General features: G+C 40.5%; 1 protein-coding gene across 3 annotated transcripts; it reads right to left on the reverse strand.

Moving 5' to 3' along the window:
* Positions 1-41,856: 41,856 nt before the first annotated feature.
* Positions 41,857-58,703, reverse strand: nmd3 (NMD3 ribosome export adaptor). Of its 3 annotated transcripts, none has more exons than XM_077197322.1 (16): positions 58,568-58,703; positions 58,308-58,353; positions 57,986-58,120; positions 56,975-57,071; positions 56,815-56,895; positions 56,609-56,737; positions 52,771-52,861; positions 52,620-52,698; positions 50,124-50,220; positions 48,256-48,373; positions 47,709-47,854; positions 47,414-47,526; positions 47,255-47,327; positions 43,694-43,800; positions 42,185-42,255; positions 41,857-42,105 (listed from the first exon to the last, which is right to left on the reverse strand). In XM_077197322.1, the coding sequence occupies exons 2-16, from the start codon at positions 58,349-58,351 to the stop codon at positions 41,969-41,971; spliced, it is 1,518 nt and encodes a 505-aa protein (XP_077053437.1). In that variant the 5' UTR covers positions 58,352-58,353; positions 58,568-58,703; the 3' UTR covers positions 41,857-41,968. The 3 variants fall into 3 exon arrangements, with proteins under 3 accessions (XP_077053437.1, XP_077053438.1, XP_077053440.1); XM_077197323.1 differs by having other exon boundaries at positions 58,308-58,419; positions 58,568-58,669; XM_077197325.1 differs by lacking the exon at positions 58,568-58,703 and having other exon boundaries at positions 58,308-58,440.
* Between the last annotated feature and the right edge of the window lie 13,386 nt (positions 58,704-72,089).

Below are 72,089 nucleotides of genomic sequence, written 5' to 3' on the forward strand. Positions count from 1 at the left end.
AAAAGAAAAATCGGGTCTGTTGGGGACGCCTAACAGATCAGGAAAACGCGAAGAGAAAGAAATCCACAGAGAACAGAGAAGCAGCCAATATGGGGAAGTCTCAAGGTAAGCATGCAAAATTTGATACACCGGTTTTTCTATCAAATGAGAAAATTATGGGGGAAAATTTATGTTTTAGATATTGAAAAAACTGAGAAAATACCATGATTTCCCCAGGGAGGGAACACTGAGCACAACTAGACTGAAAGTAGTGCGAGAATCAGTTGAACAGGGCAGTGAGAAACAAAAAAGGTTGTTATGGCTGTGTTCAACATGTGTAAGCAATGTGGACAAACAATGGATTGTTGTCTTAAAGGGGCAGCTAAAAAGAACTGTCGACAGAAATAGGGTTTACTTCTTCATCCAGTAAATGGATGCATGACATTAGATGTCTAGAGAACTTAAATTTATATCATACGGATTGAAGTTGCAAGCAGCAATAAGGCTGTCTGTGTGAAATAGGGGATTGTGCAAACAATCATGTACTGGTTAGATAATGAAGGAACTGGCATGTAGGGAAGAAAAAAAGGAGAGGATACAGAAGGAACTGGACATGTAGGGAAAGATTGAGAATGAATATAGTAGAAAACTATATGTGATGAAAATAAAATGTCTGACAGAATTTATGGAAGTCAAATTAACTGTTTAAATGGTATGAAAAATTAGTTTCAGAAGAAAAATAAGGCATTGAGTATGATTAACGGGGATTAATGTGATATAAAGATAAGGAATGTTTCATTAAGCAAAATGGGGAAAAATTCTATATTTTAATGGTAAAATAATGATTGAAATTAGGTTTAGTTTTAGTTTGACAACCATTGTGTTTTGAACCTAGGGTCCAGCTATGCTGGAGGTACAGCAACAGGGTTTGCTTATTCAGCCCAGTTTCCGGATGTTAGATAAAAGTACTTGTTCTGTAATTAGGGTTGTTGATGATAATACCAAATTAGTAAAATGTAAAGACAACTTTGACCAAAGATAATAATAATCAATAATGTATAATGTTGGATATTTTGTTGATATTAAGTCATTGAAGCAAAAGATATTGTCTGTTTTATAAATGAAATTTTGGGTCAGGATAATTTCCCTGGACAAGTATGACTAAAGTTAAACGTTCACTCCAGTAGGGGTGCATCGTGATCTAAGGGGCAAATCTGGTAATGATCAGAAAATGGTTGGAGAGTGGGACACCTGGGTCGAAGCCTCTCACCTTAGACTACACCGAATGGCCTCAACAATCAAATAGGAGGACAACGTGAGGGGTCAAAGGCGCGTGCTAGTAACAGCCTCCCTCACCAGCGATGGAAGACCATGGCTACGGCACGCAAAGTGTCACCCTGGTGAAGACGGAATGTCCATGGGGCAAACGAGATGACCAACACACCTGGAGGAAGATGCACCAACTAATGGTTTGAGTTTAGCAAAAGAATCTGTTTTTGTGATGATTTTGATGATTTTATTTGATTGAATCAAAATAGGGCTTAGATCAAATGATTTGATTGGTTAAGGATTCATTAGAAAATATTTCAGGTAAATTATAGGGATTATTATTGAAGAAACTTGATGATTAGGCTTTCCATTAAGGGTAAGAAAGGCCGATCATGGGAGAATATGTATGGTAATAAGCTAAAAGATGGTCCGTAATGGAAATATTTGAGTTAATTTTGAACAACTACATTGGTTAAAAGAATGGATAAAAAATATAAAACCTTTTCTGTATAGATTTTATTAAATATGGTGTTAAATAGAGCTTACTAAGTAAAACCATTGGCTTAATCGAGTTAAAAGTTAAGAAAACATGGTTAGGAAAATGGAGGTGATGTATGGAAATGGGCGTGGATTGATGGTAAATAGATAAGATTGGTTAATCTTTGGGGGGTTGGGGGTACTGTACTACCAATTTCAGCGATAGGATTATCAATATTGTTATGTTTACCATGAATTATAATGTGTGTCTCCAGCTCAGTACAGAGACTGGTTAAAGCTGGGAGTCTGTTCAATTGGATGAACGAAATATGATGATACAAGTAGTGGGAGCTACTGTGACATGTGTTAAATTGTATGGTTTCCTTTTCTTTTTCTTTCTTTCTGTGAATGTTTTTGATATGAACAGAAGGTTAAAAGCTGTGGTTATCCGCTATGTGATGACGTACAAGGAGAGGGGTCGAAATTAGGGATTTTATTCTACTTTTATTTCTTTGTATTTCTTAGCCTGTTGAAATGCCATGTGGGTTTCAAGATTTGTAATGGTAACCAGAGATGAAGAGTATAAGTGTGATGATATGACTTAAAATTTGTTCTATTATTTTTATTATTATGATTGGGTAATCTGAATGATAAAAAGGGGGGAATTGTTGTGGAAATTTTAATATTCATTGATCCCAAACAGGTATCATAAGAGAAAGAACCTATTCAATGTATAAAAGTATATGTGTGTACGTGCTTCTGCGTGACTTTTCAGGAACATATGGGACAGGACCTGTGACCTTAGGGACGGTCAGTTTTGGCCAGTTTATTTCAGTACCAGTTTGTGTCTTTAAGAAGAAACTGAACAGCAGTAAGGACCTTATCTGAGTGGGTGAAAGGTACAGCGGGTGAGGAGGAACCTTGAAAACAGTATAAAGGCTGTCTCATATGTTCCTGTCACAGTAGCTCCCACTACTTGTATCATCATATTTCGTTCATCCAATTGAACAGACTCCCAGCTTTAACCAGTCTCTGTACTGAGCTGGAGACACACATTATAATTCATGGTAAACATAACAATATTGATAATCCTATCGCTGAAATTGGTAGTACAGTACCCCCAACCCCCCAAAGATTAACCAATCTTATCTATTTACCATCAATCCACGCCCATTTCCATACATCACCTCCATTTTCCTAACCATGTTTTCTTAACTTTTAACTCGATTCAGCCAATGGTTTTACTTAGTAAGCTCTATTTAACACCATATTTAATAAAATATATACAGAAAAGGTTTTATATTTTTTATCCATTCTTTTAACCAATGTAGTTGTTCAAAATTAACTCAAATATTTCCATTACGGACCATCTTTTAGCTTATTACCATACATATTCTCCCATGATCGGCCTTTCTTACCCTTAATGGAAAGCCTAATCATCAAGTTTCTTCAATAATAATCCCTATAATTTACCTGAAATATTTTCTAATGAATCCTTAACCAATCAAATCATTTGATCTAAGCCCTATTTTGATTCAATCAAATAAAATCATCAAAATCATCAAAAAAAACAGATTCTTTTGCTAAACTCAAACCATTAGTTGGTGCATCTTCCTCCAGGTGTGTTGGTCATCTCGTTTGCCCCATGGACATTCCGTCTTCACCAGGGTGACACTTTGCGTGCCGTAGCCATGGTTGTCACGGTATACGTATTCTCTGGTCTCTTCTTGTCTCGTGTTTATGTTGTTGTATGAGTGCACGTGCGTGTGGGCGTGAATGATTGGCACTCCGGATCCGCTCCAGCTGATCATCATTATCTCACCAGCTGCACGTTATCTCTCAACCATATATATTCTTACCTCTGTTTCTGCATCCTCGTCAGTACGATGTCTCTGGTCCTCGGTGTTGGTGTTCCTGTGTTCCTGTTCAGCCTGGTGTTCCTGTTCGTCTTCGTGTTCAAGTGGATTGGGGTTTTCGTTGTCGTCACGTCTTCACTGCACGTCTTCACGAGTCCTGGCCACCGAAGCCCCTGCGTCACTTCACCATCGGCTGTACTGTGTGTCATATTCTACTGAACTTCATTAAAAGAGTAACTTGCATCTGCTTCCTGTCGTTCATCCCGCGATCATGACAATGGTCTTCCATCCCTGGTGAGGGAGGCTGTTACTAGCACGAGCCTTTGACCCCTCACGTTGTCCTCCTATTTGATTGTTGAGGCCTGTCGGTGTAGTCTAAGGTGAGAGGCTTCGACCCAGGTGTCCCACTCTCCAACCATTTTCTGATCATTACCAGATTTGCCCCTTCGATCACGATGCACCCCTACTGGAGTGAACGTTTAACTTTAGTCATACTTGTCCAGGGAAATTATCCTGACCCATAATTTCATTTATAAAACAGACAATATCTTTTGCTTCAATGACTTAATATCAACAAAATATCCAACATTATACATTATTGATTTCCAGAATCTTTGGTCAAAGTTGTCTTTACATTTTACTAATTTGGTATTATCATCAACAACCCTAATTACAGAACAAGTACTTTTATCTAACATCCGGAAACTGGGCTGAATAAGCAAACCCTGTTGCTGTACCTCCAGCATAGCTGGACCCTAGGTTCAAAACACAATGGTTGTCAAACTAAAACTAAACCTAATTTCAATCATTATTTTACCATTAAAATATAGAATTTTTCCCCATTTTGCTTAATGAAACATTCCTTATCTTTATATCACATTAATCCCCGTTAATCATACTCAATGCCTTATTTTTCTTCTGAAACTAATTTTTCATACCATTTAAACAGTTAATTTGACTTCCATAAATTCTGTCAGACATTTTATTTTCATCACATATAGTTTTCTACTATATTCATTCTCAATCTTTCCCTACATGTCCAGTTCCTTCTGTATCCTCTCCTTTTTTTCTTCCCTACATGCCAGTTCCTTCATTATCTAACCAGTACATGATTGTTTGCACAATCCCCTATTTCACACAGACAGCCTTATTGCTGCTTGCAACTTCAATCCGTATGATATAAATTTTAGTTCTCTAGACATCTAATGTCATGCATCCATTTACTGGATGAAGAAGTAAACCCTATTTCTGTCGACAGTTCTTTTTAGCTGCCCCTTTAAGACAACAATCCATTGTTTGTCCACATTGCTTACACATGTTGAACACAGCCATAACAACCTTTTTTGTTTCTCACTGCCCTGTTCAACTGATTCTCGCACTACTTTCAGTCTAGTTGTGCTCAGTGTTCCCTCCCTGGGGAAATCATGATATTTTCTCAGTTTTTTCAATATCTAAAACATAAATTTTCCCCCATAATTTTCTCATTTGATAGAAAAACCGGTGTATCAAATTTTGCATGCTTACCTTGAGACTTCCCCATATTGGCTGCTTCTCTGTTCTCTGTGGATTTCTTTCTCTTCGCGTTTTCCTGATCTGTTAGGCGTCCCCAACAGACCCGATTTTTCTTTTAACCCAAATCGGTCGGGTTGCACTATTAGTGCCCTCCTAATTAAGGTTTACCAAAAACTGTTCTGGTTCCCCCTAATTAGCCTCAGTACCTAAAAACAATTTGCTCCGTCGTGGAACAACTAATTTTCAGGTTACCTATCTGTTTGAAATCTCTTGATCTGTTACAGACCTCAATTAATCTCAGATCATTTTCTCTCGTATCTGTTTGAAACCTCTTGATCTATATATAGATCTCAATTAATCTCAGATTACGTACCACAGAAACAGCCCTCAGCCAATATGGTTCACTCACATTTCATACCCGAAACAAAATACTTTTCCCCAAAAGAAAATATTTTAGACGTCTCTTACCAGAGATATGTTGGTTGCCACAGGTTCGCTTTCTTTTGATTCCAGTGGAGCCCCTCCCGGACCCGATAGCGGTCGGCCCCTCTCTCTCAAGCTTACGAGGTAGAGCTGGAACTGCTCAGTCCAGGTGGCCAAACACCGTCCGCTCTCAGGTCCAGAAGGCACTTCCAAGGAATCCCACTTCTGACACCAAATTGTTGTGGCAAAAATTCTGTTAAACATCATCACTGCGTAAGAGACACTCAGAGTCAAATTAATAAAAAGAAAAGTATTTATTCTTGCAAGAATAGGTTCAGTCTAGTACACAGAAGTTACGCTGTGCAAGAGAGTGACACACAACAGGAAGATATGAGACAGCCTTTATACTGTTTTCAAGGTTCCTCCTCACCCGCTGTACCTTTCACCCACTCAGATAAGGTCCTTACTGCTGTTCAGTTTCTACTTAAAGACACAAACTGGTACTGAAATAAACTGGCCAAAACTGACCGTCCCTAAGGTCACAGGTCCTGTCCCATATGTTCCTGAAAAGTCACGCAGAAGCACGTACACACATATACTTTTATACATTGAATAGGTTCTTTCTCTTATGATACCTGTTTGGGATCAATGAATATTAAAATTTCCACAACACTTACATTGATAGACATCTTTAAAAAGAGCAGCTAAACCTCCACCTCTTCTGACAGCTCTGCAGACACTCAAAAAATTAAAGTTAGGAGGGGCTGTTTAAGCCGCACTGGGTTCCCGCTTGTTCTGTAAACATTTGAGAAAGTTACTGTTATCATAGTGGAGACCCGACACATATCACTGAGAGCTGGTATCAGTTGTTTTTGGTTCACCTCGAGCCGCTGGAGGAGGGTGTGGGCCCTGGCGCTGTGGCAGAGGCCGAAGAGCTCTCACGGGAGGAGGGGGAGGGCGAGCTGGGCCCCCAGGATTTGGTGGTTGCGGGGCCTTCCATTTTTTGGTTGGTATCTGGGGGCTTGCAGCAAAAGAGTGGGATAGTCTGGTTCCAGCATACACCAGTTGTTCCATTTTCTCTGAGAAGCACAGAAGTGGCGAACCTGGAGAGAGGGGCTGTTGCTCTGATGTTATTGGAGGCTGTAATATGCTGTCCTGATTTCCCTGGCTGTTTTCCAGAAAGTCGTCCTTGGGTGCTGAATCTTGGAGCAGTGCTAGTATGTCACAGTCTGTCTGTGGTGAGCTCTGTGGGCAGGGCTCAGCTGAGATTGTGTCCATGAGCAGAGGTTGTTGTGGCTGAGTGGTGTTATCATTGTCCTTGTGTGATGTGTCAACCGTATGTCCATTCAGGTGCTGAAGTGAAGTCCTGTGGACATTCCTACTGTATTTAGGTGTGTGTGTGCCATTCAGGTTGAGTGGATTGGCACACACTGCAGAAGGATGATGGAGGGAGAAGCAGATATTGTCCTTTAGCACTCTTGAACCAAGTTTGTTTGGGTGGTGGCCATTATGTTGAAACAGTTGCCTCTGACTCCAGGAAAGATTGAAGTTGTCAATGAAGTTCACTCCTTTTATATTGCAGTTTTTTTGAAGCCATGTATTAAGCCCAAGCAACCGTGAAAACCTGTTTGTTCCTCATGCTGGGAGTGGTCCACTGATGAATGTTTGAACTTTCATTCTTTTAAGTGTTTCAAAAAGTTCATTGAAATCCTTCTTAAGGAGTTCCAACTGCTCTTTATGAATATCATTCTTCCCCACATGAATGATGAGTCGATTTGCAGTCTTATGTTTCATAAGAATGTTCTGAAGTTCCCTGTTTACATCAGAAGTTGTTGCTTGTGGAAGGCAGCACGTAGTTGTATCCCTGCTACTAATGTTTCTGATTATGGAGTCGCCCACTATCAGAGTCCTGGGCCCGGCTGCGCTCTGAGCTGAGTGCTGCTGTCTGCTCGACCTTGAGCCCCAGTTAGCATCAGTGTCAGCTACAGGCTAATTCAGTCTGTGTTCGATCACATTCATCAAATTTGGGGATTCCTCATTCATTAATACTTCAAATCTGTTCTCGAGATGTATAGGCGGTGGTAGGAGACCAGTGTTTGCAATCCTTGTCAGAGCCGTAACTGGGGTAGAGGATGCTACTGCGGCAATATGTGATGCTCGTGACAATCTGACGTCTCGAGTGCCTTTGGGTCTCGCTCCCTGTTTGTGCCATCGATTAGTAAGTCGATCGGCTTGTTTCTCTGCATAATATATATATATATATATATTATTTATATATTTTTGCACAATTGAAGTGGACCTGCCTGGATGAAGTCCACCTGTATTCTATTAATGGTCCGGAAGTCTGAAATTAGCATTAATATGTGAAACGTTTTGGACAGTAAAAATAATATGTTTTATCCAGGTTGCTTTGTATAATATGATATTTGATATTTTCATGTGTTATACTTCAGAATTTTGCCTTCTTTTTTTGCAGGGTTTGTAAGCGTCACAAAAGTGCCCCACTTTCTGTGTGCAAAGGCTCAATATTCACCAATTCTCACACCCCTTTGGTGAAATGGCTTGAGTTTATGTACAGGTACAGCAGGGGCGTTGCTAGACCCCTTTTACTGGGGCATGTGCCCTAGTATAAATCTGCTGTGCCCCAGTAAATCTGAAGTTTGAGTTTAACAATTTGTTTTATTTGTCAGTGTATTTAATAGAAATTATATTATAGGGTAATAGAAATTATGTACAACCCCAAATCAGAAAAAGTTGGGACATTTTGTAAAATGCATTAAAATCAAGAATCTGTGTTTGTTAATTCTATTAAAACTTTTTTTAACTGTTAACTTTTTTTTAAAAGTACAAAGAAAAGTTTTCCAATATTTTCACTGACCAACATAATTGTATTTTGTAAATATCAACAAACTTTGATTTTGATGGCTGCAACACACCCCAAAAAAGTTGGGACAGAGACATGTTTACCACTGTGTCACTTCACCTTTCCTTTTAATTACACTTTTTAACTCACTTTCATTTGGGAGTTGAGGATACTAATTGTTGGAGTTTTGCTAGTGAAATATTTGCCCAATCTTGTCTGATACAAGACCGCTGCTCAACAGTCTGTGGTCATCGTTGCCTGATTCTCCTTTTCATGATGGGTGTAACGAAGGTTCTTTATGAAGGATGAAAGAAGACAAGGGTTGGCGTAAACGGGGACTCGTACAATTTATTAATAATAAAAAAAAAAATAAAAAAAGGTGCGCCACATGCGCGTTCACCGTAGTAAAACTACAGCACAATATAAAGACACTCTTTCCCGCTGGACTCAGCTCTCAGTACACTTTTATCAAACTCTTCCCGATGTGTAAACTCAGTCCATTCATAAAACTCTTTCCGATGTGCAAACTCAGTCCTTTTGTCAGCCAGCAGGTCGTGAGTGTTCGTACGAGTCCCCCAGTCCTTCTCTCTCTCGCTCTCTTGCACCAGCCAGCTTATATGCGGTCTCCCCACGCCAATTACTGCGCTCGGCTCCTCCCTCACTCTATCGCTGCAGACTCCGCAAAACCACGCCCCCCTCATCACATACCCCCACCGCCCGTCTCAGGCCGGGGAGCCATCCGGCCTGCAGGCTTCCCCCCCACCCCACCCCCTCCTTCTCCTGGAGAGGAAGTCAGCCATAGCCATCTGCGCCCCCGGCCTGTGGATCACCTGAAACTTAAAAGATTGTAACGCCAGATACCAACGGGTGATCCGCGCGTTGGTATCTTTCATGCGGTGGAGCCATTGGAGGGGAGCATGGTCCGAACAGAGGGTGAATTCCCGTCTCAAGAGATAATAGCGAAGGTTGAGAATGGCCCATCTGATGGCAAGACATTCTTTCTCAATGGTGCTGTACTTAGTCTCTCTCTTAGAGAGCTTACGACTGATGTAGGGCACCGGCCGCTCCTCCCTCTATCTCCTGGGACAGGACTGCACCCATCCCCCTGTCCGACACGTCCGTCTGCAGAATAAAAGGGAGAGAAAAGTTAGGAGCCTGTAAGAGCGGTCCGCCACACAGAGCAGCCTTCATCTGGGTAAAGGCCAGCTTACACCGCTCCGTCCACTGGTGCATCCTTTTTAGTTAGATCAGTCAGCGGGCTAGCGAGGTCCGAATAATTAGGCACAAACCTTCTGTAGTACCCCGCTAGTCCCAGGAACTGTCTAACCTCCTTTTTGGTCTTAGGTCTCGGACAGGTCGCAACTGCTGCAATCTTATCAATTTGGGGACGCACCTGTCCATGACCCAAGTGGAAGCCCAGATACCTAACCTCCACACGCCCAATAGCACACTTCTTTGGGTTGGCCGTGAGCCCAGCTCCTTGCAGCGCCCCGAGGACAGTCCGCAAATTCTGCATATGACGCTGCCAATCATTACTATAGATGATAATATCATCCAAGTACGCAGCGGCATATGCAGCATGCGGCCGGAAAATTCTGTCCATCAGGTGCTGAAAGGTTGCTGGAGCCCCGAACAAGCCGAAAGGAATAGTGACAAATTGGTGTAATCCAAACGGCGTTGTGAAGGCAGTTTTTTCTTTAGACATTGGAGTTAAGGGGATCTGCCAATATCCCTTCGTTAAATCCAGTGTCGAATAAAATCGAGCGGTGCCGAGCCGATCAAGCAACTTGTCAACCCGAGGCATTGGATATGTGTCGAATTTCGACAGCATTCACCTTGCGATAATCCACACAGAAGCGGACCGAGCCGTCAGGTTTTGGTACCAAAACTATCAGGCTTGCCCAGTCACTGTTGGATTCTTCTATTACCCACATGTCCAGCATAGCCTTCAATTCTTCCTGAACTACTTTCTTTTTATGTTCAGGTAAGCGATATGGCCTGCTGCGCACTACTACACCCGGCTCTGTCTCAACCTGGTGCTGAATGAGATCGGTTCGACCGGGCAGGGGCTAGAACACATCAGGAAACTCCGTTTGTAAATTACGTATATCAGTGATTTGGAACGGCGAGAGGTGGTCTCCACCAGTGGCCAGAGCGTGATTGAGACTTTGAATTCGCCTCTGGACCAAGATCCTCCTCCCCACTCACTACCGTTGCCAACATCACTGACTCTGCCTCGCCTGGAGATTGAGGTGGTAAACCTGATGTGTCCCTCCCCTATCTGTACGAACGACCTCATAGTTGAGATCCCCAACTCGCCGTGTGACCTCAAAGGGTCCTTGCCACTCCGCGAGTAATTTCGAACTGGACGTGGGGAGTAATACAAGTACTTTATCTCCCGGTGCAAATTCGCGTAGTCTAGCCCCCCTGTTGTACAGCCGACTTTGTTTGTCCCGGGCCTGTAACAAATTCTCCATAGAAAGCCGCCCCAAAGTGTGGAGTTTTGCTCTCAGGTCCATGACATATTGAATTTCATTTTTGCTATTCGAAGGTCCGTCCTCCCAAGTTTCTCTAAGCACGTCCAGCACCCCGCGGGGCTGACGCCCATAAAGAAGCTCGAAGGGGGAAAACCCCGTGGAGGCTTGGGGGACCTCGCGTACAGCGAACAAGAGGGGTTCTAGCCACTTATCCCAATTTTTGGCGTCTTCCTGTAGGAACTTCCGAATCATTGACTTCAACGTGCGATTAAAACGTTCATCCAGTCCGTCTGTTTGTGGGTGATAGACGCTGGTGCGAAGCGATTTAATGCCCAATAATTCGTAAAGTTTGTGAAAAGTACGTGACATAAACGCCGTGCCTTGGTCGGTGAGAATCTCCTTTAGGATTCCCACCCGGGAGATTAATTGAAACAGTGCGCTCGCTACGCTCTTGGCGGAAATATTGCGAAGCAGCACTGCTTGTTATTACGTTGCATAATCCACTAGAACTAATGCAAAGCGATGCCCTCGTGCGGATCGTTCTAATGGCCCGATGAGGTCCATGCCAATTCTCTCGAAGGGGACCTCCACTAAGGGAAGGGGGCACAATGGTGCTTTTGGGTTGGCCGGTGGGTTTACCAACTGACATTCGCGACAAGACGCGCACCACTTGCGCACGTTCTCGTGAATGCCCGGCCCAAAAAAACTGGTCATTAGACGATTTAGTGTTGCTGTCTGCCCTAAATGCCCAGCCATCGGATTACAATGAGCCACCTGGAAAAGCATTTCCCGACGGCTCTTCGGAACTAATAACTGCGTTGTATCTTGTTTTGTCTGGGCGTCCTGGGTCACCCGATACAACTTATCTTTTATAATTGCGAAATAAGGATATGAAAGAGGCCGGTCGGGGCGGAGAGGCTGCCCGTCGATCGTGCAGACCTTAAGGCCTTTTTAAGCGTTTCATCTCGGGACTGCTCCAGAGGAATATCATCACGCTCAGAAAGATCTTGTCTTTCAATAGCGTTCCGATCCTCTGGTGCAGGTTCCGATGGTCCCGGTACAGCCTCTCCCACCTGAGCGACCGCTCTCCTCCCCCGCTTCCTTTTAAGCCCAGAAACACCCGCATATAAATTTCCCAATAAAACTTTAAACCCCGGCCAATCGGTCCCCAAAATTAGCGGTTGTCGGAGGTGCTGACTTACGGCTGCCTACACCCTATGCTTTTGGCCCCTGAATTGGATCGTGACGGGCATTAAGGGATAATCCACCACTTCCCCGTGCACACACCTCACCTTAACCAGGCGTCTATTATCCAATGCCCCAGGTTGAAACAGATTTTGATGGATGGAGGTTTGGTTACAGCCTGAATCCACCAAAGCCTGAGCTTTCAAATTCTTTGCAATCTTGCATTGAGAAATGTGATTTTTTTAATTGTTTGACAATTCTCTCGTGATATTTGGCACAAAGTGATGAGCCATGACCCATATTTGCTTAAAAAGACTGAGAACGCCGGTTACTGGTGTAACCTTGGTTCTATGAATAGAACTAGGGCCAGCTAGCCTCGGCCATCGCAGCTTTGTCGGCCTACCTGGACCTTCTGTTGTCGGCGTGGAGCCCCGCTGGGCTACTGTGTCTGATTTGCCGGTGTGGTCATTGATGCTTCATCTGTTGCCCTCGGCTCACTAGCCGCGGCCAACGCAGCTTTACCTTGCAGGCCTGCCTGGACCTTTTGTTGCTGAGCTACTGCGACGATCTATCAGTGTGGTTGTTAAAGCTTCGTCCGTTATCCTCGGCCTGCTAGCCTTGGCTATTGCAGGCTTTTCCTTGCAGGCCTGCCTGGACCTTCTGTTGCTGAGCTACTGCGATGATCTATCGGTGTGGTTGTTAAAGCTTCATCCGTTATCCTCGGCCTGCTAGCCTTGGCTATTGCAGGCTTTTCCTTGCAGGCCTGCTTGGATCTTTTGTTGCTGAGCTACTGCGATGATCTATCAGTGTGGTTGTTAAAGCTTCGTCCGTTATCCTCGGCCTGCTAGCCTTGGCAATTTCAGGCTTTGCCTTGCAGGCCTGCCTGGACCTTCTGTTGCTGAGCTACTGCGATGATCTATCAGTGTGGTTGTTAAAGCTTCGTCCGTTATCCTCGGCCTGCTAGCCTTGGCTATTGCAGGCTTTTCCTTGTCAGCCTGCCTGGACCTTCTGTTATCGGCACGGAGTTCCGTTGGGCCGCTGCGGCTGATCTGCCGGTGTGTGTGATCGTCAAAGTTTAGTCCGTTGGCCTTGGCCTGCTAGCCCAGGACTACTGGCGCTCTGGGTGTCGTGCCTTGTGATTTTCTAGTGCAGTGACCATAGTACTGTTGCCTCGTTGCTGCTATTCGGATGCTGATTACTCGGCTTCACTATTGATGCTTGCAGGTCTGTTTGAGTTAATATGGTATTATTTGGTATTTTATTTGGTGTTTTATTTTTATTCTGTTTATCTGTTTTGCCTCTTTTCTTATTTAAATATGCTCTGTATGTTGTTGTTTAGGTTAGCTAGTATTGTTTTACTTTATTGTAGAGCCTCTAGTCCCTCTAAACAAGTCTCTGATAGCTCCTTTGTTTAACCCCCCACATATGCAGAGACTTTGCCTGGTTTAACTGGTGTTTTTAGAGATGCAATTTCCCTTTTTTATTATTCAACGCCTGATTCTTCCTCCATGGAACTCAAATTTTAATAAACCCTTGACGATAAATTTTGCCTTCAATTTACCCTACCACGTTCGGAAATCTGTTCCTATTATTCACCCAATGTATTAGAAGACCAGTTCTGAAAGCGCTTAGTCGGACACTTATTTTACTTCTTCTTTGTTCCTCTGGTGATGTAGAGTTAAATCCAGGTCCTATAGTCCCCAGAATTTCACCCATTTCCCAGGTGCTCTCATTTGTTGACTTTTGTAACCGGAAAAACCTTGGTTTCTTGCATGTCGACATCAGAGGCCTCCTTCCTAAGTTTGATTTATTCACTGGTTTAGTACATTCAACTAACCCTGATGTCCTAACCGTGTCTGAATCGTGGCTCAGGAAAGCCATTAAAAACTCTGAAATTTCTATTTCTAACTACAACATTTTTCGCCAAGATAGAACTACCAAGGGAGGCGGAGTTGTAATCTATTGCAGAGATAACTTACAGAGTTCTGTCATACTGTCCAGGTCTGTGCCCAAACAGTTTGAGCTTCTACTCTTACAAATCCATCTCTCAAGAAATAAGTCGCTCACTGTTGCTGCCTGTTATAGACCTCCCTCAGCTCCCAGCCATGCTCTGGATGCTATATGTGAATTGATTGCCCCTCATCTTTCTTAAGAGTTTGTGTTGTTGTCCTGGCTGCTCCTCAGTCCAGGATAGATGCTCTCAATCTTACACAAATCATTAATGAACCTACCAGGTACAACCCTAAATCCGTACTATCATTGATAAAATTTTGACTAACATGCCCCACAATTATACCTCCTCTGTTTTTGACCAGGATCTGAGCGATCATTGCTTAATTGCCTTTGTTCTAAATGGGTTTACGGTCAAACGATCACCCCTTTTCATTGTCAGACGTTCTTTAAAATATTTCTGTGAACAGGCTTTTTTATTCGAGTTGTCTCGGGTGTCCTGGAAGGATATTGATCTTATCCCGTCAGTAGATGATGCCTGGTTTTTCTTTAAAAGTACTTTTCTCACCATATTAAATAAGCATGCTCCTTTTAAAAAACTGAGAATTAAGAATAGATTTAGCCCTTGGTTCACCCCAGATTTAACTGCTCTTAATCAACATAAAAATATCTTGTGGCACACTGCACTAGCATCAACACGTCCCCGCGATATGCAACTTTTTAGGGAAACAAGGAACAAATATACACAATCAGTTAGAAAAGCAAAGGTTAGTTTTTTTAAACAGAAACTTTCATCCTGTGGTACAAATTCCAAAAAGTTTTGGGACACTATAAAGGTTATGGAGAATAAGAGTATCTCCTCCCAGTTGCCCACTGCATTAAAGCTTGGAAATACTGTTACCACAGATACATTAATGATAATCCAAAATTTTAATAAGCATTTTGCTGTGGCTGGTCATGCTTTTCATTTGGCTACTCCTATCTCGGCCAAGAGCTTTGTACCTCCCACAGCAACTTGTTCAAGCCTTCCTAATTTTTCCTTTACACAAATCTGGACAGCTGATGTTTTGAAAGAGCTGTTAAATCTGGATCCTTACAAATCTGCTGGTCTTGACAATCTGGAACCTTCCTTTTTAAAACTATCAGCTAAAATGATTGCAACTCCGATTACCAGCCTATTCAACCTTTATTTTGTATCGTGTGAGATCCCTAGAGACTGGAAAGCTGCTGCGGTCATCCCCCTCTTCAAAGGGGAAGACACTCTAGATCCAAATTGTTATAGACCTATATCTATCCTGCCATGTCTTGCTAAAATCTTCGAATGCCAAGTTAATAAACAGCCAAGTTGGCTGCCGAGTAGTGCGTGAGTGCTGCTCTAGTCTGCTGGCTCAACTATTTTGGGTGTTAAGATTTATACTTTCTACTTTCACCTATATTGCCAAGTATCTGGTGTCATCTGCCAATGATTTATATGTGGTGAATCAAGAAAGAAACACTATAACAGCCTCTAGCTTCAAATCTACGAACTTTGTGATTCCACTCTCCTTATTTGCGAGTGGAAACGCTGCTGGCTTCACAATGGGTGAACCAATGGGTGAACCTATTACTCTCCAAATGATTTTTGATATGATGCAGCAAATGAAGCTCGACATGATCTCACATACTGACTCTAAAATAGACTCATTTCCGTTCCTCCTATGATTAAGCGCTGTCATCGCATCGGTTTCATGGACAATGTTAAAGCCAAGGGTCCCAGGCCTATCTTGGTAAAGTTTCAGCACTTCCAAGACAAGCTGAAGATAATGAAACTAGCCAGGGACAGGAAGGACCTCCTCTGGTACAAAGCGAGGGCTACGAATCAAGAGGGCTCATCGAAAGAATTTCGAGTTTATATTTACCCGGACTTCTCTGCTGGTGTAGTCCAGAGACGCAGAGAATTTGATACTGTGAAGAAAAAGTTCCGTGATCGGGACATTGAATATGGACTGATTTTTCCCTTTACGCTGAGAGATACCCATGCTGGTAAGAAGCACTTCTTTCATACTCCTGGTGAAGCTGAAGTGTTGAAGTGTTGACCAGTGGTCAGTACCAGCACCAGCTTAATACCCGGTCTGTTGATGAATTTTTTTTTTTTTTTTTTTTCTCTCTCTCTTTTCTTCTCCTTTTGGAATTCTTCTGTCATAAATAGTCGTGAACTTATTTCATCATCGGACTGACATTGAGTTTGTTTTATATGATCATCTGTGTTCCTGATAGAATTACTGTGTTGGCGATTCCTGCTGTACTTCCGCTTTCTTTCTGACAAAATTGTTTTTGTGTGATGATAGCGGCAATTGTTTTATTATTATTTGCCGTATAGCAGAGCACAAGTGTCATAAATGGCCTAATAATATAAGATAGGTTAATCGAAATTATGTAACATGGGTATGATAGACGCTTATAAATAATTGGTTTGATATAAATACTGAATTGTCTTCTTTTGGGTTTTTGAAGCTATTAAATTACGAAGCTGTCGAAGCTTACTATTTTCTTACTATCTTATTCTTGCTTGCTTGTCTTTTGATGACTTCATAAAGGCACTTTATTTTACTGTTAGTAGAGTTGGGCTTTCATTTTGATTTGCTCGCATTATGCTGAGCCAGCAGACTGAGCTGCGTACTTTGTTATTTTTTCCTTTATTACTCTCTATTATTATTTATTTGGAAAGAGCTGTATGTGTTTGCTCCAATGCCGTATGCTCTTTCCTGTCAGGTCTATGTGTGAGTGCGTGTGTGTGTCCGTGTTTGTGTTTGTTGCTCTCCTTCTGCCTCTCTCTCCGTCTATTCTGCCTGCTATACACCACAATCTGCGATGATGCTCTGTGTGCTTTCTTACTGCCTGACTATACACAGACTTATTCAGTTATTTTGGAATAATGAATTGTGCTAAAGGGTTGCAGGTTATTCATTTGAACATTAGGAGCTTGCCATCTAAAATGGATTTACTGAGAGCCTGGCTTACCTATAATAAACCCCATGTAATTACTTTGTCTGAAACTTGGCTAAACAGTAATATTCCTGATGAAGAAATCAAATTTGACAATTATGTTGTATTTAGGAAAGATAGAGGTTCAAGAGGTGGGGGCCTCGTAATATATGTATCCACAAATTTGACTGCAGAACTTGTTTTGCCAAATGAGAATCCCAGACATTTCGAAGGCCTTTTTGTTAAAATCATTTTCCATGAAAATAAATGATTAATCATTGGAAATATTTATCAACCTCCGTCTGCGCCAGCAGAAACCACTGACTGTATTTTGTCTACCATTAATTCTTTAGATGGCAACTGTGAAAAGATTTTATTAGGTGACTTTAACTCTAATTGGCTTGATCGCTCCTCTCAGAAAGATCGTAATCTCTTTAATAGTATAAATCTATCTGAACTCATAAAGGAACCTACTAGAGTCGGTTCCAGTTCCTCATCTTTGCTTGACTGGATCTTAGTCTCCCATCCTGATAGAATTTTACAATCTGGGGTTTTACCTGATTCTTTTAGTGACCATTCTATGGTTTTCTGTATTTGGAAAATTAAAGTGCCTTGTCTTCCTCCTAAATTGATTAAAGTAAGACAATTTAATAAAATTAACCCTGAACTCTTCATATAGGACCTATTAAATATAGCCTGGGAGAGATTTAATTTAATTCCAACAGTGGAAGATGCATGGAATTTTTTTTATACCGAGTTTTTCGAGATTATCAATAAGCATGCTCCTTTGATATCAATTAAGGTTAAGGGTCGACATTTACCCTGGATCAAGGGAGATCTCATATATTTATTTAAACAAAGAGACAAGGCCTGGAAAAAATATCGTAATACATTGGACTCTACCGATTGGAATGTATATAAGGAGTTAAGGAATAAATGTAAAACCAACACAAGAAATGCTAAAGCAAACTACTATAAAGACTGCCTATCAACTGATTTTAAGAACCCGAAGAAATTTTGGAAGAGAATTAATGATATAACCAATAAATCCACAAAAAGCTCTACTACGCATATTAGATTAAATAATCAAACTGTGAGTGAACCTTTATTAATTGCAGAGGCATTCAGCCAGCACTTTTCTACAATTGGCAGCTCTCGGTCTGGTTACACTTACGCTGGTCTTGCATCGACTCAGTTTAGGTGTGGCAGCTCCTTTTGTGTCAAAACGATTTTTCCAATTGATGTTCAGCGGGTTATTGATAGTCTAAGCTCTGGATGCAATGCTGGTCCAGATGGTCTGGAAATTAAGTTCTTTAAACTTGCTTCTCATGTTTTGTCATTTCCACTGGCTGATTTATTTAATTTATCTTTTGCAACTTGTGAAATACCCACAGCATGGAAAAGTGCTAGGATAATTCCTCTTCATAAAGGAGGTGACACATCAGACACTAATAATTATAGACAAATCTCTATTATCAATAGTATAGCAAAAATATTTGAAAAATTAATATTTAATCAATTAACTACATATCTTAATGACCATAATATACTATCTTCATACAAATCAGGTTTTCGACCTAGCCATTCAACCACCACAGCTCTTCTAAAATTTACAAATGATATACTGTCAGCTACTGACAGCAATATGCGTACGGGTGCTATATTTATTGATCTCTCAAAAGCATTTGATATGGTTGATCATTATCTTCTTTTAGATAAATTGTATGCTATTGGTCTCTCTCTGAATTCTTTATTATTTTTCAATTCATTCCTTCACAACAGAAGTCAATGTGTCGCCTTTCTGGGAAGTCAATCAGATTTTAAGATAAGTGATAAAGGTGTTCCACAAGGATCATCCTTAGGACCTCTTTTGTTCTCAATCTTTATTAATGATCTATCTCAAATCTGTTCTGACTGTCTATTTCATTTATATGCAGATGATACTGTATTATACTTTTCTAGTTCTGATATTTCTCAAATTCAGTACTCTCTCCAATCTGATTTCAATTTGGTTCAAGGATGGCTTTCCTCGAACAAGCTTCTTTTTGTGGCGTTCTTAACCAAAACAGACTAAACACCGACTACGCCACTCTGGGAATTTCACCCCGAGAATGATTTTTTTCTACTCAAGATCTATAAATCCAACAGCTAAAGACACACAGGTACGTGTACAATAGAGCCAAAGACCATGTTCAATTTTGAAAGCACAACATTTATTAATTTAAATAATTTAACAGTTTAAAACAGTCATCTCTCAGGGCAGAGAACACAAAACAAGAAAAAAAAGAAAAGAAAGAAACTAAATTGCTGAGGCTTACCGATGGAGGCAAAGGATTCAAAAGGCAGTAAAAGTTCCCAGAAAACCCCCCAGTAAACACACAAACAAACCCCCAATAAACACCAATGCCCACAAGTACAAACAGGGAAGTCCACAGCACTCCAAACGGGGACAATGCCACCCAGACACCAATACCACCACCGGCTCTCAGCTACTGTAACAGAAAAAGAAAAACAAAGAAAATGCGCACTAACACACTCTTTCAACAAAGATTTACCAAAAAAAAAAAAATACAGAAATAAAAAAAAATCTATATTTTTCTTATCACAAAAAAAATAAATGAATGTTTCTTAATTCAGTAATCAAAGGAAATCAAAAATAAACTTATCACAAAATACAAACTGACTGCCATAACCAACAATGGTTATAATACGGCAGTATAAAGAAAACTATATATATATATATATATATATATATATATATATATATATATATATATATATATATATATATATATATATATTATACACAAAAGAAGAAAAAAATAAATTAAATGAAATAACAATTGTAATCAAACTTCTTAAATCAACAAAATTATAATATAAAGCCCCAACCCCTTGAGCTATTCACATGTCATAAAATCAATAGCATTCATGGAACAAATGCCACATACTTTTGGACAGACAGCCAGAACTACCCAGTGGCCATGATAGCAAGACGAGCGTACAGTGATCTACTCCACTCGCTGATACGCTATTTACATAAACAAGGCAGTGGCCCGGGTGAAGCGGCACGTATGCCAGTCCGACAGAGACATAAACAAAACAGAGATGTACTCGAAGCAGCACCTCAAACATGGGCAACAATGCACAATATAGCCGCAGACAAAACGGCAAAAGCAACAGCAAAACAGAAAACAAAACAGCAGGCAAGACAAAACAGCAGCCAACGAATCGGTCTTGTGCAGCTATTGATGATCTCCGGCTAAACTGGCCTCATTCCTGTTAGCTACACAAAGAAAAATTACCATTAACCCCCAATTAATAAGAAACCAGATATAACTGAATCCTACGTCATCTGAGATACATACACATCATTTAGACATACCCGAGGGAGAAAACTCGACGAGTGCCCACGGCACTGATAATGCAGTGTGTTCAGTGGTTCAATAAATTGAACGACGAGATGAAAGTTCGTCTATCTGACCGGAGATCTACGAACGCAAGTCACCACATGATACCAGTAAGCAAGACGTCAGGAAACAATGTTCGCACAGAGACAGCAAAGCCGCTACCCTACCTGTTAGCGCAGCCACGCACACACGGAGAGGGAGGCCCGGAAGCACAACACAACTTCCGATCACCGATGAGCAAGAGAGGGCGCCAGAAGGATCACGCGCTATTTATAGGGCGGAGCTTCACACGGGGAGTGACCAAAGGAACGCAGCTCATTAGACTAACTCATACTCTTATTTTGAATAAAAGAAAATCATATAGCATGTTGTTTTGCACTCGATCTGATCCCTCGATGTTAAGTAACTGGTCGATTAGCTTTTCTGATGGAACAACATTAGAAAAAATTGAAGAACTCAAATATCTAGGCCTCTGGCTTGATTCTCAGCTATCCTTTAAATCTCATATTAATTGGATTACTAAGAAAATATTTGGTTGTCTGAAATCACTTTATTTTTCTGCTGACTGCTTCTCACTAGAAGTACGTAAGAGGATTATAACACAATTAATATTCCCGATACTGGACTATGCTGATGTGGACTATGGTAACGCCTCTGGAACAAATCTCCGTCCTCTTAATGTTTTATATAATAGTCTTTGTAGATTTGTGCTCAGGAGTCCTTATAGAACCCATCACTGTCTAATGTATGAGTCATTGAACTGGCCTACGCCGAAGACCAGAAGACAACTCCACTGGTTAACACCTATTTTTAAATGTATTCATTTTAATTTCCCGTCATATTTGAAAGACCTTTTAATTCCCTTCAGCTCTCAATACAACTTAAGGCACATGGACCAACTGTTTCTAGTTACACCTAGAATCAGTAAAGAAATTGGTCATCGTGCATTCAAATTCAAAGCTCCATCTGATTGGAATAACCTTCCTTCCTCACTAAGGTCGATCACTTATCTTTATATCTTTAAATCATCTTTAATTACTCAATTTCAAACACTTTGCTCGTGTTTCTGAACTGTTTTAGGTCTCATACTACTCACTGTCCAGTGTAATGTATATATGTGTGTATTTGTTTACAAATATGGATTGTATACTTTACTCGTGCATGCAAGCAGATGTATTTCTAAGGGGATGTATAGTATGCTTATGTGTACAAATGTCTATCTCTATTTTTGTAAAGGGATTTATTTATTTATTTATCTATTATTTTGTTATTATTATTATTATTATTATTGTTATTATTTTTTATATTCTATATTTTTTATGTATGTGTATATATATATATATATATATATATATATATATATATATATATATATGTGTGTGTGTGTGTGTGTGTGTGTGTGTATATATATATATATTTCTTTTTTCTCCTTTTTTCATACCTTGTCTGTGCATAGTCTGTGCATTATTGGCTGGTGAGGGAGTGGGGGGCTAGTTTCAGGGAGCATTGTTGGAGTGTGTGTGTGTGAGTGTGTGTGTGTGTCTTTGTACTTATGTGTTTGGAATTATCTCTAATATTTACTCTTTATCATCTTGTCTTGTTTGTCATTATTGTAAGGACCCCCTCGAAAATGAGATGGTACATCTCAAGGGGGTATCCTTGAAATAAAGAATAAAGAATAAAGATTACTGAATATTTTGAATCCCATCGTATTTTCTCTGCTAAGCAATCTGGTTTTCGAGTTGGTCACGGATGCACTTCAGCTACGCTTAAGGTACTTAACGATATCATAACCTCTATTGATAGGAGACATTACTGTGCTGCCATCTTCATAGATCTTGCCAAGCAGTTCGACTCTGTCAACCATCGTATTCTTATTGGCAGACTCAACAGCCTTGGTTTCTCAAGTGACTGCCTTGCTTGGTTCTCCAACTATTTCCTAGATAGAGTTCAGTGTGTAAAATCGGAGGGTCTGCTGTCCAGTCCTGTTGCAGTCTCTATGGGGGTGCCCCAGGGTTCAATTCTTGGGCCAACCCTATTTTCTATACACATTAATGATGTTGCTAGTGCTGCTGGTGATTCGCTAAAACATTTGTATGCAGACGACACCATTTTATATACATCCGGCCCCTCTTAGGATTGTGTGTTAATTTAATCTTCAAACTAGTTTCAATGCCATACAATACACTTTTCGTGATCTCCATCTGTTTTTAAATGCTAATAAGACTAAATGCATGCTTTTTAATCGAGCATTGCCCATAGCTGCCAACCAGACTACCATCACTACTCTTGACGGGGCTGATTTAGAATATGTGGACTCTTACAAATATCTAGGAGTGTGGTTAGACTATAAACTTAATTTTCAGATTCACATTAACTATCTCCAATCCAAAATTAAATCTAGAATCGGCTTTCTATTTCGTCATAAAGCATCTTTCACCTATGATGCCAAATATGCCCTTGTAAAACTTACCATCCTACCAATCTATGATTTTGGTGATGTTATGTACAAAATAGCCTCCAAAACTCTACTTAGTAAACTGGATGTAATTTATCATAGGGCTATCCGTTTTGTTACCAAAGCTCCATACACTGCCCATCACTGTAATCTTTATTCTCTTATTGGCTGGCCCTCACTATATACTCGCCGCCGAATCCATTGGCTCCAAGTAATCTATAAGTCCTTATTAGGCATATCCCCGCCCTATCTCAGCTCCCTGGTAACCATAGCAACATCCACCCGTAGTATGCGCTCTAGCAGGTATATTTTACTGGCTGTCCCAAAGCTTATACTTCTTTTGGTCGCCATTCCTTCCAGTTCTCTGCTGCCTATGACTGGAATGAATTGCAAAAATCCTTGAAACTATAGGTTCCTATTTCCCTTACCAATTTTAAGCATCAGCTGTCAAAGCTGTTTATTGATCACTGCACTTGTTTATAGTGTGTAATTTTTAAACTATATTTTGCTTTTGTATACGGATTGGTTTATTGATTGTATGTTTGTTTATACATTTATACAATTAATTGTATTTTGTATTAAATTTTGTTTTTGTATATGGATTGGTTTATTGATTGTATGTTTACTTATTTCTATGTTTAGTTCTGTGTTGTTGTTTTCGTCGCACTGTTTCGCTTTGTCTTGGCCAGGTCGCAGTTGTAAATGAGAACTTGTTCTCAACTGATTTTACCTGGTTAAACAAAGGTTAAATAAAATAAAAATAAAAATATTCATCATTGGAACATCTCTGCTAAGTGAACATTGCATTTACTCATACCTTTAAGCAAAATATAACTCTACCCGCTCTCTGCTCAGCACATATGCACACACATAGTCTGACTTCACAAAATACACTATGAAATTATTATGAAAATGATTAAAGAAAAATAAAACTAAATAATAACATAAAACAGTAAATTTTATGTCTTCAGATTGCAATGCAAAAATGTGTATTATAAAGATGTTATTGTACACTAAATGAGCCAAAACAACATCACATTTTGGCCAGTTTATTTCAGTACCAGTTTGTGTCTTTAAGTAGAAACTGAACAGCAGTAAGGACCTTATCTGAGTGGGTGAAAGGTACAGCGGGTGAGGAGGAACCTTGAAAACAGTATAAAGGCTGTCTCATGTCTTCCTGTTGTGTGTCACTCTCTTGCACAGCGTAACTTCTGTGTACTAGACTGAACCTATTCTTGCAAGAATAAATAGCCTACTTTTCTTTTTATTAATTTGACTCTGAGTGTCTCTTACGCAGTGATGATGTTTAACAGAATTTTTGCCACAACACAACCTTTTTGACTTATGCCGACGTGCTCGTTCTGATGTCACGGGATTCCGGGGAGCCCCATTCACTCAGACTGTGTCACCTGAACCTCATCCTGAATCTGAGCCAATGCAGCTAGGGAGAATACACCTCTCTTCTGCTGAACGCCACCACCGTATTCGAGAGGTTGTGCCTTTACTGCGGTGGCACGGGTCACTTTGCTGCCACATGTTCGGTAAAAGAGAGAGCTCGCCAGTAGTTAGGGGAATATTGGAGGAGGAGTTCTGGATACTCCGGAGGAGTATCACGATCTGCGAGCGGTGTTCAGTCGATCCTGGGCCGCTTCTCCCGAAGTTTCAGTCAGGTTGCCACCCCTATGACTGCGCTCACGTCCGCAAGGTGTCGTTTTGTCTGGTCCGAGGCTGCTCAATGTGCATTTGAGGGCCTTAAAGTTTTGTTCACATCCACTCCCATTCTGATTTCGCCTGATTCTAAAAACCAGTTTATCGTTGAGGTGGACGCGTCTGACGTCGGTGTGAGAGCGGTTCTCTCGCAGCGATCTGCTCTTGATCAGAAGGTTCACCCATTGGCATTTTACTCGCATCGACTCTCAACTGCCAAACGCAATTATGATGTGGGTAACCGGGAGCTTCTAGCCATTCGACTGGCCTTGGAGGAGTCGCGCCATTGGTTAGGGGGATCCTCCTGTCCATTTATTGTCTGGACTGATCACCGTAATCTTGAGTATATCCGCTCCGCCAAGAGGCTTAACTCTAGACAGGCTCACTGGGCTCTTTTTTTTCTGCCGTTTCAATTTCACTATCTCTTACTTGTCCCGGATCAAAGAACATTAAGCCTGACACTCTTTCTCGCCACTTCTCCTCCTCCGAGGGTCGTCCCACCACTGAGACCATCCTACCTGAGGGATGTGTGGTTGAGTCCGTCACCTGGTGGGTGGAACAGCTGGTGCGAAAGGCTCTTTCTCACACTATCGTTTCCCCTGGGTGTCCTGAGGGGAAGCTATTTGTCATCAAGTCCGCTCTCCGGCTGTCCTTCGTTGGGGTCATCTAAACTGGTCACTCATCCGGGGGTGGGTCGTACTTCGGCAGCTGTCCACCAGCGATTCTGGTGGCCTGCCATGGAACGGGAGGTACGCCGATTTGTTGCGTCATGTTCTGTCTGTGCCCAGCAGAAGTCCAGTAATTCGCCTCCCGATGGTCTGCTTCGCCCTCTCTCTATTCCCTCCCGGCCTTGGTCCCATGTTGCCCTGGACTTCGTTTTGGGGCTTCCCCCCTCCAGCGGGAATACAGTGATTCTCACTGTCGTTGATCGGTTTTCTAAAAGCATTCACTTTGTTCCACTACCCAAGCTTCCGTCGGCTAAAGAGACTGCGCAGGCGGCTGTGGACCACATCTTTAGAATACACGGGCTTCCTTCTGATGTTGTTTCGGACAGGGGACCACAGTTTGTCTCTAACTTTTGGAGGGAATTCTGCAAACAGATTGGTGCTACTGCCAGTCTGTCTTCACGGTTTCACCCACAGTGTAATGGGCAAGCTGAGCGCGCTAATCAGGACATCGGTCAGATGCTCCGCTGTTTGGTGGCTCATAACCCCACCACCTGGTGTGAACAACTGACATGGGCGGAGTACATGGGCGATCATAATTCTCTGCCTTCATCGTCCACTGGCCTTTCCCAGTTTTCTTGTTGTCTGGGCTACCAACCACATCTGTTTCCCTCTCAGGAACCAGAGGTCGCCGTCCCCTTGGTCCAGGCTTTTATTCAACGCTGTCGTCGTACTTGGGGGAGGGTGAGGTCAACTCTGTGCCGGACCAGGGAACGTACTTGTCGTATCGCCAATCGTCGCCGTTCCAAATCTCCCAGGTATGTTTGTGGGCAAAGAATTTGGCTTTCCACTCATAATTTACCCCTTCAGGCACCCGCTCGGAAATTGGCTCCCCGTTTCATTGGACCTTATGCCATCACTAAGGTCATCAGTCCGGCAGCTCAGGTAACCAGACTCTCTCAAACGTGTCCATCCTGTTTTTCATGTCTCGTGTATTAAACCTGCGCTCCGCCTCATTTCCAGCGTTCACTCCTTCGTTCATGTCTGTTACTGACGCCTGAGTATCACTGCTACTGTTTCCTGTCCTGTGTGTACGCATATGTCAGATGAGTTACTGCTCCGGCTATCCTGTGTCAAGTCTGATTCTCTGTGCTGCGGTTACTGCCTGGTGGACTCTGGTGGACTCGGTTCAGGGACCCAGGGTGGACCAGGCAGTTCAGGTGGCCAGGGTGGACCAGGCAGTTCAGGTGGCCAGGGTGGACCAGACAGTTCAGGGGGCCAAGGCGAACCAGACAGTTCAGGTGGCCAGGGTGGACCAGGCAGTTCAGGTGGCCAGGGTGGACCAGGTAGTTGGCCACACTGGCTTGGCAGCCGCTATCTTGTCCGGAGTCATTGGCTCAGTGGCGGCCATCTTGTCTGAAGATACTGGCTCGGCGGAGGCCATCTTGTCCGAAGATACTGGCTCGGCGGCAGCCATCTTGTCCAGAGACATTGGCTCAGCAGACATGGCATGAACAGTCTCTGGCTCGGCAGACATGGCGTGAACAGTCTCTGGCTCGGCAGACATGGCGTGAACAGTCTCTAGCTCGTCAGACGTGACGTGAACAGTCTCTTGTGCGGCAGACACGACGTGAAAAGTCTCTTGTGCGGCAAGCACAACGTGAACAGTCTCTTGTGCGGCAGGCACGACGTGAACAGTCTCGTGCGGCAGGCTCAGTTGCAGGGCCAAGTCAATATACAATTTTAAAGTCCAATGAGGATTGTGAAGAGGCATGGTGAACCGAGCGGCTCAAATAGCCCCACTCTAAAAAAAAATCATGAGGCATACAGAGTCCATCAAAGTCAAATTTGCCAGTTCTATAAAGTCTCTCCCATACTCCTCAATAGGATGTTTTCCTTGACGGAGACGCATGATCCTTGCTGCTGGATTCATTTTGGTGAGTTCTTCTGTGACGCTGTGGTTGAATCATTGGAGGCACACTTTATTAATTAAACTCAAAACTCAGAACTAGACAAACTGAGGCTAGGAAAACAGGACATGGAAATCAAATAACAACATTAAAACAACAAGAACTCACAAAGACTGAACTAGACACAGGGCTTAAAGGGGTGGTAAAACACGATTTCACTTTTCTAACTTTAGCTAGTGTGTAATGTTGCTGTGAGTTACAATTCTCAAAGTTCAAAGTAAAGGAAGATTTTGCTTTTAAAGAAATCAATTTCTAAGGACTACAGCAAACGGCCGGTAGGGACTACACGACATTCCTCCAGGGTTGCTGACATCACTAACCCCTAAACCCTCCTCCAAGAATACTAAATAAGGGGGCGAGGCCATTTTATATTTCATTGGAGAAGAGTTGTTGTGTAGGCTGTTGTTGCCGCAATGCCGTCGAAATGTTATTTTCATCCGGATTGCAGGTCCACTTTGTTCAGCCTTCCTAGGGTCGCGGGAGTTAGGGATCAATGGTTAATTATTACCCAAATCTCGCTCTCTCTGCTGCACATTTTACAGAGGAAAGCTTCCACAATCTTCGTGAGTTCAATGCAGGATTCACACAACGGCTTGTCCTGAAAGATGGAGCAGTTCCAACTTTAAGAACAGAAGCTGTTGTTTACGGGCCACAACCTGTAAGTATGATTTATTTTTGTTGATGTGTTTTCCTGTAATAGTTCGTATAGATAATTGTACGTTGTAGCAAGGAAGTAAACAAATGACAACGCTGTTTGGCTCTGCAAACTAGTTTGTTAAATGCTCATTCATACTTAACGTTATCCGACAAACACCTAATGTTTCAAACTTGTTTTTAATCTCAACAGCGAACTTGGAATTAGTGTAAATTATTCTTTGAATAGAGCTTTTATGTATTGTTTATCTATATGCGTGTTTATCTACAGGCATGCTAAACATGGTTCTGTGTTTGATTTGGCTACTGTAGTAAAGCCAAGGTTTAGTGTTCGTTTTGGCTTAATAGTTCTGTCAACAGATATTTGGCTACAATCGTTCTAAAAATACAAAAGTAACGGTGCCATACAGTCAGTAACGATCACTATATTTATTTTATTTTTTATTTATCCTTTATTTTACCAGGTAATGTCCCATTGAGATATTCAAATCTCTTTTACAAGGGAGCCCTGGGGCAACAATTACACAAGTTACACAGAATCAAATAAACAACAAACAAAACAGATTTACATGTAAAACAATTTAAGAATGACTTAATGTGGTCATTGAAAACATGTGCATTGTTCAAATTTGGAACGTTTAAGTAATTGCTTAAAATGTTCAAGTGGGATAAAAACAGAAAGCTTCAATACTTTTTGGAGCAAATTCCAACACCAGGTTCTGTGTTTGATTTGGCTACTGTAGTAAAGCCAAGGTTTAGTGTTCGTTTTGGCTTAATAGTTCTGTCAACAGATATTTGGCTACAATCGTTCAAAAAATACAAAAGTAACGGTGGCATACAGTCAGTAACGCTCACTATATTTACTTAATTTTTTATTTATCCTTTATTTTACCAGGTAAAGTCCCATTGAGATATTCAAATCTCTTTTACAAGGGAGCCCTGGGGCAACAATTACACAAGTTACACAGAATCACATAAACAACAAACAAAACAGATTTACATGTAAAACAATTTAAGAATGACTTAATGTGGTCATTGAAAACATGTGCATTGTTCAAATTTGGAACGTTTAAGTAATTGCTTAAAATGTTCAAGTGGGATAAAAACAGAAAGCTTCAATACTTTTTGGAGCAAATTCCAACACCAAGGAGCAGCATAACTAAAAGCAGTCTTACCGAATTCAGTTGTTATGCGTGGGATATTTAGAGCCAGAAGGTTAACGGAGAGGAGATTGTAAATGGAGTGTTTCCAGGTCAACAGACTAGTAAAATAGCTGGGTAAATTACCGTTAATGACTTTATAAATAAAAATGTGCCAGTGGAACCATCTATGCAGACCTAAAGAGCTAAAACCAGTCGCCTCATAAAGACGACACTGAGTATGTCGTGTATGCATGTTATGTATGTACAGTTTTTGCTGTGTTATCTGCTGTCATTTATGTGGCTAAGGGATTTCTAGAGTGGCTGTGTCTATCGGACTGACTATGGACACCTGTAGAGGACTGGGGTTGTAATAGACAATGATTACGTGCATCTGTGAAGAGGGAGGAGTTCGCCACATTGGTTGATTAACCACTTGTTTTCACCAGGCCTCGGGCTTCATATGAGCGTACGAGGTGACCGGAAGGGCGCGGGCTATGAGAGGGAGATGCGACAGCAAGTGGCACAATGGCGGAGAGCCCCCCCATCACTGCAAGCTAAGTACCCTGTTGAGGGAAGTTATATTTCTGGAGCCTGACTTGCTATGTGTTAGTCAGTGGGAAGACGAAGTGGCGGGTGGCTCATGAATGTTTGTTGTCCGTTGCAGCGCAGGATTACATCAGCCGTCAACAACGTGATCGGGAAGAATGCTGGAAGCGTTAATCAACTCCGCCGGATGCAGCGTTGACAGCGGTGTCCGCTGAACCTCCGAAGTACATTCCAGGGAAGGATCCGCCCTGATCTGGACTTGTTGCGGAATACCCAGCGCCGACGGTGCAGTTACCGGCTACATCGAAGGGCATCCTCTGGATTATTCTTTTTAAATTCTGGTCGGCTTGCGGGAAGCCAACCAGCGGACTTATTTCATTGTATTTTTGTGTTGTCTGCGTGACTCGTCGGCCCAGCTGTAAACGCAGAGTGGACAGGAACGTTTGGTGAGCTGAACTGAATATAATGTGTAGTGTAATCTGATCATTGTGTGTGGGTTTAATTATGAATTGCTGTGCTGTTTAATCATGAATTGCTGTGCTCTTTCGGTATTTGAATGTATCATTGTGTGACGTGCCGTGGACACGTATATTTATAGCGTATTCACCTAGATAAATTATTTACCTGCATCTATTAATCTAGTTCTGCTTGCCAGTTGGGGATGCTTGTGATGGGACTGCATGTTTATGGTTGGGCTGCCGTGAGTCTTCTATGTAAATTTTAGTAACTGTGCAATAAAAGAGTAAACTGTTTTTGAGCCTCATGTGTTTGTGAGTCTGGGGGATTACCCGTTACCACAGTTGTTAAAGGCCAGCGACATGTACATGACTTGGCATTCGTAATAAACCGTAATGCACCATGGTAGACTGTGTCAATTGTGTGCAGCGTGGTAGAGGCAGCATGCATATAAAAAACATCCCCATAGTCCAACACTGGCAAGAAAGTGGCACTGATCAATTTCCTCCTAGCTTGGAGAATAAAACAGGATTTATTTCTGAAATAAAAACCAAGCTTCACTCTCAGCTTTCTCACTAATTTATCAATATGAACTTTAAAGGTTAGCGTTTCATCAATCCACAGACCAAGATATTTATAAGATGAAACATTTTCAACACACTTCCCATCCAGTGTGGAAATGGCAAGGGCGGTTGATGCGGGTACTGTGCGAGACTTTGTGAACTGCATCACCTTAGTTTTACCAGCGTTTAAAACCAGTCTAAGATCAATGAAAGTGGCCAGTAATAAATTAAAAGATTGCTGTAGTGAATGATAAGCTTGAGGTAGGGTGGGGGCGGAACAATATAGTACTGTGTCGTCTGCATATGTTACACCCCTGGAAAAGGGGAATGAGTAATAAGACACAGGACACGGTGTTACTTCCCTCACGTCCAGTGTAATAATGGACGAGCAGGCGCAACACGCTTCCCTTGCGATACATCAGGCATAATCAACCGATTCCCGATCAACAGGCGAACTCTTAAATGCAAACTTTGAATATCAACCACATGAAAACAAGGTACAACAATAAATGAGCAGGGTAACTTTTAAATAATACCGTTTTTGGCACGTTATTGTGCTAATGCATCATTTTATGACTCTTTAACTTGAAGACCAAAGTAATCACTAATAGAATCAGAAAATCACAGCTTAAGCAGTGAGTGCAGTCTTCCAGATTTTCCTGCTGACAGCCATAGCATCTCCTCCCATATCGCAGTGTAGCTGGGGGATGAGAGTGTTGGTTGTCATACCTTTGGTTCGGTAGAGGGTATCTGTGCTGTACTGTAGGGGCTCGAGGGTAGCCATATTCTGCTGCAGGAACCTGAGGTTAGCTGTGCTGTGCTGCAGAGTTTTGAGGGTACCTGTGTTGCATGGCAGGGGATTGAAGATATCCTTGTTGTGATGCAGGTGCTGGGGTTGCTCTGTATGTCATTGGTGGGTCATTGTAGCCTGATGTCAGCTGAGGTGAGATGCCATCTAGTCCTGATGGTGGATTTGGGTGCAGCTGCAGCTGTTGGAAAGAGGGCTGCTGCATAGACTCTTTAATAGAGGACACTTAAGCTTTAAGGTCTTTCAGGAGGGTCATGTTAGCTTTCATCTGCAGTTCTGAAAGAATATCAACCTTATTCTTACTTTGACTCAGCTGGCTTGTCTTTTCCTTTTTCTCAATTGGAATCTGGTCAGAATGAGCAGCATGAATGGTTACAGGCCGCTGTGGTGCTGTCATCTTCTTCTTATCCTGCCTCTCACTTTCATAAGCACAGGAAATATTTAGTTCCTCAAACAAGAGTTCATCAGAAATGCCAGTTTTCTGATGAAGGTCACGTTTTACGTTATCGTTCTGCAGGCCGGTCATAACTGTGTGGAGGAACATGTTCTGCACGAGCACTTGATCATATTTTAGGCCTGACTCAGATTCTTGTGAGGCAAACAGAATCTTCTGTCTTAAATCTAGAGCGCGAATAAGGAAGCTCTGAGGTGTCTCTTTCATGCTCTGGACTTCAGAAGACAGCTGTTTATTTAACTCTGTTGCACTCTTTTCTTGGTAATGACAACGGAGTATCCTTCTCAGGGTGGGCAGTGTTAGGTCACTTTTCCCCTCTAAATAACTGCGCAACTGTATCCCAGGAACAATGGCTCTTATGACAGCATCAACAATCTCAGTCTCTGGCAGCCCTTTGAGAAGACCATGCTCGATCTGCCGTGCTAAGCTGGAAAACGGGAGACGATCTTTCTGTCCTGGTTCCCCAATTTGTCCAGATATTTTAAATTCTTTGTGCCAAGGAGGAGGGATGTGATCCAGTGATAAACCTGAGGCTGCCATTCTGTGGCTAGGTTTAGTGGCCTGGACCCCCTGTTCACCTTTAACATTTTGTGGTACCTGTACCTGGGGAGATCTGCTTTCTGTTGGTGCATTGTCTTGTGTGTCATCAGGCTGATTTGGGTTTTTATTTGGTGATGCTTGAGGCTCACTTGCATGGTCAGCTGCTGACCAGCCTGTAGCTCAATTATTTTGTCTTTAAGGCAGAGGAGCATCGCCATTCCCAAATCTTCAAGTTTCTTCGCTTTGCAGATGGTTACTTATCATTAAGATGAGTGATGTTCTGTTCTTTCCTGCCACATGCTCCAATTCTGGCCCAGCAAGGATTAAAAAATCACACAGTTCTTTTAGGCTTTCTACTGGCAGTGTACACAAAAGTCCTATTATTTCCAACTGCAATGTCTCTACTTCAACGGACTCCATTTTTCTTGCGGCAACGATCTAGTGTTCAGTAGCAGCAGTAACTTGTGTGCTTAACTTTGACAGAAGCACTCCTGGTACCTTGGGTTCATCTCAGATTGCTTTTGCTTTTGGTTGTAGACAGTCGAACTGCCACCGTATTATCCACTCGATGTCGCCTGCCTGGGTAAGTTGAAGGGGACTGAATGAGAGCTTAGGACGTCCGTCTTGGCAGAAGTCGGACCCTGCTTCACTCAATCCCAGCGGGGCCTCCAGAAAATGTTACACCCCTGGAAAAGGGGAATAATGAGTAATAAGACACAGGACACGGTGTTACTTCCCTCACGTCCAGTGTAATAATGGACGAGCAGGCGCAACACGCTTCCCTTGCGATACATCAGGCATAATCAACTGATTCCCGATCAACAGGCGAACTCTTAAACGCAAACTTTGAATAGCAACCACATGAAAACAAGGTACAACAATAAATGAGCAGGGTAACTTTTAAATAATAAAGTTTTTGGCACGTTATTGTGCTAATGCATCATCTTATGACTCTTTAACTTGAAGACCAAAGTAATCGCTAATAGAATCAGGAAATCACAGTGCTATTACTCTTACCAATATTCTATATATTTACATGAATTATGATGTGTTCTTCACCCCTTTTTTAAGTACTTCTCTGAATTAAAGCAAATTGCTTATTTTCCTCTTTTTAACACACAGAATTACATATAATGAACTTTTCTGACTGTACACATTCTCATAACCATTACACATAGAGGTGTATTTTGCCATTTTCTGCTACAAAGGCAATGGTGCTTATGTAAATAGTAAATAGGACTGGACCAAGGATAGACCCTTGAGGGACACCTCGCCAGACCCTCAGTGGGGCAGAACTATGCCCATCGAAAACTACAGTTTGAGTTCTGTTGGCAAGATAGTTTCTGAACCAGTCAACTGCCTTAGTGCCCAAGCCAATGTCCTGGAGTCTCATAAGCATAATACAGTGATCAACTGAGTCAAAGGCCTTTGACAAGTCGATGAACAGGGCAGCACAGCTCATCTTATTGTCAAGGTCACAGATGATGTCATCAAGCACCTTAGTAGCTGCAGTAATGGTGCTATGCTTGGCCCTAAAGCCTGATTGTGCCGGGGAAAGTATGTTATAATTTTGCAAGAAGCCCTTAAGTTGGGTGTTTACTAAAGACTCTAGGACCTTGGCAAGCACAGACAATTTAGAAATTGGGCGGTAATTATCGAGAATGGAGGAATCCCCCCCTTTCAACAGGGGCAGCACATGAGCTGATTTCCAAACATCTGGTAATTCATTTGAAGACAGGGACCAATTAAAAAGGTATGTAATAGGTTCTGCTATTATATGTACAGATAGTTTCAGTAAAGCAGGGTCTAGACCATCAGGACGGGCTGATTTCCTAGTATCAATTTCCTTATGAGCCTTAAGCACTGCAGATGAGGCAATGAGTTTGAAGTCGAATCCCTCACTGACAAGAGAAGCAGGTAAATTGTGTTGGAGAGGTGAGGAAAAATGTCTATGTGAGACTTCTTCAGGATATGATTGTTCAAATATATCCCCTGCCTTAATGAAATGGTCATTGAAAGCATTAACAATATCATTCTTGTTTGAGATTTGATAAGTATCTTTAACTATATGCTTAGGGAGAGCAGATTCACTGGAAGGAATTTCAAGGGATTTTATCGTCTTCCAAAATTTAGATGGATTATTTAGGTTTGAGGACATTGATTTGAGGTAGAAGTCAGATTTGCACTTTCTTATAAGGTAAGTGAACTTGTTCCTAAGATACCTAAAATTAGTCCAGTCAGATTGGTGGTTTGTGGTCTTTGCTAAGACCCAGGCTGCATTTCTCTCATGAATCCGAGAAGACAGTTCATTGGAAAACCAGGGGTTATCACGCCCTTTAATTCTATAGCACGTTAGGGGGGCATGTTTATCAGTAATCGAGAGAAAGAGTGAATGAAAGTAGTTCCATGTACATTTATATCCGGTCTAAGACTAATTCTAGAGAAATCACAGATGTTTAATTCATGTAAAAAGGCTTGTCCTTCAAACCTTTTTAAAATTTCTTTTAATGAGGATGTGAGGCTTGAATTTAGGGAGCTTGGTGTCCCTAACACATGCTACGGTGCAGTGGTCACTGATTTCGTTAGAGAATACCCCTATTCCTGTATATTTCTGAGGAGTATTGGTTAGTATTAGATCTATCAAATTTGACTTATCTGGGAATTTTCTATTAGGACGGGTATGGGAGGAAACAAGCTGGGTAAGATTTAGCTCATTACAGATATTTTTGAGACAGTCGGAGTTCAAATCTTTCATTAGCACAAATTCCCGATCCCGTAATTCGACTAATACATCAGCCAGAAAATTTAAGGCCTCCTTAGCACCAGAAGGAGGCTTATAGCAGGCAATGACAGTAAGGAGTGATGTGGAAGAGAAAGAAATATCAATAAACAAAAACTCAAATATTTTAGGACAAGAGATAGATTTAGTTACTCTGCAATTAAACCTGGTTTTAATGTAAATGGCAACACCGCCGCCCTTACTTTTACGATCACTACGAAATAAATTATAACCAGTAATATGGATAGAAGAATCAGAGACAGATTTCTTCAACCAAGTCTCAGATAAAACCAAAACATCAGGGTCTGAAGTTGACACCCAGACCCTAACTAAGTCCATTTTTTGCACAAGACTTCTAACATTCAAGTGGAGGAAGCCAAGACCATTTTGTTCTTTGAAATCAGATGGGGTAGGTAAATTAATACATGGAGGTGTAGGCTCAGGATTTGACTTAATGTTACCTGACATCAAAAGAAGTATAATTATTAAAAGACGATGTTTTAATCTAACAGCTTTGGAACTGTGAGGATCATGATTATGAGGTTGGCCAGTTGATATTAAAACATTAAAGCTTTCCATGACATTTTTACTAAAAACACAAAGATATATATTACAAAAAAGAAAATTATATTTAATGACTGGCTGGTATGGCTGGTATACCGCAGTGCACGAAAAATGCATAGGTGCAATATAGGAGAGTTCAGGATGTAAGCCTTTTATGTTGTCAGGGACTTGGTGAAATGAAACGGTATAAAATGCAGTAATATTAAAAGTCATTAGTAGGAAAACAGTACAAAGCAGAAGGTATATGGCATGCATTGTTGATATGTAGCGATGTGCCCAGGGTAATCCACAGAAACGGGAAACAGCTGATTGAGTTTGTTTGGCAATTTACCAAACAACTTTCCTTTTCAAGCAAGTTTGTGTGTGAAGCTAGACCACTCCGGGTAAACGAGTAGCCCAAACTTTGCATTGAGTGCGAGGTGGAAAATGCTCACGCATCAGCTGAATGCGGAAGAGAAAGTTGTATCAACGATCGACACTGTTTCGTATCGCATTCACGGCAAAAGTCGTAAGTAAGAAACATAGAAACATAACTTTCCTTATTAAGAAGAGTTAGAGTGCGTTGATAATTCAACCATGAAATCCCTTTGAGTTGTTCCCCAGTCGATATATATTGGTATAAGATATATAGATCCGCAGTCTTTACTCAAAAGAATCCCTTTGAGGACTGTAGTATAATCTGTTAGACCGATTATATGAAATTCTAGTTTATGAAGCTTATTTTTTGTAATACTATAATAATTAGTACAATTAAATAACAGCGTATCTAAAAAGTAAGGAGACAACAAAAAACAAACCTTTCTGAAACGTTGTTTAACAGCCGTTCTTGAACAGGTTCTGCTCGATCATCTTCACTAACATTCTCTGGGTCCGATTCGGGCTCAATTGGTATGGTTTTATTGACGCCATCATTTATAAACCAAAGCACAAACTACCGGTAAAGGTACGGGGTGTGACGTTTCCGGAAAATGTGCACATTAGGCGGTTAGCGAATCACAACACACTGGGCCAGCTAAGCAATCTGAGCCCATTGCGTAGTTTTGAGGGACTGGCTCCGTAGAACCCGGAAACCATCAGACCGTTTTTACAAGGAGGAAAAAGAAAAGTGTAGAATAAAGGTAAAATATATGAAAAATAATAAAACATTTTAAAAACGAAGCATGAACACATGTTACAGTGCACCCCACAAACACAATCAACCCTTTGAAAAAATGTGTTTTACCACCCCTTTAAATACAAAGGCAAACAAGCTAAACAAGATAACAAGGGGGCGTGGCTTATCAGAAACACCTGGGTCTGCTGTGCAGCTGCACTGCGTTTTAAAAATTTGGTTTAAATATTCTCGAGAAAAAGAGTTTTCCCATAGCGTAAGCTAGCCTTACGCAATACTCGTTCCCTCTTCTCAGGGAACCAAGGTTACGTAAGTAACCAAGATGATTTCCCGGGAACTTGGGTGGAGACAAAAGCAATCAATCACAGGCTCATAGATTAAGATCACTTTGTAAATCACAGATTAAGACTTTTACCCTTAAGTTAGGCACTACAAAATAAAGTAATAAATATAACGTTTACACATTCCTCTTACAATTGTTACCCTTTGTACACATGACAGATTTTAACTTTTTAACAATTATATGAATTGTATCAATCCTTATAGGGAATGTGAAGGTACGTCACGTAGAGTTGCATTATGGGACCTGGGTGCCATGTTTACAGGCACGATCTCTGTTTACCTTTTCGCCGGCCGTTGCAATGACATTTAATAGTGGGTGTGTTTGGCTAAAACGAGGTAAAATTGAAGAAGAACGGAAGAAATTGAGAAGCTGAAAGAAAAAGAGAAGGGACCTTACCGGGAAAAAGTAAATGCCACTGCCAAAAATCGTTATTTGGACAAACTGTCCGCGATAAACAACGTTGATCCATATGATTTAGCAGCCCAAGACTGTCACTTAATGTATTTATTAAACAGTTATATAAAAACTTGATTCACAAACATTTTAAAAAGACTATAAAAAGTTGCACAGAATATCAAAGCAAATTGTTAATTGAAAACAAAATAAATATAATTTGATTCATGCAATGTGGCCTGGCTTTATCATCTGCTAACATGAACCACAAATCAAACATTATTCATCAACTATCCTACTAGTCATCAAGAAATATACAATACACCACCTCTTGCTTTGTACAACTTTTAACAAACGTAGTATGCAGTGGAGGACAGTTACTAAGTACATTGACTCAAGTACTGTACTTAAGTACTTAAGTACATACCTTTTACATTCCTATTACATACCTTTTAAGTACTTACTGTACTGTAAAAAATTAAAGTGCTTGTACTTTACGTGAGTATTTTATTTACATGCAGCTTTCTACATCTAATCCAGTACATCTCAGGAAGAAATACTGTACTTTTTACTTAATTACATTTATCTGACAGCTCTAGTTAGTTAATTTACAACTTCACTTTTTTACACAAAAAACATATATGAAATTATGAATGCGATCCGGCGTCTTCTCGTCAGCTCCTGGACCTGCGTCCCTTGTTGTTTTTCCAAGAAGGAAAGCTGAAAAACAGATTCCGTTGTTCAGTTTCCTCCCTGAACGATTGTGTGACCTGCTATGGCAGTTCTTGATCGAGCAGCACTGACCAACCATATTGAAGTTTATTAAAATTTCGACAGAAAATCTAAACACAGCCTCCAACACACGAATTCAAATACAGCGGGGTAGAGCGGGATAGGGCGCGATCCTGTAACTATGGCGGCGGACCCATAATGCAACATGGCGTGATATCACCTTCACATTCCCTATCAACTAGTACTGAATGCATGATCTTTTTAACTTTAAATATTTTAAGATCCTCACGTACTAGGTTTATTGACATAGCAACTGTGCGCGGTGAACATTCTGTCTCAATAATTTGTTCCAAACTGCGTGGTACTGTTAATATGTAAGTCATGCAATATCCACTCCTCGCCGCCTGGTGGGAGTATGTTTTTCCTGAATACGACAGTAACTATGAGAAGTATAACCCCCGGAAGCATTAGACATTTCGAGCTTTCAGCCCTGAGGTGTTTTCAGTTCACCGCAACTCCCGAAAAATTTGAGTGGCTTTCAACCAGTCGGTGGGCTTCTTCTAAGCTTTTGGACACTAATGAAAGGTAGGTGGACATGAATATATACCTTTTATCTTGGTACTGACGACATTTCATCGAAATCCATGGAGGAGAAGGTATTTAACTAAATCGCGGGAATTTAGTAGTCACATTTGTGGTGAGTAGATTAGCGAACATCCTGTCGGATGAACTGTAGGCGTCGTTCTAAAAATTCTTTAAAAACGCTAAAAGTCTCGATTTGAACTCATTCTCACAGTGTTTTCCTTGAAATTATTACTGATGCTATGTAGTTTAATATGCATCTCATGGTTTTCCTGACATATAATAGTAACATTAGTTTACATCACTTCGAATTACATTACTTACTCATGACTAGAAGTGGCAAAGTGACATTTCATCTGATCTATGAATGTGATCAAAAAGTTATGTTGTTTGTTGTCTGTATTAATTTAGTTTACTATTTTATTCGAAGTATCCTGCAACACATAAGCCATGTTGATTAGTCCATGTATGCAGTGCTTTAAGTGGCCCAAAAGAGGTGCCGGTACTCTATTATTAATTTTTTTTTTTTTTTTTGCTGACTACCCTCCTCCCTGACAACTATACTGAAGGGGTTTATATATATATATATATATATATATATATATATATATATATATATATATATATATATATATATATATTTACAGTCAACAGACGACCTTATAAAAAATAATTTAATTGTGGATTTGCTTGAGCTAGAAAGAGCTACTGAACATAAATAAAATGTGCAAAAGGGTATTGAAAACATTTTGAACAAAATGTAGGCTACATAAAATAAATTATAAAACATAATAACATAATAACCATAGAACAGTAGAACATAAACATGAGTCTTGCTATGGTCCATTAATTTCTTTACCCGTTTCACACACCCTCTCCGGACCACGTTGAGTTGACACCATGATTGACACATAGACACTTATAATCGGATTTACGGCTCGATCGGATTGAAAGGGGTGGTTTATCCCTTATGTAATCCGATCTAGAGAACATGTAAACATTGAAAACCAAAACTGAAAGGACTGCACATGTGCAATGACGTTGAATAAACATAATGAGTATAACGCGCGGAACGAGCTGTTTTTCCTGTTGAATAAAGTGTCATATTAATAAGCTTCCCGTCATTCTAAAATTCTCATTTTACTCGCGCGTATGTGAAGTGAAGCAGGACAACGTCCCACTAGTCCTTGTTGTGGATTCTCGTCCACAGACGTCTGGTTTTGGCCGCGGGGAGGGGCATTTTTACTTCGTGATCAGCACGGCAAAACGGTTAATATGCTCTAAATTATGACCAGAGACGAATTAATATTACGTCTGCTGTTTAAAACAAATAAAGAACCAATAGAGGAGAATATTTAGACACGAACAGCGGGTAATATATTCGTGCAGTTTGTGCATGTCAAAAAATCAGATCCGATTTGAAACTTGTGACATATAAACGAGCACATCAACCCGATTAATTTATTTATCATTCATGTAAACACCGTGTTCACATTCATCAATCGTAGCTATTGATTTCATTCCGATTGTGTCCATGTAAACGTAGCTACTGACAGCGGCAAAAGCGACGCATGCTCTTTTCACTTGTAAAACTCAAGGGTGTATGGGTAATGTAGTCTCTGCTCTCGGTGGGACGAATTAGGAAGCGTGCATTGTGAAGGGCGCTCTGAAAAGCGACAGCAAAGCCAAAGGATTAAAACAGATGTGCAAATGAGCATACCGGTACGCTAAAAGCACGTTCTGGGCGCACGGAGAGGTGGCGGTACGCTCAAGAGCTATATTTGGAAGTGGCGGTACTGAGTACCGGCGCGTACCGGCCCACTTAAAGCACTGCATTTATGTCAAATTTCCCTGAATCATGTATATTATGTAGACTAATATGTGATGTTATGTCTTTACAGCTAATTATGAAAAGAAGAAAGGGGCCCAACACACAGCCAGGTCTAGCCAGACAGCACCTCCTGGACAAGTAAAGTGATCTACCATCTCCTCATTTGATCCAAAATGGACATATTTTTTTCTTTATGTCACAGCAGAATCCAGCAGAGCTGCAACTGCAAGAGAAATAATAAGATATATACCAGAAATGACTGAAGAGAAGGCAAACAATAAAGTGAAGCTACTTGTTGAAAAAACTTTAACAAAATACAGAAAGCTAACTAATGAGCAAGAATTCAGTCAGTGGTGAAAAATAAATGTAGCGAAGTTGAATAATAATTTAACTTATACTTGAGTAGAATAAAAATTAATACCAAAATTTAATTATACTCTAGATTTTACTTTTCTTTTTTTTTTTACTTTCTTCTCAAGTACTGTAACGAAAGAATTTGTAATTAGTTACTTTCCACCCCTATCGTCTTGTTTACTAGAGGGAGAGCAAGGTGGAAAGTAACTGAATAATGTGAATAATGTAACAAAATATAAATTAAATTGGTTTAGAGAGACAGTTGTTTCCAAGGCCATTGGTATTAATGGACCAGGCACACGGGACATTAGTGGTAACTGCCACAATTATACTGTGCAATTCCTTCTGTATTGGGTTATCAAAATGATCAGCAAATTGCAAGTATTTATTACAATCTTGTGTGCTTAAGTCGGTCACTGTGTACTGCATTCAACCAACTGTATAATCATTAATTAATTTTCTGTGTTTTTCACAGCATAAAGTCATTAGGTTTTGAGGTAACACCTTACAATAAGGTTCATTAGTTAACTACATTAGTTACAATGAACGGCACTTCTACAGCATTTATTCATCTTTGTTAAATGAATTCAAATCTATTCAAATCTTGTTAACATTAGTTTATGCACTGTGAACTAACACGAACAGCTTTATTTTTATAAACTAACTTTAACAAATACAGTAACAAATGTATTGCTCATGTTAGTTAATACATGAACTAATGTTAACTAATGAACCTCATGAAGTGTTACCAGTTTTTAATGACAAAGTAAACAGTATTTTAGTGTTTGGGTCAACCATCCCTCCTATTTTTCAACCACCTGTCATACAGACACAGCCACTGGGTTAAGATATTTTATTCACTAAGGAAATGCCATTCTCTTGAAGACACAGTCAAGACACTGAGAATTCATCCTTCACACGTGTCTGATGTGTGTGTGCTAGTTCGTGAGTTCATGAGTCCGTCATCATATCGGCCCCCTCTCCACCGGTGGCGTCACTCAGGCTCAGCTCCTCCAACATCTCGGCCAGAGAGATCCTGGGAGCGCCGTCATCCTCCGTGTCGCTTTCCACAGGGATCTTTGAAGCATCTGTACAGGGAACAAGACTAATATGAGTACAGTGAGAACATTAACTCAAGAGATACGCCAGGGCTGACGGGTTCATCACCTCTGAAGATGTTGACGTTCTTCCTCAGGACCTCATCTTCCTCCAGGTCCTCCAGGAATTCATTGTATTGTCTATGAGAAACAGTCATAATCAGACAGGCAACAAAAGTTGATTTGGAAAGAATGATTGATTTCCATTCTGAAACAAACATGACGTTTCAATTATATTGGAGTTTTGTTATGGCTCAAATGTATATCTATACACTTGATCATTTCAACAACACGGGAAAAACCAATTTGCTATTGAACAGACTCCTTTATTTCTACTGAATTATATAAAATGTTTAATTAAGGCGAGACACGGCAGGCAAAAACATCGTTGTTTTTTTTCACTGGTCAATTTTGAGATTTTGGGATATTTGTCTTCAATAACATGTCTTCTTTCAGACTTGTGGTGAAAAAAAGTCCGAAATACACATTTAGGTCTTTATTTTACTACACTTTGTCTGTTTGCGTCTGTGGATTTCTCATAAATTCATCAAAAGTTGTCGTTATAAATCATCCCTCTGCTCCGCGATCAGCACCCTATCATCACGCACACCGTTAGAAAGCTCTCTCTCTCCTGAACAATGCTGTCGGATCCAAATATGGTCATTTCCTTTTTATCAGCAACCAATCGCGAAAGTAAAAGGGGGGATTTTACTCTAAATGCGCAATCTCATTGGCTGATGCTAAATCTTTAAAGCCCGTTTTCTCAAAATGACTGTTCTCTCTCACTCCAAGTCCAAAATCTCCACTTCAGTAGCACCTATATACACCAAACTTTCCATTCTTGTACCTAGTTATATTATGAAGACATTTACAGAGGGATTGTAAATATATTATTCCTAGCCTGATTTATATAACATTTTATTCCAAAAAACATGTCGAAAATCATTTTTTTAAGGCTTTTGGCAGTATATTCTGATTTACAGGATAACAAAAGTAGATATCCATAAATCCCTCTGTAATTTTTTCCCCATCTAATATGTGAACACAATGAATTTTTAATTTTGAACCTGGCTTTATTCAATACTCAGATTTTTTTTTAAAATATATGCAAATTAGTGCATATTTAATTAGATAATGTCTCATTTGCATATTTAAACAAGAAATTACAGAAAACTTGTAATACATTTTTTTCTCATCTTAATGTAGGCAATCAACTGGCAAAGTTTCATGGTGATATCTGATAGTTAAAAAAAATACCCTATTCATCTGTAGTGTCTCGCCTTAAGGCTACATGCCAGTAAATAATTAAGTAAACTAAATTAATTAAAGGAAAAATAAAGTAACAGAAGAAAGAGTGCTTCCCGTTTGTCAGTATCTTAAACTTATCGAAGTAATCAAGACAAGTGATTTTCTCCATTTCTTGTCAATACTGCAGATTAATATTTAGGCAACACTTTACAATAAGGTGTCATTTGTTGGCTTAAGTTAATGCATGAACTAACGGTGAACGCTCTTAACCTGATTATGCGTGTGGTCATGTAAATGTGTAAACGGCCGACAGGAGTGTGTTGTGCCTGACCTCTCGTCGTCGGTGTCCGCCGCGTCTCTCTCGCGCTCCAGCTCCCTCAGTTTCCACACTCGGTTCCTCGCTCTCCTCATGCGGTCGTAGCTCTTCTTGATCAGCACCTGAACACCAGCAGCACATGATCAGCTCACGGGTAACGTGTTCCTGCCGCTCGAACAGCACAGCGTGGCTCAGGACACAAGAGTTCATGGAGATCTTCAATGCAACTCACTTCGGGTAAAAGCATGATAAACTGACTGAAAACGTACGGTATGTTCAGATTTCAAGTGCGATGTTTTTTTGAATATTTTACGGCACAGTGGAGGTTTCACTTCTGCTCACCAGGGCTGCACTCATTTGATCAAAAATACAGTAAAAACTGTGAAATATTATTACAGTGTAAATCATCTGTTTTCTATGTGAATATACAGTAAAGTGTAATTTATTCCTGTGATCAAAGCTGAATTTTCAGCATCATTACTCCAGTCTTCAGTGTCACATGATCCTTCAGAAATCACTATAATATGATGATTTGATGATCAAGAAACATTTATGATTATTATCAGTGTTGAATACAGTTGTGCTGCTTCTTACTTCTGTGGAAACCATCATTCATTTAATTTTTCAGGATTCTTTTATGTTCAATAGAACAGCATTTATTTGAAATAGAATATTTTGTACTAACATTATAAATGTCTTTACTGTCACGTTTGATACTGTAACGAACTCTAAGGAAAGTGTAAAGAAGGTAAACACTTCAGAGTTTTATTCTATTAGTTTCCTCTGTTAATATTATCGCAAGCAAGCAAGCAACTTTATTTATATAGCACATTTTTTAAACAACAGACGTTGCCCCAAAGTGCTTTACAGAATAATAACATGAAAGTCATACAACAAAACAGACATACTTTATTCAAAAGCTAAAGAAAATAAATACGTTTTTAAATAAGACTTAAAAGTTGTAATCGATGGAGCTGACCTCACATGGAATGGGAGACTATTATCTATTGACTATACCTGAGAACTCTAAAAGGAGAGTAAGGAACTATAAGATCACTGATGTACTGGGGGGCAAGGCCTGACAATGCCTTGTAAACAAACAAGAGAATTTTAAAATCAATCCTAAATTTGACCGGTAGCCAATGTAGGGATTGCAGTACCGGAGTAATATGTTCTCTCTTTCGAAACCCCGTTAAAAGCCTTGCCGCTGCATTCTGCACTCACTGTAGGCGGACAAGAAGAGTCGGGGGGAAACCGATATATAAAGAATTGCAGTAGTCAAGCTTAGATGTAATAAAAGAATGAACTACAATTTCTAAATCCTCACTAGATAAAAAATGATTTACTTTAGCAATTGATCTCAGGTTAAAAAAGCTTCCTTTGACAACAGCACCAATCTGTTTCTTAAAGTTAAGTGATGAGTCCATGATTACCCCTAAACTCTTTACATGATTCTCAGTCTTTAGGGATAAAGAACCCAAATGATCAGGAAAGCAAGATGAGAGGGGAGAGCCTACAATCAAAACCTCAGTTTTACTCTCATTTAATTGGAGAAAGCTGCTAGATAGCCAGAGTTTAATGTCACTGTAACATTCCTGTGCTTTGTCCAACGAACAGGTTTTATCTAGCCTCACAGGAAAGTAAAATTGGAGATCATCTGCATAGCAATGATATGAAATGCTATACTTTCGAAAAACACTGCTTACAGGAAGCATGTAGAGCGAAAACAGCAACGGTCCCAAAATCGACCCCTGAGGGACACCACAAACTAAAGGGGCCAATGTGGAAGAAAAGTCTCCCAGATTCACAGCAACTGTACTGACTTTTAAATACGAAGCAAACCACTGAAGAGCTATACCCTGCACACCAACCCAACACTCCAGGCGATTGAGAAGAATTTCATGATCTATTGTATCGAAGGCAGCGCTCAGATCCAATAAAACCAGAACAACATGTGATCCAGAGTCCAGCGATAATAATACATCATTAGTGACCTTGAGCAGTGCCGATTCTGTACTATGACAGGTCCTAAAGCCTGACTGGAATGTATCTAAAATATTATAAGTATTCAGATCTGAATATAACTGTGAATAGACCACTTTCTCTAAAATTTTCGAAATAAAAGGTAATTTAGAAATTGGCCTATAGTTGTGATATACTGTATGATCCAAGTTAGGTTTTTTTAACAAGGGATGAAGAATTGCATGTTTAAAACTATTGGGTACCACTCCGTTCATTAGAGAACTGTTAATTATAGCTGTTAGGCTAGAACTCACAGTAGGAAAAACATCTTTAAAAAGATGAGTAGGTAGAACATCCAGTCTGCAGCTACCTCCGTTCATTTTAGAGACAATATCTGCCAGCTGCGCTGGTGAAACTGGTTCAAAGTTAGAAAAAATATTAGACAGCGCAGGATTAATTAATGAACAGGAATGTACATTCATATTATGGGTCCTTTATTTTGGCGCCTCTTAGTGGAACGTTAATTTCGCATCTAAAGGGGGACGAGTTAGTGAGACGCACACACGGGAGTAAGGAGGAAAAACACTTCGCTCTGAAATCGTATAACGCTCTTAAAGGGATAATTCAGCGCCGAGCTGGAACGGGAACAAGGTATTGTGTGTTTGATTTGTTTAATGTTTATGTGCAGTAATACGCAAGTTAATCTATTCAACTGTGAAGAAGTGTTTAAATGTATTGTTTTCACTTGTGTCGTGTGAAGTCATGCTAACATAAGCTTTTTAGCATTGTTAATACTGACAGGGGTAACGTCACGGAAAGGTTTTTATGAATGGTTATTCGTACGGTCAATATGGCCTAATGTTTATGTTTGTATGAGCTAATTTTGTGCCATTTATCTGTCCTGTAGCTCTTACAGTGTTTCATGAAGAAAAGGTATAAGAAAGGAAAAGTAGATTTGCGTTTCAGAACAAGGCCGAAATAAAGTCTTCTGGAAACATCAGTACGCTTCATCGTCTACCTGGGGTTTTGCTACAGATACATGTAATGCATCCTTGATGAATCAATCTGTTCATTTCTTTCTCTTCATATTCTGAGTTGTGTGTGTGATGAAGAGTCGTGTGTGTGAGATGAAGAGTCGTGTGTGTGTGATGAAGAGTCGTGTGTGTGTGTGATGAAGAGTCGTGTGTGTGTGATGAAGAGTCGTGTGTGTGTGTGTGATGAAGAGTCGTGCGTGTGTGTGATGAAGAGTCGTGCGTGTGTGTGATGAAGCGTCGTGCGTGTGTGTGAAGCGTCGTGTGTGTGTGTGTGTGTGTGATGAAGAGTCGTGCATGTGTGTGATGAAGAGTCGTGCGTGTGTGTGATGAAGCGTCGTGATGAAGAGTCGTGCGTGTGTGTGATGAAGAGTCGTGCGTGTGTGATGAAGAGTCGTGCGTGTGTGTGATGAAGAGTCGTGCGTGTGTGTGATGAAGAGTCGTGCGTGTGTGTGATGAAGAGTCGTGCGTGTGTGTGATGAAGCGTCGTGATGAAGAGTCGTGCGTGTGTGTGATGAAGCGTCGTGTGTGTGTGTGTGTGTGTGTGTGTGTGTGTGATGAAGAGTTGTGATGACGGTCTTACCACATCAGGAACATGGTGAGGGTTCATTTTGTTGAGGTACTCATCGTTGATATTGGCATTGGCAAAATCAAAGCTGAGGTATAAAAACAAAAGCGTGTTACAATCAGTGTATGGGATGTGTTGTGTGTGAAATCAGTGACGTGCAGCATGTAAACGGACCCCATGACCAGGTCTCCGATGTTCAGAAGGTGACCCAGGAAAGTCCTGCAGTGATACTGTTGACCCGAGTCCATCTCTGACGTCTTCTGGACCCAGACCTCAGCCAGCGTGTGCTGCAAACACACACGCACACACACTTTTGATTCTATTTACTAACCCAAGTCCTCAACATCAAGCGTTTTTATATATTCACTTCAGTAGTACAGCTTGCTGTAAGCTGACGGATAGCAGCTCACGGCACCTTGTTAACGTGTGTGTGTAGGAGCTTTAACTGAGATCATCTCCACAATCGTACCTTATTGGAGGTGAGGCCAGCGCCAGCTCCGAGCCTCTGGTCTCTGATGATGTCGATGTCCATGATGAGGAACTCCTCTAGCTGACGAGGACTACACAGGCTGTTGAACGGGTGACGCCAGTACGTGCCTCCGTCCACCTCAGCAACTGAAACACCACATCACACACACATATATATAAACACAGCGTGTGTTACGCTATCCTCAACAGAACTGGCCATTATGCGTGACAGTTTGATTAGAACCATATTTCTGATCATATATCCATGAACATTGCATTTGGTCTGTATTAGATCTGCTGCTGCAGAGCAAGTTCACATACTTGGATATGTGTTTATTACAAACTGTATATTCTCTCTCTTACACTAACCCAACCCATCACACAAAACTTTCTGCAGTTTTACATTATTATATTTGGTAAGTATTTGGCTTATTTGTTAAATACAACACTATTATTAGCAGCATCTGTCCTTCCAGAACCCCATCGGGAGCCCTGCTGGGTCAGCACTACGAGATGAGATGTGGTGTTGTGTTCGGGCAGTGACTCACCCTGCAGGGTGTTGGGGTCCATCAGGTGTATGGAGCTGGAGACCCGGACACACACACACACCTGACCCATGTTACCCAGACTCTGGGCGAGCCGTGGAGACAGACACACCACACTGTCCTGCAGTCACACACACGACACATACGGGACTCAAGTTATGCACAACATGTGAAATCTGCCAGTGTGTGTGTGTGTGTGTGTGTGTGTGTGTGTGTGTGTGAGCAGAGCTACAGGACAGAATAAGCTGAAATACTCATTCTAATAGCTATACTAGGGCTGTGAAACGATTAATCGCAATATAAAATGTTTGTTTGCATAATGTGTGTGTACTGTGTGTTTTTAATTTGTATATATAAATACACACACACATGCATGTACATATTTAAGAAAAAATATATATTTGACCTACAAATAATATTTATATATAAAATATTTAATATATACAAATACACATATACACAGTAAATACATGCAAATATTTCTTATATATATATATGCATGTGTGTGTATTTACAGTATCTCACAAAAGTGAGTACACCCCTCACATTTCAGCAAACATTTTAGCATCTTCTCAAGGGACAACACTATAGAAATGTGGAGACCTGGATATATTTGAGAGTAGTCAATGTGCTGTGTATAGCAGAATATATTTACTGTCCTCTGAAAATAACTCAACATACAGCCATTACTTTCAAAAGTGTGGCTTGCATTCACACAGAAGGCTCTCCCACATTTTTTCAGGAATTAAGGTCCAGTTTGAAATTACTGGATGCACATTTTCCTAAAATAAGCAGACAGAAACTCATAAATACCGATATGAACTGTAAGCAACCCATGAACTTCCTCAAAAAGAAACTCACAGATATTCTATGGTTAAATTATGGAGGGTGTCTAAAAACTGGTAGCTGTACGTTCACACCGCTGCCGACTTGAGCGTCAAAGAAGCTCTGGCCGCTCTGTCAAGGACGCTTGTCAAAAAGCACGGGGAAGCTCGTTGACGCTTTGGACGCTCTGACGTAGCAGGGAGAAGAGAAGTGTCACAACATGAAATGTAATAAACAGAAAAAACAAGCAATACATTGAAGAAACCTTTTATAATGACAGCATTTTTATAACCGTTTTGGTCACATTTGGTGGAGGAAAAAATAATAATTAGCTATTATTATTATTATTTGCATTAGGCTATTATTTGCATTAGTGCAATTGGTCAAATTGTTGTCACCGTGAGCAAATGAATTGCATTCCCGCTTAAAACGAGCGTTCGTAAATATTTCAAATAAAAGTTGCGCTCATCCTCAAATGTCTCACTGGATCATTATGGAAAATCAAGAAGTTGTTGTGTTTGGTACTGCTATTTTATCCCATGCCTCGTTCTTTTGTAACTGGTCCCTGTAAGCAAACAACGTCATATCATATATGATAGGAAACCCAGCAACAGCGATTATCAGCTTCTCCTCCATTTTATCTGAACTAATGTTTTGGTAGGAACGAAAGTTCACATCATATGTTTCTCCGGAATCAGCCAGAGTGAAGGACGTCTTTATTCTGATTGGTTTCTGGCGTTTTGCCGCTGCTTGCCGCTGAACCATAGCTCATTACCATAAAGTTGAGCTTCTTTCAACTTTCTGATTGACGGTAAAAACGGCCAAAACGCGACGCCGAGGGATTTGACGCTCCTTGCAGCTGATAGAAGCCAGCTTCCATTGAAAATGAATGACTTCCGGCCACTTTGGAAGCTCAAGTCGGCGGCGGTGTGAACGTACAGTAAAGTATAAAACTGAAGTGCAATATGTCTGTGTAGACAACAGTGATTCCCAGAATCCGTTCCCATCGCTGCGACTCATTAAAGCAGCAGTTGTGTGAATCTCACCTTACACACAGGAACGATCTCCACTGAGAAGGTGCTTTTGTAGTTGTAGGTATTGGAGTGAACATCATGCGAGATCAACCGCTGAGACGCCTTCGCCCTGCAGGAACAGCATTCACCATCAGCACATCTTACAACCTCACAGATACAAGCCATCAGCGCTCTCGACTCCCATAATGCTGCACTTCTATCCTGACACACTGAACCTTAGATTTTCAGTATCAACCACTCATTTGGAATTTAAATCCTTGTGAATTTAAAGGAGTAGTTCACTTCAGAATTAAAATTTCCTGATAATTTACTCTCCTCCACGTCATCCAAGATGTTCATGTCTAGAGATGCTCCGATCAGCATTTTTGGGGCCGATCACCGATTACCAATCACCAAAATCATGATCTGCCGATTGTCGATCACAGAATGGCAGGGGAATGGGAATCTTTTATCTATAATCTAGCAGAGTTTGCACCATTTGTCAAAATGTGTTTATTTAATTGTATTTATAAAATGAGATGAGTCTTAAGGCTACTGAAGGCCAGCTTTCCCAAATAAGGCAGAGTAACATTAAATTATTCCAAACAAAGAGGGGTCAGACAGACCAACACACATCAGATCAGCCTAATGGGAGGGGATCAAGTTACACTTAGGCATATTTGGAAATTGTAGCCTCTTAATACACCCACTACATTTACTAAATGGCAACAAAATGTACAACTTGTTACACCAAAACTGGCTACTGATAAAAGGACAAAACAATGGCAAGTTTTTTTCTGTTATTAATATGAACGTCTGATGAAGTTACTTCATTAAAGGACATATTTAATGAGATTATGCCTGAAAAGGTTTTGGATTTTTTATCATATGTTCATTTAAAAATATATATTGTATAAAATTACTTCTTGTTTTGTTTTGTTTCATTGTATTTATATGATATTTGTATTTTTAGAATTGAATTTTTGCCAGGAAAATAAATTTGAATGCTGACATGGCATTAAATAAAATAATCTGTGTCTTATGTAGTTGAGGAACCAACTACGTCAGATCAAAAATAAAAAAATACCACCACCACTTTTGAAACATCTCGTGGCACGAATGTACCAATACAAATAAATAAAAACATCTCCAGTTAACTCAGAGCATTCATTTTGTTCATTTGTTAAATAAGAGGCGATCTAGCGCTGAAATGTTTTTTTTTTTTATCAAGTGGTCAAAGTGCTCGTTGCCGCAGCGATCAGTGGCGCAGATCCCGCGTTCTGTTGTGGCTCGCGCGGTGCACGGTCTTCACTCGGACGCGCGCTTCAATCCGTTGGGAGACTCCCTATTCGTTCCGGTGAAGGAGAACTCATGATGCCACTGCCAAGCTCCACTCGGCTGTTGTGTGCCCGTGCCCACGCATGCAGGTGGGAAAAAGTCGCGCCAGTTATTTACGTCACGTGATCGGCGCTTTTGGGGTTTGCCGATCAATCTATTTTTAGCCAATATCGGCCGATCATGATCGGCGTCCGACCAATCGGAGCATCCCTATTCATGTCTTTCTTTCTTCAGTGGAAAAGAAATGAAGGTTTATGAGGAAAACACTCCAGGATTTTCTCCATATAGTGACTTCAATGGAGTCCAACGTGTCGAAGGTCCAGATGTGAGTTTCAGTGCAGCTTCAAAGTCTCGACACGATCCAGCCGAGGAATAAGAGTCTGATCTAGTGAAACCAGCAGACATTTATAACAAAATAAACACTTGTGCCACACATTACGTAATCATGTTGAAAGCTCACGCGTGTTTCGTTTGAAAAAAAATGTAGAGTGAAAAACTCCTCATTTTCTCCTCCAACTTCAAAATCTTCCGTCATCGTTATTTTACTTTTTATTCGTAAATGGGGTTTGATTTAGTTTTTGCACTTTTGCCTTGTAAACACTAGATCATACTTCCGCCTGTCACGCGTCACCTTTCAGTGTGATTGCGTAATGTGTGGCTCATCACAGCTCGTGCAAGACCAGCATTCCTGGTTAAAGAGTGTATAAATGGTTTTTTTATTTATAAAATGTGCGCTGGTTTGTCTAGATCAGACTCTTATTCCTCGGCTGGATCGTGTCGAGACTTTGAAGCTGCACTGAAACTCACATCTGGACCTTCGACCCGTTGGACTCCAAAGAAGTCACTATATGGAGAAAATCCTGGAGTGTTTTCCTCATAAACCTTCATTTCTTTTCCACTGAAGAAAGAAAAACATGAACATATTGGATTAAGTGGAGAAGAGTAAATTATCAGGAAATTTTAATTCTGAAGTGAACTACTGCTTTAAACCGCTAAACTGAAAAAGCATGAGCAAATGCACATGACATCATGTCTATCGTGTATCATGACTCAAATGCTTATGAACAGAAAACAAGCACAACCAGCCCTGATATTTATTGGTTGGATATGCCTGAAGAGTGTGTGTGTGTGTGTGTGTGTGTGTGTGTGTGTGTGTGTGTGTGTGTGTGTGTGTGTGTGTGTGTGTCAGACCTGCAGGGAACGGTGCACTGAAGGAAATCCACCATCTTCTGGCCGTGCTGCTTCGAGCCGTAGTAGAAGTCAATGCCCTCTGAAACATGAAGAAGAGATGAGCACACACCAGTAACCCGTCACACAGCACTGAGGATGATGGGAAACGCACCGTGAATCTCTTTGATGCGCACGGTGTTCTGATGCAGCTTGTGCTTTAAAATCAGCTGCTCCAGGTAGTAGAACGTCTTCTTGTGGACCGTCTGAAGGACAGAAGCATAGAGGTGAACAATTCAATAACGACACACATTAGCATACTGCTCTCTGAATTCAGTTCGGATGTGCTTCTCCTAACTGTGCACACACACCGTGACTTCAGTGGATGTTTGTGTTTTACACAACGCTCTCTCTCTTCATGACACCCTACTTTCCATGTGGAAACATTTAACCTAAACACCATTACTGTGACCAACTTTAATACTAGGGGATGGGCATTTTTCTAAAATAATGTATCCGAAAATTCATGCTCATAAAAATCGAATATTCGTTCATTTAAATGACGTTTAACGAGAAAGAAGTTATTATTTTTGTCACCTTTTCTGAACAAGCTTACGGTTAGGCAATAGACACATTAAGCTCACGATATATCTTGAGGTTTTCTTTTAGTTGAAAACATTAAACAATATGTGTTAACAAAAAATATAAAGAACAAAAGCATTTAAGCTCAGAAAAAAATGCTACTAAAGCAGATTACGACAGTTATCGTACAGAACGTACACTTGAGTAAGCGTGTGATTACTGGCATGACGTTCGATATTCACGTATTTAGGGACCGTCTCTAAAGTTACATGCGACACTGGTATAAACGTTTCTAAGAGTCACTGACGCTTCAGTTTATGGTCAAGTTCGAGATAAGATGTAAGTAGCTAAACTAAACATTTCATATTTGACACTTTTTTTAGGTCATAAATGTTAAACGTATGACAAAAATAATCAGGCAAACTAACGTGATTCATGTAATGTAATTATTAGTTTACTGTCATTGTGAGGTGACAAGAAACATTAATAAAGCTGTTTGCATCATGTTGGGCACAAGATTAATAATGAATGTGTAAATGTTGAGAATTAATATAATACAATGTGTAGCCTTCAGTAAATTAAAAAAGTTCATTTTTCGGAGGGGAAGAGACAGGGCAAAATGAAGAGACTGAGAGAAAAAGAAAGAGTGTTTGAGATGATGGAGCAGGTATCGACAATCTACTGCCACTGACATGGTTTTAAAGCTATTTCTTATCCTTTTCTGGCCTTCAAATGTCTTGAAATGAACACATCAGAGAAATAAAAAAATTCAACCCCCTGACAACCTTAAATTTAGGACCTCTTTGATAATAAAGCCCTGTCTACGGCCCTGTGTTAGGGATAATATCAATAATGAATGTGTATATTGTGAATGATTTTAATAAACTTAGTTAGGCTACCTAGCTTTCCTAGTAGCTTTCAGTAAATTAACCTATCAGTTGACCCTATGTTTACTTTCTTCACTGACATTAGGAAAATAATCAGCTGCATGACATGTTTTTAAAGTTATTGTTATCCAATTTTTTGGAAAATGTAGATCAGAGAAATAAAAAAATTCTCGAACCCCCCTAACTAACCTACCTCACATCCGGGACCTCAGTAATTATAAAACCCTGCCATCTGCATGTTAATGAAACTAGTTAATAGTGAGCATTAGACCCTAAACTAAAGTGTTAACTTTTTTAGTCATACCCTCGTTGGGGGCTGAGCCACAGACTGACTCATGCTCCACACTGGTCACACAAACTCCAGTTCAGTTACAACCAGATGCAGATTTGTATTGATGATTCTAATTTGATTATTTTATATCCAATTGTTGATAATTGTGTTTTTAAAAAGTTTTTGATTCTTTGACTCCTAACCAAATTTCTACATTAAAAATTGTCTTTTTATTTGGGCTAGTAAAATCCATTTCGGGCTACCGAAATCTGAAGAGTGCTTGTCCGAAGGGCCCTGTGTATGGCTATGTTGTTTATGTCAGCAAACAAGTCCAATGCGGTTATGGTAGGATCAAAAAATCCTGAAGTCCAAGTCTACTACTATGGATACGGATGACACATGTCCACCATATGTAGAAGACAAGGAGAGGAGCAGCAACATCAAGACAATGTGTGGCAAATCTCCCTTCACACATTTATGCAACGGTGTTCAAGAGAAGACCAGGGGCCTCATTTATAACCGTTGCGTACGCACAAAACAGGCCCTGAAAGAGGCGTACGCCACTTCCGACGCACAAGTTGTGATTTATAAAAACAAACTTGAAGGGAAAATTTGTGCACCTGCACGCAAACTCTGACCCATGCGTACGAACGTTTTGGAGATGGCGCAGTTGGGCGACACCGATGGTGAGCTGGAGATAAATGTCTTTTTGGTCACTTTTAGACAGAAAATATAAAGAAAATTATACATAGAGAAAGATAATATGAATATAATTTCACTCACCAAGCCTCAATCACATGAAGCAAACATCCATCCCTTCTTAAATGTCCGCGCCAGCGAGCGCGTTGGGCCGTTTAGTGAAACTGACGCATAACATAACGCATCTAGAACCGTAAATCTTCATTATAAGTCCTAATCATATATACGGTTCATGTTCACAATAACAGTTTAAATAAATAAAAGAATGATTTAAACTATGTTTTACTTCTGATATAAACATTTAGATTAAATACGCCATTCTGATTAATGGAGTTAAACACTTAAATTACATGAAATCATTACTGAGAAGTTACAACATTTTTTATATTCAATAAATAGAAATATTTGTTGTGGATGCAATGCTTTCGAACACTTTTCTTCTGGCATGCTGTGTTTTAATGTTTTAACTACAGAGATAATTGCTTATCATGATAATAGCAGATTGTCTGAGAAAATAGTTTTGTGAAAATAATGCACAACAAGGTCTATCTGTTTCCATTAAAAACATAAATCAGTTAAAAATACTCTTTGGCCAGTGGAAAAGATTGAGAACAACTTTCTCTGAAATCTATTTTACACTATTTGATTTATTTATAAATGAGGCCCGAGGAGCACACAGACAGAGAGTGGCACAAATAATGAATTCTCCTGCCCAGGGACCATCAGGTTCCTCATGAGCAACTACATGGCCATTTCCCCCCATAAGAGAGGCATGTCGCTTGGGGACCTGAGCAGATTCTCCAAAGAGAGCAGATTGTGCCAACATATTCATTACAAAAGATGTTTAACTCTCTGCCAGGAAGGTACACACAACATCAGATGATGGATAATCTCGCTAGCCTGTCTCACGTTTGCATCAACGAAACAGACCTTTGACCATCAAGAGGAGGATTGGGCCAAGAGAACCCCATCTGGAAGATCAGCGAAACATCATTCAAAGTATTTAGATCCACCAGAAGTAGTGCCACAACCCAAAGCAAACATCTGAGGATCATTCAGAGGTCACATCAGCCCAGGTATTGTGAGAATCTCAACCATGCCATAAAACCACAGTTGCTTTATTTAATGACACATGCAGAGCTAAATATGGAAATATTCCTAAATATTCCAGTCCGGAATAGAGACGAGACGAACCAACAGATAAAATAAAAACATGATTGTAATAGCCTATATGATTTGTCTGTTGTCTTCAAGCTGTCACATTTACCAGGTTTACTATGGGAATGGAAGCACATGTAGTCTTTTGCATTGCACATGAAAATGTATGCCTCATACCGTGATCAGAGTCAACAGAAGTTGTTTCAAAGACTCGCTGCTGTCTGAAAGTGAGCTACAAAGATTGTGAAAGTCTTTAATGCTGATGTTAGCTGGTTTATGAAATCATCCGGCCCGACAGTGGAAACACGGAAAAAGACAGAGTTTGGACAGTTGGCGGATCTTCTCCCGAACGGCCTATTCTGCAATGTTAGCAATCCGGTCGCATCGGTTTGAGAGTTGATGTAAAGCTCACACACCTTCTGCCTGACTTGCACCACTGCTTTCCAGAAGTCCTTGGCCTCGACTCGATGGCAGTCGTCGCACATCTGATGCAGGATGACGAACTCCACCACGAACACCTGCTGCAGGATGGCCCCGTTCAGGACCTGCGGGACACGCGCACTGAAACACAGCTCTGCTGACACACTCGCATCCGCTCACACACACACACACACTACCGTACCTCTTTCTGGATGCTCAGCTTCAGCTTGATTCGCTTAGAGTGGGGTTCTGTCCACAAGAAGCCGGCATCAATGAGCCTCACCTGGATGGGAATGAAACACAACGTGAACTCGGCATCAACTGCAGCTGCTCCTGACGTGATGAGTGTGTGACTCACCAACCTTGGTCATGGAGGCCTTCAGTTTCTTGAGGCACAGAGACAGAAGTTCCCTGGACTCCAGCGCGCACTGAATCCAGGTGCCCGGCGGCTGCAGGTAACTGCAAACACAACAACACACTACTTACACACACACACACACATACTGTACGTATACACATACAGGGCCTAAAACTAACTTTAGTTATTCAGGCAACAGCAGTATGATTTTTTTCATTGTCCTTTGTTGTTTGATTTAACATTAAAAACACAGACAGTATCAGGAATATTAGGATGCTGTCACTTTAAGAGCGAATGCACTGATCCAATATACTGATACACATGCGTTTACTTTCTCAACTTTAAGTTCACTTAAGACATAACCTACTATGTTTACTGGGATACTCACTATTTTTTGGCAACTTTATGTGAATTTGTCCACTCAAGTGCAAGACGGCGCTCAGTTTAGCATCTGCACGCTGTCTGAGACGCGGATTTTTGGGATCCATTTTAATTGAATTGTGACCCCAAGAATTGATTTGAAACGTGGGATTCCCAAAAATTCCCACCCCTAATATTTACATGTATATATATATATATATATATATATTTCTGATGATGTTTTTTTTTTTAAGTATGTGTAACATTTTGTCTTAACACGTTTAAAAGGAATGTGTGATTTCAGTTGTTGTTGTTGTTTTTTGTAAATTTAGAATAAATGTTAAAACAAAAGTTATAGATTGATCGATCATGATTTGTTCGCAGATATCAGGCACAAACTTGTGTTCACATGCACAGTTCGTGAGCGAGACCCATTAACTGTCATTGACGAGCACATGATCATCGACAGGATGCTTTCGCCTGCTTTTTAATGATCTGAAGGAAAAATTCTGCATTCATTTCCGCCTAATGTCATCCCAAACTGTGGCATTTATCCGTCAGGAGTGTGTGTGTGTGTGTGTGTGTGTGTGTGTGTGTGTGTGTGTGTGTGTGTGTGTGTGTGTCAGCAGTGGAGGACAGCCCGGTGGTGTCGTACCGTTCACACTGCCTGCAGAAGTGGACTGAGACCTGTTTGGGAATGCCTTCGGAGATGTCCACTTGAGTCCTCAGGCAGGACACACACATGTTGGCCGGGTTTGGAGGAATGGGAACACCACATGTACAGCACAGACTGCAGAGAACACAGAGAAATTATACAAACTTCTCAAACAGCCTTGACGTTGGACATTCGCCAATTTAAGGAGCGTCTCTGAAGTTACACACATTTGTATAGGCGTTTCTCAGTTCAACACTATTATAGAGTGTCGATATCACAGCGTTATTCATGAGATGTGAAGAATGACACATGTAATACTCACATATTGCCGTGGCTGCTCGATGGCGGGGCCTGCATGTACTCCATGACTACAATAACAGTGAAATCACTTTAATAGACCAAAACTCTGCTCGGCTCTGCTGTCATACATAAAGCTTAAAATATAGATGACAATATTATCTGTCCTATTACGTCTGAGTCCGTCACTGTACCATGGTGTTAGCACAGTGCTGTTTAGAAGGGTGACTTATCAGTATAACGCTAAACCGCTGACAAGCACACAAACACTAAGTCAATACTCACTGTGTTGGAGAATCAGCGCTAACCAATTAAATAAATTACATCAATATTTCTCCTCGCGAAAATCACATGAACATACACATGTGTCTGCGACTGCTGATGGCGTCACCACACGTGGCCACTCAGAATGACTGGACCCAGAAAGCTGCCCGTCATAGGCCTGAATGTAAATGCGAGTAACACCGAGTAACACTTGCACCGCGTTTTTCTCTTTTTTTTGGGGTGGATGTGGAAAATTTCATTAGAAGGAAAACAAATGTTACAGTTAAATCAAGTGATTTTGATATTTGTATGTATTATTCCAATTAAAGTAATAATAATAATAATAATTTAACTATTGTAAAACTTTTTATTATTTGGGGGGAATTTCATATACACAAGAAGAAACGGTCAGGATCCAAGCCAAATTTTCTTAATTTTCTTTAGGAGACCAATGATTATTGCACCAGTCTGGAGAACATTGTCAATAAAAAAACAAGAAAGACTTAAATTTGTAGTTGGATGATTTAAGATGTAGATTCTGTCAAATATTGTAAATTACTAAAGTCTGTTGGATAATAAAAAAGGGGGAAACTGGAGGTGGCCTATACAACAAAAAAAAAAAACAAACACTGGCACCTGCATTATCATTTTCATCATGTGTCAAAGAACTCGATGAAATGAACACATAGAGCTCGCACACATCAAACCCCAGTAAAGCAGAAACAAAAGCAATTCTCGGGAAATGTAATTAAATCAAGCTTGGACCTTTGAGATAAAGAGATGAAGGGGATGCATTTATACCGAGAAAACATCAATATAAATTAATCTTAGAACGTCAGGATTCAGTAATGACAAGATTTCTAATAGGTTATTTAGGGTTGAAAGGGAACCTAAAGTAAAACAAAAAACATCCAAATGCATTGTTGTACATACATAGACGTCTATACATTGTGGTACGATGAAAGACCTCTGCTTGCAAAGAGATCCAAAATATGATGTTGGAAAATCTTTTGGTTAAGAAACAACCATTAGATGGCAGAAAAGAGTCATGAGCAAAGACCTTTATATTGAAAGGGACTGAAAAAAGGAAACAAGGCCATTGTTACTTTGCATTGACTAGCGCTGTCATGAGAAATACATCCTCAGTGGACTTTCAAACTGATTCTGTGATTATCAGATTGATCTGAAGAATATCAACTAGACGCAGGTAATGCACTTGTTTAATCTCTCTCTCTCATAATACTCTACATAGTACAACAATCTTCAATGAAACGACTCAGGTTTCCTTCATTACTAGTTCTGAAGTGATGTTTTAGAGTAACGGAGGCTCGGGCTTCAACTGTTAAACTGTTAACTTCAGATCTAAATCCATGGCGGAAGGAAGTAACGTTAGTTCTGCACAAAAGAGGGTTTTTAAAGACACTCCGTTGTTGTTTTCTTATTTATTTACACACTTGTGCCGTCAAACTGTTGTCTAAACACAATATCACACTCGTAAGCATGCCAGGGTTTCCACGGGGTCTTAAAAAGTCTAAAAAAGTCTAAAATTTCAAAATCACAATTTAAGGCCTTAAAAAGTATTAAATTTGCTGAAGTATTGTGTTCTAGGTCTTAAATAATTTTAAACATGTCTTAAATTTCTTACGTCCATGAAAATCTCATTGAAATGCTCATTGAAAAACATGCAACAGCCAATCAGCTTTGAGCTTTCGTGTTATTGGCGCGAGTCTCTCGGATACCACAGACACACGTACAACGGATTTTATTCAGTTATGGGGAAGTGCAATTTTAGCGATACTTGCAAGCCAGTTGCAAACAACGTATTTGAAGCCTACTGCTTCTTATGCAAGAAAGCAATTAAATTGGGAACATTTGGTGTGCTGGCGCTGGAGTCTCATGAAAAAAGTGATAAACATCTAACATTGCTTTTGGATCAGAGCCAACACTAAAAGCGGAGGTGCTCTGACACCACACGGTGACTAGACACCAGTCCTACTGTGCGAATGAGGAAATCGGGGAATTGTTTCAAACGATGTTACCGGACTCTGACATCGCTAAATCCTTCAGGTGCGAGAAAGATAAAACGGCCTACATTACACGCTTTGGAATAGCGTTTCCTTTGTAAGTTTTTTATGTCGTTATATAGGTCTTAAATTTCATTCATAATGGTCTTAAAAAGTCATAAATTTGATTTTGTGAAACCTGCAGAAACCCTGGCATGCAATATATCTCTATATCAGCTTTTACCTCACAGCCGTGCTGCTGATATACAGGCATATCACATTAATGCTACTCGTGTGATATTTCTCATAGATTTTAATTTATTACATATATATATATATATATATATATATACATGATTCATTTTCCATGGTTGGGCTGATAACGGAGCTCTTTGTGTAATAGGCTACAGATGAATCAGTCGTTACCCTGGTATTGCAAGATTGTAGCCTACATGTATGATATGAGATAATAGCGACCGCATTATGGAGGATGATCAGATTGTAGCAGGGTTTTTTTTATTTATTTTTATTGCAAATTTTAACAAACGTAATTACGTTTAGATGCAAAGACAGACAAACTTTCGACAAATAAACAAGTTATAGTTCAATTATAGTTAACAAGAAAAATAATATCTAAAGTATTTGACAAGAGAAAGAAAAGAAAAAAGTGGGGGCACAAAAAAGAGAAGCATATTCTGAAAGAATATAAACATGGTACAAATTCTAGATGTTTTTATAGCTTTCTTATTTACAAACGTTGACATTGTATAATTCTAGTTTGAAGATACAATTTGTAAATAATTTTATAAGATATTTCTTTGATTTTATTTGTTAAGAAAATTTTCTGAGGGAGTGACCAGACAAACGACCACTTAATATCATCAATTGTGGCAGAAGGAGTTGGCACACGTTGATAACTTCCTGGCGGACATTCTCTCTTTCTTTCTCTGAAATTTCGTGGATTCTCAAGTTTCATCTACGAGTGTAGGCTTCCAAATTTTCTCGCTCAGCGAAACTAACCTCTTCCTTCTTAGTGCGTGAGGCAATACAATCAACTCTTTCTTTCAAACTTTTGACCTCGCTGCAGACAAACTCGATGGTTTCCATCATTCCAGAGATTCGTTCCGTATTCCTGCCAATCTCTTCTTTCATATTTTTGAGGACAACTTTTCCAAACTTTTTCAGAGTTGTGTGGAAATCTAAGCTGTATCGACTTGATCTGATCTCCGTATTTTAACAGCCGGAGAATTGCACAGAGTTTCGGGAAGCAGTGGAAATTCCTCCTGCACCAACATGATCTCAGAGTCATCATTTTGTTTGTGATAATCGTGCAGATTATCCTTCAACACACCGGCTGTAGAAGTATTATCAGGATCTCCCGCTGCTTGTAGATTACGTTGACTTTACGTTTAACTTTAACTTTACTGATGTTAACAAAATTCAAGACATCCAAAAGGGTAATTTCTTAATAGATCCTCTCAAAACTAATATAAAACAAGGTCGTGATTGCCGAGCTCACAGACACACATGTGGTCAAGGTGCCATCTTGGACCTTTTTGTTCAGGGAAAAATGAAGATGGAACTACGAATGTTCAACACTTTAATATAATAAACACAAAATAAAAGTAAAAGCAGCAGCCCCTCATGGACGAATGCCGCACACACATACACAAAACATGACACAAAGTCCATGCCAATCCTCTCTCGTCCTTCACTGTCGTCGGTTCTCCTTTTATGCTGCCGAAGCTCCTCCGTGAGAGATATTCCAGGCCGAGAACGGTTTGTAATCGTGCCGAAACAGGCTCAAGTGGAAATATGACTGAACCTGTTCGGGCCGATGGTGAAAAGTGAATTTCGTTTTAATATGCACACTTACCCTTAGTTAAAAAAACTCTGGTGCTGTTCAAAGAGAGCTAGAGAGAGCACAACTTATTAATGCAATAAATAAATGTGTGAAAAAATACAATTATACATAAATAAGGAAATAAAAGTATAAATACTCATTTATTTGTACTTTTTTACATTTCTTTGTATATTTATTTATGTATTTATTTATTTTTTAATTAAGTCAGCTTTGGCATTCCATAGTTTGCGGACTCAGAACTGGAGATAAAATCAGAGACACTAAATACCAAGAGAGATCAGGACAGAGGAGGAGCAGGTGTGATCTCATTCAGCGATCACGCTGATTACGATTATGAACAAGTGGATACGGTGCAGGAACGAAGCAAGTGAGAGAGAGGGAGAGAGAGAAAAAAATAGGTTTGTTGCCAAACTTGGCATATGCACCGATTAATGTTTCTGCTGGTTGTTGCTCGCACTATGTTGATATGTGATAATTTCAGGTCTTGTATACTGTCTCTGGCATTTGTATTTATTTCATGCATGCTTTATTGGAGAACTACTAGTTAATGTAACCCCACCTATATTGTCAAGTCAAGTCAAGTCACCTTTATTTATATAGCGCTTTTTACAATACAGATTGTATCAAAGCAGCTTCACAGTGATAACATGAAAATAATATAACAGAGTTTGTTTCTAAAAGAAAATTGAGTCAACGTCCACCTTAAGTAAGGCAGATCAATAATATTATTGAATATTAAATGTCCCCAACTAAGCAAGCCGAAAGCCAAGGCAACAGTGGCAAGGAACCAAAACTGCATCAGGTGACAGGATGGGGAAAAAAACCTTGGGAGAAACCAGACTCAGTCGGAGGGCCAGTTCTCCTCTGGCCAACGAAGGAACAGTGCATGATTTATGATTCGGGCAGCATTACAAGTCAGATTGGAGTAGACATTTAGAATATTTATCCATTTCCATCTTTTGGAAGTCCAAGTAATCACGCCGGTGTTGAGACGAGTTGTTGAGGATCAGTGCCGTCCACCATAGAGGGTCCATATCGCCGGTGTTGAGTCGTCTCTTCACAGGCTTTGTGATTGGCGTATCTGAAGTCTCCGTGAAAGGCTGGATACAAACTGGAGCTGACGAACGCCGTTTTTCTCGGGACTCGCGTCCCGAGATAACAGCAGAAAAGCAAAAAGGGAAAATAATTAGCGTAGCTGCTGTTCATAATGATTTCCATAACACGGGCGTAAATGATAGAAAACATGAAGACAGTGATTCTTGCGTCCCAGAGTCACCCCCCTCCGTCCCCCACTCAACTCAGCCCTGCTTACTGACCTCTACATCCCTCCTGCTGCTGAGACCCAACCACAATCTCACAATCTCTCCGCAGCCCAACCATACGCGCCGACCCGTTTGACTAAGGCTGTCGAGCCCCACTGTCGTCGTTAAAGCAGGTTCAGTGGCAACGGTTCCGTACGGCATACCACCTACCGCAAAACACAATATCTACCCAACCACCCGTCATTCACGCAATATACACAGGAACGTAATGACTGTAAATACTATGCAACCTATACAAATAACCTACAGACTCTTCAAGTTTTATAATATTAAATGCATTTGATCTGATTCAGCAGTGGTATAAAAGGTAAGCATTATGTAAATGCTTGGCTAAAGAGATGCGTCTTTAATCTAGTTTTAAACTGGGACAGCGAGTCAGAGCCTTGAACAATATCAGGAAGGCTATTCCAGAGTTTTGGAGCTAAATGTGAGAACGCCCTTCCTCCTTTAGTGGACTTAGATATCCTAGGAATGACCAGAAGCCTCGAATTTAGTGATCTTAAAGAACGTGATGGATTGTAGGGCGATAGAAGGTCCATTAAATACACAGGAGCTAAACCATTTAGGGCTTTATAGGTCAATAGTACTTTGTAATTGATACGGAACTTGATAGGTAACCAGTGTAGAGATGATAAAATTGGTGTTATATGATCATATTTTCTTGACCTAGTAAGAACTCTAGCAGCTGCATTTTGCACTAACTGTAGCTTGTTTATTGAGGATGCAGGACAGCCAGCTAATAAAGCATTACAGTAATCTATTCTCGATGTCATGAATGCATGAACTAACTTTTCTGCATCAGAAACAGATAGCATGTTACGTAGCTTTGTAATGTTTCTAAGGTGGAAAAAGGCTGTTCTTGTAATATATGAAATATGATTTTCGAAAGACAAGTTGCGGTCTAGTATAACACCCAGGTATTTTACTGTAGTGGATAAAGTAACAGGACATCCTTCTATATTAAAGTTGTATTGTAAGGGATTTTGTGGGTAGTTTTTTGGACCAATAAGTAATACCTCCGTTTTATCTGAATTTAGTAGCAGGAAATTACGCGTCATCCAGCATTTTATATCTTTGAGACACTCTGTCAAATTTGATAAGTTAGTGTTTTCATCTGGCCGTGATGAAATATATAATTGAGTGTCATCAGCATAACAGTGGAAATTAATTCCATGTTTTCTTATAATATTACCAAGTGGGAGCATATATATTGAGAATAGCAGAGGGCCTAACACCGATCCTTGCGGCACTCCATAGTCTACTGACGTTATCTTTGATTTTTCCCCATTTAAACAGACAAAATGATAACGGTCTGATAAGTACGATCTAAACCAGCTTAATGCCTGTCCCTGAACACCAGTGTAGTTTTGTAGTCGATCCAGTGTCGAACGCAGCGCTTAGATCGAGTAGAACTAGTATTGAGATACAGCCTTGGTCAGAAGCTAAAAGTAATTCAAGCATTTGTAATTTTAACTAGCGCAGTTTCTGTGCTATGATGCGGTCTGAATCCCGACTGGAATTTTTCATATCTCATTTTCTTGCAAGAAAGAGCACAATTGAGCGGACACAATTTTTTCTAGTATTTTAGACATAAATGGAAGATTTGAGATGGGTCTGTAATTTGCTAAGTTATTTGGGTCTAATTGCGGTTTCTTAATTAGAGGTTGTATTACTGCCAGCTTGAATATTCTTGGAACATGACCTAAAAATAAAGACGAGTTAATAATATTGAGAAGAGGCTCTTCCACTACAGGTAACACTTCTTTCAGTAGTTTAGTGGGTATTGGATCTAATAAACATGTTGTTGGTTTCGATGCAATGATAAGTTTATTTAGCTCTTCCTGTCCTATAGTTGTAAAGCGGTGTAGTTGTTCCAGAGGGGCAATAATTGAGGCTGAATCATAAGACACCATAAAAGAGTGTACATTTACAATTGTGTTACGGATGCTTTCTATTTTCTCATTAAAGTAGTTCATAAAATCATTACTACTATCGGAATATTTTGCTCTGGTAATGTCTGTATATTTGTTAGTCTAGCCACGGTGTTAAATAAAAACCTTGGATTATTTTGGTTATTTTCTATTAGTTTGCGGAGATGCTCAGCCCTGGCTGCTTTTAGAGCCTTTTTATAACGTGACATACTGTCTTTCCACGCGATTCTAAAGACCTCTAAATTAGTTTGTTTCCATTTACGCTCTAAGTTACGAGTTTCTCTCTTGATAACATGCGTAGCACTGTTGTACCAAGGTGCTTTAGTTTTCTCTCTAACCTTTTTTGATCTAATTGGTGCAACAATATCTAATGTACTAGAGAAAATGGTCCTTTCATGTACTGGAGAAAATGGAGTATAAGTTCCCATGATATAAAAATAGAAAGTGCTTGTTTATAAATGAGTTGAAAAGAAGAAAATCAAGGATTAATGAATCAATTCGACAGAGCTCCAAACACAAACACAAACCGCATGCGCATGCGCATGATGATATTGTGTCTCCTATCTAATTAATCCTCATTTAAAGACTCACACTTTAGTGTACATGGCTTTCTCATAGAATGCACTGTGTGTTTGTAAATAGACACAAACAGCAAGGCCCATGTCTAACCACAATTGAGACAGAGTCATACATTTTCCCGCTTGGAAATTCCACCCTTTTTCTTGGTCAAGCAAACCTGGAGAGGCGGGATTTTTCTCAGGCTTTATTAGAGCCAAATTCACAGTGACTCTTTCTCTTCTGGGTTCTACTGCTGCTTCTTCGGGTTGATGAGAAAACCTTCAACCAGAACAGAGTCAAACAAACCATTCAAGTTCATCACCATTTCTTCCTTCAACGCAGAAGAAATTGTTTGAAACTCATGGAACCATCAAAATCCTTCTTCAGGAACTTCACGAAATGCTTTCACTGCAAAGGCCATGCAAGTATACATTTAATGAGTTGCTGTGAAATTAATAAGCTGATGGTTATTTTCATAGTTAGATGAATATTTTCCATAGCTTCATTCCCTGGTTACGGTTTCATCCTGTCACTTTTTATTTTACCCATGTATGTGTGATTGTGCGAATGTTTGAATGTTAAGATTAGTTATGTTTGTGATTTAGTTAATAAAACTTGTGCACAATACGTATTTGGTTCTGATTATTTTACGATTTAGATTTTGACCACAGTAGGGCTGTCACTTTACGTTCGAAAATCGATTGCACAATCGATCGGATCAACAAACACAAGTTTCGAAAACGAAAATAGGGAATCGATTTTAGCTGCCTTTTTTTTTTTTTTTTTTACCAAAAATGTGTTTTAGTGTGACAGATCAATACAGTGCACAGAACATGTAGGATGTTGGGAAATAACAATGTATTTTCTGTTAACCAAATGCTTTTTAATATTCGCTATTGCTTCAGTGCAAGTGAACAAGCGCGTTGTTACCGTTACTTGTTGCTTAGTGACGTGTGTGTTTTCAAGCAAGCCAGAAATGCGCAGATTCTGCGAAATACGCTGTATTTAATATATCATGAGGACTCACGAGTTGCGTATTTGCGCTAAATCCACGCACATTTGGCGTACACGAACTTCCCCAGCAAAGTGACTAAACAAAGAAACACGCAAAATTGGCTCGTGATATGACAGCGTTACCCGCCAAAGTTCATTTTTATCCGAATTTGGCGTGTGTCCATTTCAATCCTTGAATGTTGCACTCCTGTTTGTCACCTTGCAAAAAACTTCACGCCAATAAATCATCAGAAATATTGCTGACTTGTGCGCGTCTCAAGCGCCCTCCTTACGTTCGTCCTAATGCCTGTTAGTTGTCCGTGGATTTGCCAATATTTGGTGTTGAAAATGGAAACGTCTTTAGACATGGAAAAATCGATTTTACAATCGATTCAATGAACACATATGTCTCAAAAATCGAACAAGATTTTTTCACAAAAGTGACAGCCCTAGACCACAGGCTCTTAGTAGTTAGTCTTAGTAGTAGTAATCCGGGATGATTTCTGTGAAGCGCGTATCGAGGCTTGTGTCGGTGACGTATGTGGTGACGTTTGAAGCCTCGCGAGCCGCCTGTACCACGTTACTGCTTCAGGAAGTGGTTCGCGGTTTGGCGGTCTATTTGAAATATAAGGGCCAGCGAAATGCAATCGATTCCCCCTCACATTTTGTTGACTTGGGACTTTGCGAGTTTGTTAGTACAAAAGTAAGTTGGCCAAATACCCCCTACAGATGTCTCAGAGAGGACCCACAGCACTTGAATTACAGGTTCCATAAAAATAATGATTTCCATTACACAAGAGTAGATGTTAAAACTTCATGCTGATTTGTACTCGGCTTTCGCCAAGATGAGCACCAACTAAGACGTAGCCTATGCTTCTCCATCCATTTACGCTTCTTTCCAAATGGTGATGTGAATCTCCTTCTGTCTGGTGTTAATAGCTGCAGCATATTTGCACCCACAACGGCTGCAACCACAGTGCGGTCCCCTCATGACAACCGTCTGGATTGAGCGGAGTAGGGGACATCCCTAGGGTCTTCAAGTGGGCACCTTCCGTCCTCAGTGTTTCGTCGACTAGCCAACGACACCTCAAGAGGGCTTGACAGTGACTCTGGCGTCCCAGAGTCACCCCCCTCCGTCCCCCACTCAACTCAGCCCAGCTTACTGACCTTTACATCCCTCCTGCTGCTGAGACTGCTCCTTTGACCTAACCACAATCTCTCACAACCTCTCCACAACCCGACCATACGCGCCAACCGGTTTGACTAAGGCTGTCGAGCCCCACTGCAGACGTTAAAGCGGTCAGTGGCAACGGTTCCGTATGGCATACTACTGCAAAACACAATATCTGTCCAAACACCAATTCTCATTCACGCAAAATACACAGGAAAGTAATAACTGTAATTACTATGCAAACTATACAAATAAACCAACAGACTCATCAAATTTTCAAGAATTTTTCGAAACCGTAGCATGGCGGCCTGTACACAACCAGCCAGACTCCTTCCGTCTCAACCACAACCAGTTGCTGCTCCTTTCTGCTGCTTCAGATAAGTTCTTTACTGTGCGACGCAACTCTTGGCCACTGAATCCGACGTCTCTGAGGAACCGGGTTTTGGAGTGTGCCACAAATCCTCAACAACCCACTTCCACTGGATAAACCCGGACTCTCCATCCTCGCTGTTCTGCTTCAGTGGCCAGATGAGCATACCGCAGTTTCTTTTTCTCATATGCCTCATCTACAGCATCTTCCCATGGCACTGTTAACTCTATCAGTTGAACAATGCGTGCTGATCCAGACCACGAAACAATATCTGGTCGGAGTTTAGTGGTGGCAATCTCAGGTGGAAAAATAAGCTGTTGATCAAGATCAGCCAGCATTTTCCAGTCCCTAGCAGCTTCCAGTTGTCCTGGGCGAGAATTGGTTTTAACACCTTTTCTTTGTGCTTGCTCGCCTGGGTGGAGGAATATATTCTTCTGCGTGTAATGTTTTGCTAGAACAGGTCGCAACTTATTGGTCATGTTACGCTTGTCTTCCAATGCTAAAGCCAAAAATCGGAGTACTTGGTCATGGCGCCAAGTAAACCGACCTTGGCTAAGAGCCACCTTACATCCTGTCAAAATGTGCCTTAATGTGGCAGCTGATGAACACAAAGGACAAGAGGGATCCTCTCCTACCCAGAGGTTTAGGTTCTGTGGTGATGGGAGAACATCATATGTTGACCTGATAAGGAAACTGATCCCACTCTCTTCCATTGACCAAAGGTCTTGCAAGCCCATCTTGCGTTGTTCCACACTCTCCCATCTCATCCACTCTCCCTGCTTGATAAGGCCTGGGAAATGGCCTTTATACACCTCATCCTCTCCTCCTGCTTTCGCACCTAGTTGACTACGAGCTTCCTCCTTTGAGCTGGGGCTGCCTTGTGCCATTTAGGAGGAGCTAAACTGAGCCCAAAACCCCCTCTTCCATGCTGTACCTGCTCCACGATATCACCAATTTGAAGGGCAGCCTATTCCTCTCCACAGATTTCTTTGCTGACCACTTTCTACCAGTTTTTAACACAGGTGCTGCCTCCCTTACACATTTGTCGCGTGACTCTACTAAGGTCATTCCTGTCTGACCTTGGCACACTTAAACTCCTCGGTTAAAGCAGAGACTGGCAGCTGCAATATTCCTTTACTATAAAGTCCCACTCTGCTGAGGCAGCGTGGAACTCCCAACCATTTCCTGATGTATGAACTTATTAACGCTTCCAGCTTATCCACTGTTGTCAAAGAAACCTCGTACACAGTCAGTGGCCACAGCAACCTCGGCAGTAGACCAAACTGAAAGCACCAGAGTTTTAGTTTCCCTGATAGAGCACAGCTGTTTATGCTCTTCAACCCTTCCACTGCTTGTCGTCTAACTTCTCCCACTCGAACTGTGTCCTTTAGATCCCCATCGTACCATCTCCCAAGACTCTTCACTGGCTTCTCAGGAACTGTTGGTATTGACTCACCATTAATGAAGAATGTTTGATCTACCACCTTGCCTTTAATTATCGAGATGCTCCTTGATTTAGAGGGCTTAAATTGCATTCGTGCCCATTCAATGTTATCGGTTAACTTACCCAATAACCGATTATTGCAGGCTACTGTTGTAGTCATGGTTGTCATGTCATCCATGTATGCTCTGATTGGTGGTAGTCGCATCCCAGAAGCCAAGCGCTCTCCTCCTACTACTAGGGATGCACCGATCCGATACTCAGCATCGGTATCGGCTCCGATACTGCCATTTTTGCCGGATCGGGAATCGGTCAGACGAGGCCGATCTAAATCCGATATTTTGCGTCTACTATTCTGTGTTATAGTTAACCCACAAAAGGCACAAATATTTGCCCCACAAAAGGCACAAAAACATTATAAAGCACCATAAAGTTTTCGTGCACTATCTTATAAGTGTTCTGAAGCCATTATGTAGTATAATGTGAGATATAAATTAATATTTAAGTCATTAAATTCAAGATCACGTAAACTTTTTCCCTCTGCTGCGGCTGTCAGTCATTCTCCATTCAGCATCAAACAGCGCGTCACGTTCGGGTACGACAGTCAACATGATGAAACTCTCTCCAAGATGATTCAATGTTAATATTATTATACTTGATCTGTAGATAAAGGTCTATGGTTTCGCATAAAACAACTTTATATTGCTGGACTTTATTGCTGTAACTAAATCATGTTACTTTCTACCGTGTGTCTGTTAGATCACAACACTGGAGTCAGAGCACTATCATTGTTCTTCACACGCACAGTAACTGATATTTAAAACTGTTAAAAGAAAAGGCTGAATAAACTATTGCATAGAGATAGATACTGTATAATACTCTATGCATCAATATGTCTTTCCTTTGTGCTTTGAACTTTTCAATGCGGACTCGACGTGCTGCGCGCTGTGACTCTGTGTTGCTTCAAGCGCATCATTCTGCGCTCGGGATGCGCATAAGCGCTTTGTGCCGCACTGTGTTGGAGCCTTTTGCGCAATGAAGGATTATTAATAGCCTTTCTTGTTCTGTTCTATCTATCGTATGTTGCTGCCTCATTAAACAGCTGTGCTATACATTTAAAACATGTCTCAAATTACATAGCCTAGGCTACTATAAAAAATTATCTGTTTGATTTTTGTTATCTTGTTTTTCATGAATGTATTTTACAACAATATAAAGAGCAATGTGTAACGTTTTACAAGATTTAGTGTTACACTTATTGTCTCTTATTTGTTCCCCACTAAATGTTTTTTTTTCACTAAATGTTCAGATTTTATACAATTATTGTGCACTCGTGATATTTCTAGACTAGATTTTACTGCTGAACTATCCACTAATCTAGTTTATAATAGCATTTTTGTCATATATTATGATCATATATTTTTTGGATTTGTTGTTTTTCTTTATAATGAAGTTGTCTGTATTAAGTAGATGGTGTTTAACTCACAAAAGAATGATTATCAGTTCAACACACAGTTATTGAAATTCTACTTGATTTAAAAAAAACTGCGCTGGTATCGGATTGGTATCGGTATCGGCCGATACTCAGAATTTTGGGATCGGATCGGATCGGTTTTGAAAAAGCGGTATCGTTGCATCCCTACCTACTACCCATTTTGATGCCCTAATGATTACTTCCATTGCCATGGTAAAAGCCAGTGAAGAAATGGTGCATCCTGCCATTAGTCCAACCTCTAAGCATTGTCATGTAGTGCTGAATTCTGGAGTTGAGAAACTAAATTGCAAATCTCCAAAATAGGCTTTCACTAAATTTGTTATCGACATCGGTACCCTGAAAAAATCAAATGATGCCCAAAGAAGCTCATGTGGCACTGAACCATATGCATTAGC

Source organism: Siphateles boraxobius, unplaced genomic scaffold (assembly GCF_051911475.1).
Source record: "Siphateles boraxobius isolate OS27281-9 unplaced genomic scaffold, OSU_SipBor_1 39, whole genome shotgun sequence".
NCBI lineage: Eukaryota > Metazoa > Chordata > Actinopteri > Cypriniformes > Leuciscidae > Siphateles > Siphateles boraxobius.

Excerpts from the sequence above, each read along its gene's own strand:
- nmd3 (XM_077197322.1), bottom strand. The coding sequence starts at position 58,351 with ATGGAGTACATGCAGGCCCCGCCATCGAGCAGCCACGGCAATAT. Across the intron at positions 56,738-56,814 it reads AGCTGAGCATCCAGAAAGAG|GTCCTGAACGGGGCCATCCT; the intron begins GTACGGTAGTGT and ends CGTGTCCCGCAG. Across the intron at positions 47,855-48,255 it reads GGACCCCAACACCCTGCAGG|TTGCTGAGGTGGACGGAGGC; the intron begins GTGAGTCACTGC and ends GTGGTGTTTCAG.